At 34.4% G+C, this 72089-nt stretch overlaps 1 pseudogene; it reads left to right on the forward strand.

Moving 5' to 3' along the window:
* Positions 1-46586: 46586 nt before the first annotated feature.
* LOC104657749 lies at positions 46587-46838 on the forward strand (annotated as a pseudogene).
* Positions 46839-72089: the final 25251 nt, after the last annotated feature.

Genomic DNA, 72089 nt, shown 5'->3' on the forward strand with positions numbered 1-72089 from the left:
GTTGCAATTTAGATTGAGTCTCTGATGATGTGGATGTGACTGTCAAGGAGAGAGTGTGAAGTGAAAAAAAAAACCTCGTAGATTTCCGTGATCAGTTCTATGATGCAGCACTAAGGGACATGTGCTAATGGGTAAACATTAAAATGGTAAAACGTAGTGTGTGTAAATCTGCCCTCATATTGGGAATAAGAGAGTAAAGTGGTCCTCAAGAAGGTATCGAGTATGCCAATATGTGGTTGATTTACTTGAAGAACGTTTTCAGATGAAGGCAAAGGCTAAGAGTGAAAAGGAAAAAAGATGATTTGTCCATCAAAAGCAATTATATGACACCACAGGGTGAGAAAACTTAAGCATGGTAGCTAATTTGCCCTGTGCTATTGTACTTAGTACATGCTTGCCACTATTTTATATCATGTGTTTGATGTCTGACTTGATGCCTGTAGTTGTTTTCAACTTTTTCTTTTTTACTAGATTAGAAATTCTTTTGTTTTACTTACCTTCCTTACACAACCACACACTGATATTTCTCACAAGGCTGATGCTCAAAAAATATATACATGTTAAATATTATGAGACCCCCTAAAAGACTTTGGGTCATTAGTTTACTAATTATGTGTAAAACCCTTGGGGGAAAATACTTGAAATTATATGAAGTAGAGAATCTAAGTTTTCTCATAATATAAGACCTCCCCATTGCATCTAGTTATGGACATGGTATAAAAGTGACATTGCAGCTTCCAAGAATATTCTTTAAAAGACAATGCTCTCTTTTCTCCTCATGATTGGAACTAGAGCAGTTTACACAAGTGAGAGGACCTCAGGAAGAGAGGCCATGAAAAGTGAAAACAAAACAAGCAAATCAAAACAAAAAAATCCAGAGAAAACACTTTGGTGCCTGAGAATTTTATGAAACAAAAAATTTAATAAACCAAAAATACTTTTTTTTTCTTTTTTAAGTTATTATATCTTTGGGCCTCCATTACTCACAGTTATATTTTTCCTAATTGAAACACCAAGCACACAGAGTATTTAAAATCAAGGCAAATTCGACAAACCAGAGAGAGTGGCAAACTGTATGAAGTGGCTAAAGAGATATGCAAAGATCAGGTCGATTTTAATGACTGAAAGTTTTGCTAAGAAATTTGCACTTTATCTTACCCTTGGGCAGAACCATTGTCAAAATAAGTCAGGGTGAAAATCAATTGAATTGGCAGCGTAAACAGTGTGACAAAGTTAGATAGTGTAAATGGCACGACTTTTGGAAAGTTTAATTCTGGAGGTGTTTGAGAGGACAAAATGACTTTGAGCTGGATTTCCCAAATAGATCACCAATAAGAAAGTCAGATGACAACATTGGTTAATAAGATAAAGAAGGTGAAAAAGAACATAGAATAGGCAGATAGAGTTGGTTTCACCAAGGTCTTGAAATAAAATTTAGGGGACCTTGGAACCATGTCCCATTTCATATTCCCAAAATAGATGAGATAGCAACCAAAGCTGTAGCAGCCAGCAAGTAATAGGTTTGTTTGCAGGGGAAGTAATTTTTTGGGGAGCAAAGGCAGGATTACATTATGCCCATTCTGAGAAGATGCTGAAAATGTATGGGGATTTTATTTTAGCTAATATTGGGTGTGTCACTGAGCATTGGGAAGCGCTTGGGGCGGGGAGATTAGATCAAGGAGGAGTGAATAGAAGAGAGCAGTAAAAATGAGAAACCAATGTGTGATCATTTTAGAGCACTCAAGGATTTAAAAAATGTTAATACGGAAAAGTTATCTGAACTCCAAAAATTCCAGCAGGTAAGGGTTGATTGATTTGACTTCAGAAGGAAGCTGTTAGGAATATGCTGAGATCTCTGGTGGATGGAATGGGGCATTGAATAGTATTGGCAATCCCCAACCAGGAAAGAATTTAGCCTTTCCCTAGGTTAACTGTGATAACTTATTCATCTATATATTTGCATATTATGCAAATAGTTCGATATGTTTGGGAAGAAATACTACAAATATTTTCTCTATGACAAAGTAAGTTATTTAAATTCTCAAATTATGAATTAGCCTCAAATAAGTTTTTTTCAAATTATAATCTTTCATATTTGTTATGTATTAATCTCTACAATGCATATATACCTATTGAAATTTTGTGTTCTTTTTTGATACATAAAGCTCATAGCAAATAGTATTTCTAATATAAAGACCAGTGAGATATGCATTTCAAATTTCTTAAGAATCAATTTTCTTTGTGATAAATTCTGAAATTGTCATTATAGTACAATACTGGTTATTTTGCTAACTTTTTCTTATTTCCAGAACAGAACATTATTTGTATGCTTATTGAATACAAAAAATATGTTTATGAGTACTCAAGAATTGCATAAGTTCATGAAATGCATTATCACAGGTATAGTGTTTATACGTCAGAATTCCAGTAAAATTTATCTTAATTTTTCAGTCACACATGCACACATAGGCAAAAATGATTATTTCCCTTAATATTAATCATAAAATATTTGTGTGAAAATTACTATTCATATAATTTCAATTGCTTACAGAATATACAAATGAAGGAAAGAACAGACATGATACTTCTTTGTTTATAACTTATAGAAAAAGAAGAACACACATGTTATTTTATTTCAACTTTTTTCTGATTCTTTATTTTTCAGAGTGTAATAAAACGACCCCCTGATGAAATAATGATTTCTCATATAGTAGGAGGTAAAACACTTCCCTAAAGTTTTAATGAAAGAATAGGAGAGTATGATGGCTGCTTAGAGGCCAAAAATAATCCATCATAAATATAGAATAATAACCAGAAATTTGGAGAAGTACAGGAGTGTGATATGAACACATAGCTATCATTCCTTGAAATGATGATAATAACAATTAACCGAAGTTTGCACTTGTTACATTTAGGCCTATTCAAAGTTTGATTCCTGAGCCATGTGCCATTTGCCCATGTATAGAGTAAGGTTTATCCTCTCCTAACATCGCAGCATATTTTGTGAAATTAGATTATATTTTAAAGAGCATCGTACATCTCCTCTGACACCCCTTGACCGTTGATTCGAACAACGCATATAAGAAATCATAAAAGTCTTCTTTAAAAGATGGCAAGTTACAATTCAGAGAAGTTTTGTGGATACTAATATTGTAAAGTGATAAAGACCAAACAGGAAGTCATTTTTTCCCTGGAATAAATTTATATTTTATGGAGTATGATTGTTTTCATTTATTCTGATTTGTTTCATCTTTCATGTCGATCTGGAGTGAACCAAATCAGAGAAAACCATCTGCTCTCTCATTTCCTCCTGGAAAATCAGAAGAAAAAAGACAAGCTCTTTTAAACATCTCCTTAGTTACTGCTGTCTTCTGCATTTCCCCTAATAATGAGTTTATCACTTACATCTTTAAATAATAATCTCATTGAAATGCAACAGATATTTTAATTCTATTTATCTCCTTTATCACATTGTGGCAAAATTACTCTTTATATTTATGAGTATAATAGCATATTTATAAATATATATTATAATAACATATTTAATCTATTTGTAGTCATATTTTAATAATGAAATTAATTTTTAAAATAAAAGATGAGTTTAATTTAAATATTTATTTGATAATATGTATATGGAATTTATTTTTTTCTAAAATAATAAGATAATTGATTACATTCCTTCCATTTTTGTTGTATCAAAGTATTCCAAATTATTCAACATTTGTCTGAACTTTTATAATTATATCTGCTTAAATGTGTAGGTTTTTATTGTATTCACAATTAAATTTGTCTGTTTTGTAAGCAATATAATGTGGCAGCCACTATAAAATTCAAAGTACACTGGATTATGACTAGTTTTCATAATATCTGAAAGAATGTGCTCTTTTATTTTCTTTATATGAAACAAAGTATCTCAAATGAAATATTGTATATTAGGTTAAAATAACATGGTATAAAATGGGTTAAAACAACCTAATTGTATATTAGGTTAAAATAATGTGTTATACAATGGGTTAGAACAACCAGTATAATCTATTACAACATTTTAGAAAGCTTCCTGGCTTTCTAAGCTGGCTATTGTCTTTATTAAATTTAAATATCAAAATCAATATGCAGTCAATGTAATAGAGAAAAAGCCTTCACAGAATAGAAACAAGATATACTCATTTCACACTATTTATTAAAATAAGCTTTTAACTCTTCTTTGGTAATAATCTAAATTATGTGTGATATCAACATATTGAACTCTATTTTCATAATGTTAAATACATGCAAAGTTTCTAATTGCAAAAAGAAAAAAGGGAGAAATACTCATTTTAAAAAGTCTTAAGTGTACAAACATATAATGTAAAAGAAAGCAGTACCTGGGAGTTACAAGGTACAAGATCTAATTAATTAAACAATACAGAAACAAAACAATATAAAAGAGAAAAGTGAACCCTGGAGTCCAAGAAAAGAAAGATAGGTATTGTCTTAATAAAACATAAGAAGGAGAAGAAAAATATATAGTTTGGAAACAATTACAATGAAGTCAGTAAATAAAAGAAAGATGACCACAGGTGAGCTAAGAAAAGATCAAAGTATCAGTGAACATGATGTTAATAATGATAAGTTAAAAAAAACTCTAAAATTATTAGCAAAGAAGTCATCCTTAGAGGGACAAACACTTTATAGACTGCAACTTAAAATTTAAATGGACTATCTGGAGGGTAAGGTTTATTCTCCCTTAATGTAGCAGCATATTTTGTGAGAGAAGAGTATATTTTAAATAGCATAGTGCCACTCTTCTGACTCCCCCAGAATACATATGAAAACATGTATCCTATTTACAAATAGCATGTATAGTATGAAGTAATTTATATAATTAATTAATCATTCCAAATTTCTCATTAAAAATCATGTCTTAAAATAATGATGCTCACAATGTATTATTAAAATATTTTAGAAAAATCTAAACAGCATCAAATGAAACAAACATGCCCACTGAAAAGAATATACTATAGTCACACTATGTGTATTAGGGATATCCAGAGAAAAAGAACCAATAGGAGATGATAGATAGACAGGTAGATGGATAGATGGATAGATAGATAGATAGATAGATAGATAGATAGATAGATAGATAGATAGATAGATAGATAGATAGATTTAAGGAGATTTTTAATGGAAAATGGCTCACATGGTTATGGAAGTCAAGAAGTGTCATGATCTGCCATGAGCACATCTGAAGAACCAGAAAAGCCAATGATGTAATTCATTTTGAGCTGGAAGACCTGAAGGTTAGGGACTTGGGTTGTGAATCCTGGTTTCATTCCAAATGCCCAAGAACCAAGAGCACCTATGGTTGAGAGCCAGGAAAAATGGATGTCCCAGCTCAAATAGAGAGTAATAAATTCATCATTCCTCTGTCTTTTTTTTTTTTCTTTTTGTGTTTGAGCCCTCAAAGGATGGGATAATGCCCACCCACAATAATGAGGGATCTTTTTTACTCAGTCTACTGATTCAAATGCTAATCTCCTGTGGAAACACCTTGACAGAAAGACCCAGGAAAAAAAAACTGTCAGCTATCTGGGCATCCCTTAACCCAGTCAAATTGATTTATAAAATTAACCATCATGCCATGGAAGAAGGATGAGCCCCTCAACACAAATTTGATTTGGATGTCAAGACAGATGATGACACACAGACACCAAGAGGATATGAAGATGACTTTTATTCATGTAATGGTGCTTTCTGTGGAAAGCAGAGAGCGCTCCCAAGCAGGTTCAAACATGGCTTGAGAGAGAAAGTGAGAGTGAGATTTTATGGTGATTTCGGATAAGAGACTGGAGCTTACATGATTTGCATGATTTGAACTTCCCACCTATGCCAAATGAAGGAGCACCTGGGCTTTCTTACTGACTAGCCCAGGAATGGAGCAAGAGAGAAAGAAGGAGGGATGGGACTTGAAATCTGTCAGAAAACATAATAAATGGAGCCTGTTGTTTTACTACCAAAAAAATTGCGCTGTTAACATATAATATACGAAAATAAGATTAAAACTAAAGTTTGATGGATATTTTCGACATAATCTGAAAGACTTTATCACTTCTTAAATATTCATGTTATTCTTTTTGGAATACTTAACTCAGAATGTAAGTGTGTGTTTTTTTTTTTGTTTTTTTTTTTTTTTTTTTTTTTAATTAACACATTTTCTCCTCTAGTGTAACCTTGGATCTAAAACACACTTTCATTATTAACTATAACTTATTCTGCTTGTAATTTGCAAAAGGGATGGTGAACTACAGTTAACAGAAAGGTAACAGTTTTTTTTTTGAAGGTGGTGGGGTATAAATAATACACTGTAATTATTAACTATAACTTACTCTGCTTGTAATTTGCAAAAAGGATGGTGAACTATAGCAACAGAAAAGTAACACTTTTTTTTAAGGTAAGTTAGGTACATGTTTTCATATGTATTCTGGAGGAGTCAGAAGAGTGGCCACTATGCTCTTTAAAGGATACTCTTCTCTCACAAAATATCAAGAGAGAATAAAACTTACCCTCTAGAGAGTCCATTTAAATTTTATTTTATTTTATTTATTTATTTTTTTGAGACGGAGTCTCGCTCTGTCGCCCAGGCTGGAGTGCAGTGGCGCGATCTCAGCTCACTGCAAGCTCCGCCTCCCAGGTTCCCGCCATTCTCCTGCCTCAGCCTCCCAAGTAGCTGGGACTACAGGCGCCCGCCACCTCGCCCAGCTAGTTTTTCATATTTTTAGAAGAGACGGGGTTTCACTGTGTTAGCCAGGATGGTCTCGATCTCCTGACCTCGTGATCCACCTGTCTCGGCCTCCCAAAGTGCTGGGATTACAGGCTTGAGCCACCGCGCCCGGCCATTTAAATTTTAAGTTGCAGTCTATAAAACGTTTGTACCTCTTAAGGATGCCCCCTTTGCTAATAATTTTTAGAATTTTTTTACTTACCATTATTAACATCATATTCACTTATATATTTTTAATGCATGCCCTAAAAAAGGATTATAATTTTTGGATAGAGGAATGTTACATTGCCCCCTCCCTTTAGTGTTTGAGAATAATTGCTATCCAAGAATATAAGGTAATCATCTGAACAACACCCTAGGTTGTCTCGCTAAGTTAAGATCATACTTCAGCAATCTATATGCTTTCTCTGTGGAAGCTATATATGCTCTACTATTACCAACAATGAGTGGCACACAAGATTCTGGTTTTTTTGTTTGTTTGTTTGTTTGTTTCTGTTTTTCCCTAGAAAGGGAAGGCAAAGAATGTATGTTTTGGACCTATATGTATCTGCTTCTCCTTTCTCTATGTTTTATGAATCTGAACACAAATTCTTATTTTCTGAAACTCTCAAAGGCAACCTGTGAGCTGTGAGTGGGGCACAGCATGCAAAGCTGAAATGATGGGGTACTATTTAAGGCTTGTTTTCCTTTTCTTGGATTGTAGAGGGCTTTGCTATGGCTAGACATATCTGTCTACAAGTATAGACTGACACTGAAGGACCCTGATAAAATAAACTAGCACTTGTAGATCCATCCAATGTCTGAATGACTTGTTAAAATTATCTTGCTTTCCTGACTTTGGTTTCTGATGCTTGAAAACCATGTACAGTAACTTTCATGCTTACTCAATATGCATGTTGCTGCCACTTTATTATTTCTAAAACTATGAAGCGCAAAATCCTCATGAGATTAAAACCCCTTGCATGGGTCATTGCCACACCTACACATGATCTCTGATATTCTCTCCTCTCAAAGCTTGTCCTGCTTCAAACACTTCCCTAGCTACTGTGCCCAAGGGATAGAGAAATGGCTTTCTCTCTTCTCTGCTCTTTGCTGCCCTCACCTGACTGAGACTGTCCTATTAAACATTTTTGAAAAGAGTATGGTTGGGTCAAGGCATATATGTCCTAAAACCTTTAAACTTCCTATATTTTTAGTAATTACAGAGAGAAACATACATAGAATAAGAAAAGGCAGAAGAACATAAATAAATACCAAACATAAATTACCACTATAAGATGCTGGTCAAATCATATCTAACGGAATAACTCTCCCCTGTTAAGTGCTGATCCTGAGAACTTGGTTTTGTAATTTCAAAAACTGTGCTCATAGGATTTGTTACTTTCAAGTACATTTTGGTGCATGTTGTTCTGTGTTGTCCTTATTGGTGTTTTGGAAGTTCAGTTAATTATTTTAAATAGTTCATTCTATGAAAAGGAAAAAACTACTAATAATCTCAATACCCGAAGATGATATTTACTTACATTTTTCATGGTATTCCTTTTAGTCACAAACATACAAGTATTTACACATTTATATATAATATTGTATCTAAAATATGAAATTATATTATAATGTCATATATTACATATAAAATGATATGCACAGGCATATCTGTATATTACAAATATTACATATTTCAAAAATGAGGAGATTTTGAAATTATATTTCCAACATTATGTCTACGGTTAGGCCATTTGTATGTTGTACATGTTTAGATTCAAGCCATCAATTATTCAAACTTGCATAGAAATGCATGACTTCATATAGATAGTTAGAATTTCACAATCTTGTTTTATCTACACTGAATGTTACGGAAACATAGGTTGGGGAATACTAGAATCTGAGTATCAAATGTCTTTCTTAATTAAAAGACTTGCTATTTCTCTGAAGGAGAGTGGTGACAATATAGGTCCTAGTAGATCTCCATAGAAGAGTGCTAATTAGCCCTTTGACAAAGTTGCTGAGTGCTTCCATGACTAATTTCCATGACTGTTTAACTGCAGATGAAAATAGTTCTAATATGGCTCAATGTTTGAATATTATAGTTATAAATTCATATAAAACATATTTCATAATATAAAAACAGTTAACATTTTGTAATTTTCTTTTTTTGTACTCAAAAATGTATGTTATAAGTCATCATTTTACTTTCATTAAGTCCTTATTATATTTGAACTGGAATGTGAAAAATACCCACTTTTAAACTAGTCTAAGACAAAAATTAACACTGGAGTCTTTTGTGTTTTTTAATTTTACAGGGAGATTCTGGGGCATAATTTATCCATTTTATTTCTACACAGTTCATGGTTTTATACCACTTGTTTCAACAAAATGTGTTTGGAGTTCACAGTGTTGGCAAATGCCCCCACTCAGGTGGTTGTGTTACCCAAGTGTAAAATCCTCAGTCTGTGTAAAATGAGAAAACACATTATGACATATTTTACTGCCCAGGATTAGTCCGAAGGTGCCAATGTGTTATTAGCAGGGAATGATGCATGCCAACAACTACAAAAGTCCAATTGTCAAGGCAAGCACCTGCATCTGTTCACCTGAAGCAATGATTCCTGCCTCTCCAATTATTCACAGAAACTTGACTAAGTTCCACTTTACACACTGAAAACTATCCCTGGCCTGTATCTCTCCCCTTGAGCAGACAGTGCTTAGTATGGCACAGATATCTTAAATTTACCACAAATGACACTAAATGTGTGCTTTTCCTGTCATACATGATTTAAGGAGGGTAAGAGCTCTGATGAGAAAGAAGCAAAACCAGAAAATGTCGTTAACTTTTTGCAAAATCCTTCAGGCTTCCATTGGTTCCCAACTTGTTCTCTATTACAAAAAGGTAAAATCTTAAAATGAAACAACAGAGAAAACAAGCATGACTTGCATTAACTACGAGTTAGTGGCTTGATAGTCGCTCCTCTCCATCCACAATCTGTCCAGCAAAAAAGGTGGAGATGGACACAAAGCAGCCTGAGATATGATTGCAAGTGTAATTTTTCTGCCTATATCTGCAAAGATTGTCAATTCTTTTAGGACTCAATAGCCACCTTTGGCATGGCAATGTGTACTAATTCATGCTATTTTATTTATTTATTTATTTATTTATTTATTTATTTATTTATTATTTTTTTAATCATTTATTTATGTTTTCTTTTTTTTTTATTATTATACTTTAAGTTCTAGGGTACATGTGCATAACATGCAGGTTTGTTACATATGTATACTTGTGCCATGTTGGTGTGCTGCACCCATCAACTCGTCAGCACCCATCAAGTCATCATTTATATCATGTATAACTCCCCAATGCAATTCCTCCCCCCTCCCCCCTCCCCATGATAGGCCCCAGTGTGTGATGTTCCCCTTCCCGAGTCCAAGTTTCCTCATTGTTCAGTTCCCACCTATGAGTGAGAACATGCGGTGTTTGGTTTTCTCTTCTTGTGATAGTTTGCTAAGAATGATGGTTTCCAGCTGCATCCATGTCCCTATAAAGGACGCAAACTCATCCTTTTTTATGGCTGCATAGTATTCCATGGTGTATATGTGCAGCATGGTACTGGTACCAAAACAGAGATATAGACCAATGGAACAGAACAGAATTCATGCTATTTTAATAGAGAAGGAATACTTCTCTACTAAGACATTTTTTTAATCTACAGCTAAGGACAATTCCATTCTACTTCACTGCAAGAGAGGAATAGTTATAATGTAACTCCCTGTTCAAGCAGAAGATATGTGAGGAAAATTCTTGCTCTCAATTTATTTTTTAAAAGTTTCTAACAAATTTTCAATTAATCTGGTCACCAAGCAACTGATTATATATGCCTTCATTAGGAAACTGTTATTCAGAGATAAAGTGATTTTGTAAATGTTATATAATTTGATAATAGTCCAGATAGCTCCGCCACCCAACTTACTGACTTTAGCCCTGCACTCTTTAGTACAGCATGCATCTTACAGGCAACAGAATATCTGCTTCATATAAGTAAGCTATCTTTAAATATATGTTACTTCTATACATTTTAAAGTTACTAGTTTTATCTAAGGTAAAGCACATACATCTTGCTGAAGGTGTTTTCAACAGATTTATTAGTTTCATATTAATGATTCACTAATTTGTGAACTATAGATTTAAAAAATTACCATCAAAGCTAAAACAAAAAATATATAAACATCATGACAAAAAAAAACATTAAAAATGAATGAAAGATATATTTATAAGATATGTATAAACTATTCTAAAATATAAAATAAAATTAGTATTAAATGCTCCAGGAAAAGGTAACTGATGTTTTCCAGTCAGTTTAAAAAATGTTATCATATCTCCCAAAACTCTCTCTTTTAGCATTTGAAGTAATGTTTTAAAAAACGCTTCTTCCGACTCTCTGTATCTGTCAATTAGCATGGAAATTAAAGAACAAAGAGGAGTTCTCACTAGGACTGATCATAACAGTCACCAATTGATTCTCTTTGAAACTGAGAAAAAATATGTTCTCAGTAAAATCACTTTTACTCTGTTTAAAACCTTGTTAAGTTCTTTTAAGTATTGATCAAATTGTTTGCTTTAGAAGAGATACAGGCCCTGTGAGAAAATGATTTCTCAAATAGGCTCAGAATTTTGTATCTCAAACCTGTTCTTCTAAAATAGACTGAGAAAATTCTCATTGATAATGAAACAATTAAATTTAAATTTCAGTTCTCAATAGACCCAGCTGGGGGAGATCAAAAGAAGGAGAGAAGCTTGGGTTAAGTTACTAAAGTTGCTGTGAAACTTTCTTCATGCTGGTAGAAATGAAACAGAACAAAACAGAAAGCCGTGGGATTTCATGCACAGCTATTCTGTAATTCCTCTCACCATTTTTAAAATGATTGTTGTTTGTCAGAAAAAATGCAATGTAGAAAAATGCAATTTCAAGAGATAGAGCATGAAAATTCCTCTTATTTGAAGGAATTTTAAAAATCACTCATGGGGACAAAAAAGCTGTTGTAAATGGAAAACCACTATCTTCTCTATTGTTGCATAAAAACATATATGCAAAACTTAAAAGTAAAGCAATAGGAATTTACTGTTTCTCACAAACATTCGTGCTGGCTGTGCCATTGTGGGGGTGTTTCCTGAGCTCACTGATGCGGCTGGCTCAACTGGCTTGTTGGTTGGAAGTTGGCTTAGCAGGGGAGGTTGATACTGCTTTCCCCACCTTTTTTTGTGTATGTATATTTTTATTTTGCACTGGGCCCCAGAAATTATGTATCTGGCCCTACAGCAAGGGAAGAACACAGAATTTAATTTGGGTATGAAGTGATGGTAAGTCTGAACAGAATGGTGGCAGAAGAGGTAGTGCAAAGTGACTTGAATTCTAAATACAGTTATCCACCGTATAGTGACATTTTGGTCAATGACAGACGTCATATATATGATGATGGTCCCCTAAGATTACAGTATCATATTTTTCTTATACATTTTCTATGTTTAGATTTGTTTAGATACACACATGCCCTTGTGTTACAATTAGTTGTAGTATTTAAAACAGTAACATTCTGTTTTACTTAGATTTGTAGCTTAGGAGCAATAAAGTATTCCACATCACCTAGGTAGGTAGTAGGTGATACTATCAGGATTTGTGTAAGTAAACCCTATGGTGTTTGTGCAACAGCAAAATCATATCACAATGAATTTCTCAGAGCATATCTGTGTCATTAAGCAATGCATAACTGCATATCTGGACTATAGGGTCATGAGGGACTTAATGATGTAGAATGTAAAAGAAAAGGAGAAGACTTCAGTCTCAAGTTCTATCGCTATTCAGATTTACTTTTGTCCTCAAGATAAATGATCTACATGTAGAGATTCAAAGAAACCATACATTTAGCATCATAGCCAAAATTCATTAAAACTCTTGATAACTAAGACAATCACACCAGCATTTTGTGACTACTTGTTACTTGGGCTTTCCATACCTAAGTTACTACATCTTTGAATGTGTAATATGGTGTTCTGTTGTAGTACTTAAATAAGTTATTTATTTGGCACAGCACTCAAAACATAAAAATTATTATTCTATATTCTTACCTTACTCCAGTGCAGGAGCAACATTAAGGCTCTTTCCACGCACAATCATCACCTCTTTTATGCACTCTTTCTCAGGAATACAAACTGTTTTGTTCTGTTTTGTTTTGTTTTTTTTTCCCCCAAATCCCTTCTACACTAGCATTTGTCTTTACCATGCCATTTAAACTTGTATTATTCTAATGGGAAGAAATATCAACCAGTGTTCAATATACATTATTTATTCGGCACTGGTCTAGCTGCTGTGGAGACAGGGAGTAAGACTCTAAGTTTCCAAGTACAGTATCTACTGATCTCTCACTTTCTAAATTCAGTTTCCTGAAAAAAATGAACTGTTAATGTCAAAATGCACATACTTTCCTCCTAGTAACCTATGTTTATTTTATTTCATGTCTCGTTCCACCTTCACTGAATGTGGAATCTCTCTGTAATGTGTCCTCTCACTGATATTTTAATTCCTGATGACCCATATAACTGGACTAAAATTCCTTCCTTTCCTTAATCGCTCAGACACAGAAGATTAGAATTTTAAAAATGGCCTCCCAATTACTATACTCTTAAAGAATAAACATTTTTCCCCAAAGAAGAAAAACAATTTGTTCAGAATTTTTTTGTCATTAAATTTTATTTGACGATGTTGAAGAAACTTTATACTTAGTTTTTAATTATAGTAGAACTACTGGGTATTTAAGAAATAATTCCCCCATAATTATCTCTAAGATTGTTCCAAATAGGATCAAATGATATCATTACTTATTTTTTTCTTTTATTTAAAATGTTTACTCCTAATTTGGCCATTCTCTAACTCTCAAAATGAGGCAGAGGACCCATAGGGATGAAAACACAGGGGAATGTTCACCTATTTTGGAGGGATGCTTCTGCAGTCATGAAACAATTCACTATGGAATCTGACCAAGACTGCCTTAAGTTTTTGCTTCAGCTTGACTAAAGTTTAAACAGCTTTCTTCCTAACTATAGGACCCTGACATTCCTTTTTCTTAGGGCATTTACTTGAGAAAACTTGACATTGTAAATTCTTTCTCTGCCTTTGAGATGTAAATCTTCTCCCAGCCTCTGGCCAGTTTCACAACCCAAAAAATGTTTTTCTCAAGAACCTAGAAGCCAACCCTTTGAAATGGAATCATTTAAAAAGATAATTTCTCTCTCTCTCCCAGTCTCTATGGAAGGCTAGAAGCCTAACTATGCTAGGCACCAATTAGTAAACACAGATGGCATAATCACCTTGACCAACCTCCTCACTAAAATTCTCCACGATTTTCCCATGCGTTCACTACACCGTTTGTTTCAATGGAACTGAGTTATCCTGACTCTTATTTCAATAGTTTATAATAAAATCTTCCCTATCTGTTTAACTTCCCCATGTAATTTTTCTTTAACACAGCTCCACAGCTCAAGAACTATCTAACAAAGATTAGAAAAGAATGAAGAGAGATACAGTGTCAGGAACCTGTTGGGGCATCTTTAGGCAATGGACAAAACAGCCTTACTGAAAACTATTGGAAACAAGTCACATTAGCATTGTGATTGATAAGGAAAAGTCATAGCATTGGGAAAAGGCTTAGATGTCTTGGGAATTAAACAAAAGTATAGAAAATGGTGTAAATAAAATGATGTTTATCACTCAATAATTCATGCTCAATTGTGTGACATTTGAAACTTCGAAAAGATTTTAAGAGGAATCTGAAAACGATGTGAAAGAGTATCAATCCCTTCTTGGCCGGTTTCCCAAGAAATACCAAAAAAATTTAATCACTTTTCTATAAGGAATTTTAAGTACTTATAGATTGAAAAAAGTCACAAAGATACCAGAATGAAAGCTCATGATGCCAGGGCCATATCAGTCCTAAAAAAAAAAAAGAATGGAATTGAATTAATGAAGATGCACTAAAGGAAGTGGGGGAGAAGATAGGAGTCAGGATGGCTAGACAGGATAGTGTATGCTTACTTTAAGAGGTTAATATGAGGATGACCTGGACACATTTGAAGAGAAATACTTTTTTTTTTTTAACAGCGTTATATCAAATTTTTAAATATTTGTGAAATAAAGTATACATGTCAAAAGTGCCTAATGTTTACGTAAATATACACTTTAATAAATTGATGTGGAGGAAATACCTATTAGCCACTACTGTATTTATTTGTAATGTTGCCCATAATATTTAATATATTCTAAGTCACTTTTAGGGAAATTAGTGACTTTTAAGTACCTAATAAACTGTAAGTTTACATCAAAAGATACACTTTGGTGTATTAAAAAATAATAGAGTAATGGACTGACATAAAAAATCCAAGACAGTTAAATAAATACATTTGTGTCAATTCATCTGACACATTTTTCATTGAAACAACTGCCTGAAGTATGCCCCTTTTAAGGGAATAAACTTTATTAGGTAGCATTTGTGCTAAAAGGCTATATGTTTTAATATATCATACTTTAGCATTCAAATGAATGTAAATTTATTACACATTTCTTTCTAGTTTCAGAGAGCTCTGGAAAAGTTTATTACCTGCAATTAACTGGAAACTTTTAAATATTATCAAAAGACTGACTTGTATTGAGTACACTGACATTATGGAAGGTATGTTGCACTCAGGTGATATTTCTTAATAAAATCTGTATTTATTTCATTAAATATAAAGAAGGAGAAAAATGTAAAGATGCAGTGAATTAAGTCTTTGAAATAGCCAAACATACACTATATTTAAAAGTATTTGCACAACAGTTCATGAGCTGAGTACAGCTTAAAGATACTGAGATACTGCCAACATTCTTTGTATTATGTACAATTGTCAAACATTAAATTTGTAAAATTTAATGTAAAATTTGATTTGTACAATTATCTAACACTTAAAAATTAGGTGATTTGTACCTGTCAAATAAAGGAACCTCTTTTGCTGCCATATCAGTAAGATCAACACATTGAACTAGATCTTGGTTCAATGAACCATCCATGCTTTCCTGCATAGAGGTGTTATAGTAATGCCTTTATAGTATACTTAAAACATTTAAGATTTCCTCCACCCCTAGATCTCCTAGATGTAACCAAATAAAAACATCTCTGGCAGTTGTTAGAGGACTGTACTAATGAAAGGTCATTTTTTCCAAGTTGTATATATTTTTTCTGATCTCATTAATAATTTTAAATAAGGTATATATTTGAGATAATTAAAGAGGAATTAGTCCTATAACTCCCATGGTGACATTAGAAATGACATTTACACATCTATTTCCCATGAATTGAATGGAAAGTATAACGTATATATCAAGCGACTACGTATTTAATGGACATGCACCTAGTATAGCGAACATCCTAATAAGCTTTAGTGTGAGGTATCCCCTTCTCAGGGGAATATGAAGGAGGAAAGTCCCCTTAGCAACCTGACGTATGCATTCTGTGCAAGGATTCCCCATGACTCTTGGGGCTTTTGTGGAAAACACTCCTTGGGGAAAACAGAAGAAATCAGCCCATATATCAAAAATGGAAACAATTCAAACTGTTTTCTAGCAGCAGTTCTCAAACAAAACAAAACAAAACAAAACAAAAAACATTTGTTTGTTTCATATGCTTTATCTGACCACATTTAAGGCCTCTGAATCATTGCTAATCATATACAATAATTAACAAATCTAGGAATCATACTGAATACTCCCTGACTTTTGTTTGATGTATCTGGTAAGTTGTTTTGTGTTTCTACAAATGTTAATGTGACCAGAAGGGTCTCTGAAAACATATGAATTGTTTTGATATTATATAAAGTATCACCTGCATACTGTGCATATATTAAGTAAACACACTATAAAGGAGGCACTGAATTGTTACGGCCCAAATATTTCATTTCTGCCTGTGTGAAAAGTGTCTTTTGCTGGAAAATCTGTTACAGTATAATGCATAACTGTGAAGGCAAAGGAGTACTGAAATACATTTATTTCTACACCACTCAAGTGGAAACATCATAAGAAAGCTAGGGGTCTTAACCTCACATGCAGTATAAATGATAAATGTACCATAATGCTTCCTTCTCATGTTTCCAGTGTCCCACGGCTTTGAGATATATATATAATACATATATATATCTCATATATATGATATCTCATATATATCTCATATATATCATTATAGGACCCATATATTAAGATTACTGACAAGACTTCTGGTATGGTACTTTCATATTTTATGACTTATTGAACTATGATTTTAAATTTGTTCAGCATATCGACATATTAAGTGAAGAGACCATGATTATTTTTCATTACTCTTCACTGAGTTGTGTATCATTTCAGAATAACATCATATACACAGGCATGAAGAGTTCTGGCTTTAAATCTGCATTCATCAGAGAAAACAAAACAGCTAAAATAATTATTCCCCCAGTGCCTTAAAACTAAGGAGATGATTAAAAATAGCTGTTTGTGAGGCAAGTGAACATGGGGGAATCTGTTTACTGCACATAGCGAATCTCAAAGGAATTCCTGCATGCTGTGTGCCTGAAGAGATATGTTAGAAGGACTCATATTCAGTCTAGATTAGCAAATAAAAACTTTTATGAAAAGAGGTTAAAGAACTATATGTGTGCAGGTGTGCTAATTTAGGATTAGTACAGAGTTCAAAATACTTAGTTGATTTTTTTGTACTCATCCTGAATGTTTTGGTGGTTTATGTAATGCACAGTCCCTAAAAAACACTGTAGCTGCTTATGATGCTACCAGGCAACCTACATTTCTACTGGTTGCCTTATACTTCCACATTTGTACAATTGCATGTGTATGAATGTAACCTATGAAATTCCTCTTTAATTTTGGTCTCAGAGTCCAAAATGTGATATCTTTATCCTTGGAGATAAAATTCATTGAGAAAAAACTATCAGAACTTCTAGTGTACTTTTAATCTAGAAAATATACTGATTGCCTGTGGTATTCTTACTTAGTCTGAGTGTAATTGGAATCATATTGTCTAATGTTAATTGAGTTAACTATTATAATTTTGTCCAAAGGTATTAATAGGCTTGTGGAAAGTAAACAAAACCCAAATATAGCAAACTATTATAAATACAAAGAAGGGCACAATGAACAAATTAGCAAACTGAATATTCTACTGTCCCTAAAGTCCTGATCTAAAGCCTTATATTAGTCATACTCCCAATTCTTAGTCCTTTAATAGCTGTTTTTCTCCTTCTCTTATTTGGACCTTGTGTCTTCCATTTAGTTTCTCAATTCATATAAAACTGCATCCAGGCCATCACCAATCATTCTATATGACAAAGGCTCCTTCTAGCAACCCCACAATGTCACCCTTTACACCAAAATCTTTCTGCAGTTTAATCTCTTCCACTCTAGGTTCCCAAGCCACCCCTAATTCTGCTTGAGGCAACCCTGAGAAACATGACCCATTGTCTCTCCATACCACCCCCCAAAATTTTAACTGCTCCTATACTTCATCACTATTTTGTTTTGTTTTTCTTAATAGAAGAAGAGAGGAATGTCAGGCATCTGAGCCGAAGCCAAGCCATTGTATCCCCTGTGACCTGCACGTATACATCCAGATGACCTGAAGCAACTGAAGAACCACAAAAGAAGTGAAAATAGGCAGTTCCTGCCTTAACTGATGACATTCCACCATTGTGATTTGTTCTTGCCCCACCCTAACTGATCAATTGAATGTGTGACATTCCTTCTCCTGGACAATGAGTTTCAGGAGCTCCCCACTGAGCACCTTGTGACCTCCACCCCTGTACCCCTGTGCACAAAAGAAAACTCCCTTTAACTGTAATTTTCTACTACCTACCCAAATCCTATAAAATTGCCCCACCCCATCTCCCTTTGCTGACTCCTTTTTCGGACTCAGTCTGCCTGCAGTGAGGTGATTAAAAAGCTTTATTACTCAAAAAAAAAAAAAAAAAAAAAAAAGGTAGAAATGATCTATGAACCATGTTTGACAAGAATTCAGGCAAAACATCTACAAATATTGTTATTTGAAATGTTCAATTATATCTGTTTTCATTAAGGATAAAACTCACCTTATGTGTATTTTGTACACTTTCCCTTCATGCAAAGACAATTTCCAAATTTGCTGACGTTCTTTATGATGAGTGCTTCTCATTCATATTTTTTCTAGTGAATTTTAAAGAAAAGACACAATTATTCTGTTCCTTCAATGTAAAATGATACTTTAAAACATAAGTGAAATAATACCGTAAGGGAGAAACTAGTTTTTTTTTTTACCCTGTGTTATTTAGAGTGTATTTGAGCACATTTTCATTGGAATACTATTTTGTTTCCACAGACAATAAAGTATATTACATATTGTGGGTTGTCGTGAGGAAAGAAAGAGACCCTCTCATATTGTTTTATATTGTTTTATACTCAGTACCTATTTTAAGAAAAAAATAAGGAAGTAAAACCAAAGACTGGCAGCCCGGGGCCAGGCCCAAAACCAGGCCTAAGTCTTCCTGGCCTAAACCCAGTAGTTAAAAATCAACTCATAACTTAGAAACCGATGTTATTCGTAGATCCCAGACATTGTATAGAAGAACACTGTGAAACTCCCTGCCCTGTTCTGTTTCTCTCTGACCACTAGTGCATGTAGCCCCTGTCACGTACCCCCTGCTTGCTCAATTCAATCATGATGCTTTCATGTGAAATCTTTAGTGTTGTGAGTCCTTAAAAAGAACAGAAATTGTGCACTTGGAGAGCTCGGATTTTAAGGCAGTAGCTTGCCGATGCTCCCAGCTGAATAAAGCCCTTCCTTCTACAACTCGGTGTCTGAGAAGTTTTGTCTGCGGCTCGTCCTGCTACAGTTGAATTTTGTCCCTCAAAAGTTATTAACATCCTAACCCGCAGTACCTGTAAATGTGATCTGATCTGGAAATAAGATTTTTGCAGATGATTGGGGTAATTTGATGCTATTAGAGTTGACTGTAATCCAATATGAGTATATCTTTATAAAAAGGTACACTTTGGACAGGAGACCGATACACACAGAGAGAAGATGATGTGAAGACAGAGAGAACACCATCTACAAGCCAAGCAATGCCTGAAGGTACCAGAAGCTGTGAGAGGCACGGAAGAGATGCTCACCTACAGCTCCCAGAAGGAAGCAACACTGATGACATTTTAATTTCGGATGCCTACCCTCCAGAACTGTGAGACAATACGTTTCTGTTAAGTCATCCAGTTTGTGGTACTTTGTTACCGCTGCCCTAGAAAACTAATACTCATAAAAACTCACACATGGATACATTATTTAAAAGCATGGAGGCACCATTTTCTAAGTTATTTAATTTTTTGACATATTTTTGATGGATTTTGAGCTCATTTGCTTAATATGTACAAATCATAATGCTTTTAGACTAGTCTGCGAGAATAATTTACAATATCAGAAAAGACAGATAATGAGTAGTTGAATTATAGTAAGTAATTTGCATGGGATTCGAAGATGAGAATCTTATTTTTTAAGTGCAGACATGATCTAGTTTTCTTATGTGGACTTACATGTTACTATGAGATAGCTTTTTGTCCAGGGAAAACAAATATGACCAAAAGTTAAAATAATTTCAAATTAGCACCCTTGATTCTCTGAATCACAAAAGATTAAATTACAACTCACAAGTTCTTACCACTACTAACATGTCTTCTAAATGCTTTTAAAATTCTTTCATTTAATCATTTAAATATTTCTATGAGGTTGGTAATATTATTGTTGCCATTTTATAAAAAGGGATTGAGATACAGACAGCATTGTAACACAGGAAGTACATACAGCAAGGAAGTGGAATTTCTACCCAGGCAGTTGGGCCTGGCCCAGTGTCTCTGCTCTCTATCATGTCACTATTCTGTCTGTCAGTAGACTAATGTGCATAGTTAATTAATTGCATATGAAAACCATTAATAAAATATTATAAATTATTTACATTAAATCTTTATCTCAAACTTTTAGTTTTTATTTTGTGTGTTACAATGTACATACTGCTCCAGAGTAGAAGTATTTGTAAATAATTTACATTTAGGAAGTTAGATTGTAAACCATCTAAACCACCTGTGGCTGTTAAAGGGAAACCTATCAGAGCCTTCTAGCTCACAACACATTTTTATTCTGTTTGTTTTTTACTTTTCTTTCCTAATCTTCTGCATTTCTATTTCTATTATATTTTTCTCACTATCTAAGGGGAAAATATGCATTTATATGAGACAGTTTAATAAATTACTATAACGATACACAAATATCTGCATAAATGCATAAAATGCAAATATATATTTGTATTATATATATTATATAAAACAATTTAATTTATTGAAATAAAATTTAATTAAGGTGTAATTTTATTTTTAAAGAAATCAAATGCTTGAAGAGCCAGTGATATGCTATATTTTCACAGTAACATATATAAAGAAAATATTTTTTTCAGTTCCTTTCTTTATTCTGGTATTTCAAAACCAGGTGAAGCAAAGTCTATTGACTTTTCCTCATAGTCACTGAAATATGACTATTCCTCATAGTCACTGAAATAGTTTTTCTATTATAGGACATGAAATTGTATTTTAATTCATAGCTTTATTTATATGCACATTTCACTATACAAAATGCTCTACCATGATGCTAAAACATGTTCTGTTAAGCAGTACTCAGATAGTGAAGAATATATTACAGTAAAACAATATTTACTAAATATGTAGAAAAAAGAAAATGTTTTTAAAGCCTCATTTTTGATTTCTATTATTTTGATGTAGAGAAGCAGCAAAGGTCCATTGTATATAACCAGAAAGCCTCTCTATTATTATAATAAATAGTTTTTTATAATGGATTTTAAAATATATTATTACTTTTATATGCTCTAGAATTATCATTTTTATATAACTTAGTAACTTTATTAGAAAATAAGTACTAATTACTTTCATAGAAAAGTGATAGAAATTCTAAAATTATTTTTACATGGTATTTTTCTTTTAGCTTTCTTCTTTCTTGCTCAATCTTTCTTTCTCCTTGCAACTCCATACTCCAAACCTGCACTGCATTAAAAAAATGAAGCTATTACTTGATATCAAGAAAAATGAGAAGCCATATCCTTTCTTGGCTTGGAAGAAAAGGAGAGAAGAGTATTCCTTCCTGAGAATTTTCAGCTGTGATAACAGTTTCTACTGCTGTAAGTTTAATCAGTTGCATAGCAGCTTACAGTAAAATGGGAATAGTTAATTAGAAGGGAGATAGCGACAAGTCCCTCAGGATCTTTACACCTTAATTCCCTAGACCTCTAATTTAGCTTCCAGAAATTTTTTTTTTATTACCAGTGAGCGCTCCCTATTGGCAAGCCACAAATATTCTGTATCCATGATATTCACTGGTAACTAATGCTTTTTATGCTATTTATATTATTTAATATTGCATTCAAATTCTACTTAATTCAAATTCCACTAAAATGCTTTAGTACCGGCTCTTCAATATTGAGTGTTCAGATTTTTCAAGCATGTTATTAATATCCACTGGTGAAGAAAATAATCATATTGGAAGAAATGGGCTGGGTGTGGAGGCTCACGGCTGTAATCCCAGCATATACAGAGGCCGAGGCGGACGGATCGCCAGAGGTCAGGAGTTGGAGACCAGCATAGCCAACCAACATGGTGAAACCCTGTCTCTACTAAAAGTACAAAAATTAGCCAGGTGTTGTGTCACAGGCCTGTAATCCCAGCGACTAGAGAGGCTGAGGCAGGAGAATCGCTTGAACCTGGGAGACAGGTTGCAGTGAGCCAAGATCTGGCCACTGCACTCCAGTCTGAGGGACAGAGGGAGACAACGTCACACACACACACACACACACACACACACACACACACACACACACAGAGATTGGAAGAAATGGAGTTAGATGTAGTGTCAGAATAGATCTGTTCAATAAATCTTTTTATGCCTTTAGAAAAACTAGTAAAATATTTGTCATGATATTTGTATATTTTTGTCACAACTCATTTGTGGAATCCTCAACGATGTCTACTTCTTATCATCCTATGTAAAATTTCTCTCCTTACCATCTCACTTTTTTATTCTCCTTTTAACAGTGGGTGACACTTTGAAACTATTAAATTATGTAATAATTTCTCAGGTATATTGCTTTGCTTAGTTTGATTGCAGACTCTAGGAGGCTAGGAGTCTGTTTGTTTCATTAACTAATCTAAGCCAACTGTCTAAAATAGGACCTAGCACTATGAGGCATTCAATGAATACTTGTAGAATGTATCAGATCCAGCTTTAATGTGTTTAACTTGGATACTTTACTATTACTAGATAATCACATTTATTTGGAGCTTACTTTACATCATCTACCATTCAATGTATTTCAAAATATCAATTTACAAAATATCAATTTACAAAAAATTAAAGGCAGGTGCAATGATTACCCATATTTTGCAAATACAAAAACTAATGTTTAGTGATTTGTGTGCTCTATCTTTGATATATGTGTGATATATGTTTAACAAGTATGTTTGGAAAAAAAAAAAAAGAACTTGACTTGTAGTGTTTGTCAGTTTCTGTGGTGCAAACGTTCTTAACCACAGGTGATTCAAGCTACAAACATGACATTCACTGGCTCACAAAATTTCAGTAGGATCACAAACACTGATACTAGCCACTGCAAGCACCCCACTGTGAAAAGTTACATATAAATTATCTAAGATGACTTAGTGAGAAGGAGAATATCTAGGTTATAAAATCAGAAAAACTGGCAATGCCTTCCGGGTACAGAGTCTGGTGAGAATTTCAAATAATATTCTCAATTTATATCAGTTAAAAAAAGATATAATTAATAATTTATTTTCTGAATATTTCCTATCAAAATACTTACTTTTATTTTTCAGCTAATTGTCATCCTGGTTACTGTGGTTATTAAAGTAATATTCTTGTTTTAAATATTAATATTTTATTGGATTACATTATCTATAAAATATAACAATGTTGGATTGATAAAGTCATTTTCCTATTGCAGATTTTATTTTCCTTTGATAAATATTGCTCTACCTAGCAGTAATATTTTGAGGATTGGGGGAACTATCTATCTTAAAGGATATATTGAATTCATCCATTTGAAATCCCCTAGCACATATTGCAGTAGAATAAAGTAGACATTTTGAAATTTGAATCAAAATATAAATAGCAGATAGTCAAATTAAATCTCAAGGGTGAGAAGATGGAGGACATTTGAATCACTTTACCAGATGTTCAGCCTCTACTGTGAATTCAAAAACAAGAAAAAAATGTTAATTGGAAATATTTTGAGGTCATCATACATTTTAAAAATATATTTTAGAACTTTATATCATAAGCAAATGCAAGTCTTAAATTAAAAATGTATTAAAACCAAAACACTGAGAGAAAAATGATATAAATAGCTTGATTTTCCAGACTTACAAAAGGATCTTACACCTCATAGAACTGGCTCTTCATTCTCTTTGATTTTAGATGGCAAATTTCTGTTATTCAGTATTTCAACTATAGGCACAATAACCAACTCAAGTATTGAAAATTCAATCATTCCCTTTTACTAAACTTCAGTTCCTATCATCTAGTGCATTAATGGTTAGACAGAGAGAGGGTTCAGTATTAAATCCTTTTGTTAAATCAGTTTCAGGTGGCTCTATTTCCAAAACTATTGAAGCAAAGGCATTAATTATACATTTCCATTATGACACAGCCAATATCAGCAGTCATTAAGGCACAATTTCTTTAGGAGGAGATGCAGCCTGTTTTCTGATCGAGTTTTGTTTCCCACAGGGAGGCATCAGTCTTAAGTTACACAGCAAGCAGGCAAGAGAAGGGAAGCAAATTATAAGCACTTCTCAGGGGAAAAAAGAATGAGGATGTGACTCAGGGCTTCCTATTGAAAAAATAAAATTGTCTACTTCTGTTAGTTATTTTGATTCACACACAGTTACATGCACACTTATATACAGACTAGACATTTGAGATATTTGTGAATTTTATTTTATTTCTTTTATTATCTTACCAGAAATTTTACTTGCCATTTCCAGGATTATTATTTTCTTTTTCTTTCATCTTTTATTATTATTATTATACTTTAAGTTCTAGGGTACATGTGCACAACATGCAGATTTGTTACATAGGTACACATGTGCCATGTTGATTTGCTGCATCCATCACCTCGTCATTTACATTAGGTATTTCTCCTAATGCTATCGCTCCCCTAGCCCCGCACCCCTGACAGGCCCTGGTGCATGATGTTCCCCGCCCTGTGTCCAGGTGTTCTCATTGTTCAATTCCCACCTATGAGCGAGAACATATGATGTCTGGTTTTCTGTCCTTGTTATAGTTTGCTGAGAATGATAGTTTCTAGCTTCATCCATGTCCCTGCAAAGGACATGAGCTCATCCTGTTTTATGGCTGCATAGTATTCCATGGTGTATATGTGCCACATTTTCTTAATGCAGTCTATCATTGATAGACATTTCTATTGGTTCCAAGTCTTTGCTATTGTGAATAGTGCCGCAATAAACATACGTGTGCATGTGTCTTTATCATAGCATGATTTATAATACTTTGGGTACATACCCAGTAATGGGATCACTAGGTCAAATGGTATTTCTAGTTCTAGATCCTTGAGGAATTGCCACACTCTCTTCCACAATAGTTGAACTAATTTACACTCCCACCAACACTGTAAAAGCATTCCTATTTCTCCACATCCTCGCCACCATCTATTGTTACCTGACTTTTTAATGATGGCCATTCTTACTGGAGTGAGATGGGATCTCATTGTGGTTTTGATTTGCATTTCTCTGACGACCAGTGTTGATGAGCATTTTTTTATGTGTCTGTTGGCTGCATAAATGTCTTCTTTTGAGAAGTGTCTGTTCATATCCTTTGCTCATTTTTTGATTTTTTTTTTCTTGTAAATTTGTTTAAGTTCTGTGTAGATTCTGGATATTAGCCCTTTGTCAGATGGGTAGGTTGTAAAAATTTTCTTGCATTGTGTAGGTTGCCTGTTCGCTCTGATGGTAGTTTCTTTTGCCATGCAGAAGTTCTTTAGTTGAATTAGATCCTATTTTTCTGTTTTGGCTTTTGTTGCTATTGCTTTTGGTGTTTTAGTCGTGAAGTCCTTACCCATGCCTATGTCCTGAATGGTATTGCCTAGGTTTTCTTCTGGGGTTTTTATGGTTTTAAGTCTAACATTAAGTGTTTAATCCATCGTGAATTACTTTTTGTATAAGGTGTAAGGAAGGGATACAGTTTCAGCTTTCTACATATGGCTAGCCAGTTTTCCCAGCACCATTTATTAAACCTTTCCCCATTTCTTGTTTCTGTCAGCTTTGTCAAAGATCAGATGGTTGTAGATGTGAGATGTTATTTCTGAGGCCTCTGTTCTGTTCCATTTGTGTATATATCTGTTTTGATAACGATACCATGCTGTTTTGGTTACCATAGCCTTGTAGTGTTGTTTGAAGTCAGGTAGCATGATGCTTCCAGCTTTGTTCTTTTTGCTTAGGACTGTCTTGGCAATGCAGGCTCTTTTTTGGTTCCATATGAACTTTACAGTAGTTTTTCCCAATTCTGTGAAGAAAGTCATTGGTAGCTTGATGGGGATGGCATTAAATCTATAAATTACTTGGGCAGTATGGCCATTTTCATGATACTGATTCTTCCTATCCATGAGCATGGAATGCTCTTCCATTTGTTTGTGTCCTCTTTTATTTTGTTGGGCAGTGGTTTGTGGTTGTCCTTGGAGAATTCCTTCACATCCCTTGTAAGTTGGATTCCTAGGTATTTTATTCTCTTTGTAGCAATTGTGAATGGGAGTTAACTAATGAGTTGGCTCTCTGTTTGTCTGTTATTGGTGTATAGGAAAGCTTGTGATTTTTGCACACTGATTGTGTATCCTGAGATTTTGCTGAAGTTGCTTATCAGCTCAAAGAGATTTTGAGCTGAGACGATGGGGTTTTCTAAGTGTATCATATCATCTGCAAACAGGACAATTCGACTTAGTCTTTTCCTAATGGAGTATCTTTATTTCTTTCCCTTGCCTGATTGCCCTGGCCAGAACTTCCAACACTATGTTGAATAGGAGTGGAGAGAGAAGGTATCCTTGTCTTGTGCCAGTTTTCAAAGGGAATGCTTCCAGTTTTTGCCCATTCAGTATGATATTGGTTGTGGGTTTGTCATAAATAATTCTTATTATTTTGAGATATGTTTCATCAAGCCCTAGTTTATTGAGAGATTTTAGCATGAAGGGCTGTTGAATGTCTTATGAAGGCCTTTTCTGCATCTTTTGAGATAATTATGTGGTTTTTGTCATTGGTTCTGTTTATGTGATGGATTACATTTATTGATTTGCATATGTTGAACCAGCCTTGCATCCCAGGAATGAAGCTGACTTGATCATGGTGGATAAGCTTTTTGATGTGCTGCTGGATTCAGTTTGCCAGTATTTTATTGAAGGTTTTTGCCTCGATGTCATAAGGGATATTGGTCTAAAATTCTCTTTTTTGTGTGTGTGTGTCTCTGCCAGACTTTGATATCAGGATAATGTTGGCCTCATAAAATGAGTTAGGGAGGATTCCCTCTTTTTCTATCAATTGGAAGAGTTTCAGAAGGAATGGTACCAGCTCCTGTTTGTACCTCTGGTAGAATTTGGCTGTAAATGCATCTGGTCTTGGAGTTTTTGGTTGGCAGGCTTTTAATTATTGCCTCAATTTCAGAGCCTGTTACCGGTCTATTTAGATATTCAACTTCTTCCTAGTTTAGTCTTGGGAGAATGTCCATGTCCAGGAATTTATCCATTTCTTCCAGATTTTCTAGTTATTTGCGTAGAGGTGTTTATAGTATTCTCGGATGGTAGTTTACATTTCTGTGGGATCAGTGGTGATATCCCCTTTATCATTTTTTATTGTGTCTATTTGATTCTTCTCTCTTTTATTCTTTATTCATCTTGCTAGCAGTCTATCAATTTTGTTGATCTTTTCAAAAAAACAGATTCTGGGTTCCTTTATTTTTGTTTATTTGTGTCTCTTTATTTTTGTTTGTTTGTGTCTCTATGTCCTTCAGTTCTGCTGTGATCTTAACTATTTCTTGCCTTCTGCTAGTTTTTGAGGTTGTTTGCTCTTGCTTCTCTAATTCTTTTAATTATCATGTTAGAGTGTTGGTTTTAAATCTTTCTAGCTTTCTCTTGTGGGCATTTAGTGCTATAAATTTCCCTCTACTCACTGTTTTAAATGTGTGCCAAAGATTCTGGTGTGTTGTGTCTTTGTTCTTATTGGTTTCAATCCAAGTTCTGTCTTCATTTCATTATTTACCCAGTAGTCATTCGGGAGCAGGTGGTTCAGTTTCCATGTAGTTGTGCGGTTTTGAGTAAGTTTCTTAATTCTGAGTTCTAATTTGATTGCATTGTGGTCTAGAGACAGTTTGTTGTGATTTCTGTTATTTTTACACTTGCTGATGAGTGCTTTACTTTGAATTATGTGGTCAATTTTAGAATAAGTGCAATGTTGTGCTGAGAAGAATGTATATTCTGTTGATTTGGGGTGGAGAGTTCTGTAGATGTCTCTTAGGTCCACTTGATGCAGAGCTGAGTTCAAGCCCTGGATGTCCTTGTTAACCTGTCTCATTGATGTGTCTAATATTTACAATGTGGTGTTAAAGTATCTCATTATTATTGAGTGGGAGTCTGAGTCTCATTGTAGGTCTCTAAGGACTTGTTTTATGAATCTGGGTGCTCCCATACTGGTTGCATATATATTTAGGATAGTTAGCTCTTCTTGTTGAATTGATCCCTTTACCATTATGCAATGGCCTTCTTTGTCTGTTTTGGTCTTTGTTGGTTTAAAGTCTGTTTTATCAGAGACTAGGATTGCAACCCTTGCTTTTTTTTTGCTTTCCATTTGCTTGGTAGATCTTCTTCTATACCTTTATTTTGATCCTATGTGTGTCTCTGCACGTGAGATGGGTCTCCTGAATACAGCACACTGATGGGTCTTGACTCTTTATCCAATTTGCCGGTCTGTATCTTTTAATTGGGGCATTTAGCCCATTTACATTTAAGGTTAATATTGTGATGTGTGAATTTGATCCTGTCATTATGATACTAGCTGGTTATTTTTCCCATTAATTGATGTGGTTTCTTCATAGCATCCATGGTCTTTACTCTTTGGCATGTTTTTGCAGTGGCTGGTACTAGTTGTCCCTTTCCATGTTTAGTGTTTCCTTCATGAGCTCTTGTAAGGCAGGCCTGGTGGTGACAAAATCTCTCAGCATTTGCTGGTCTGTAAAGGATTTTATTTCTCCTTCAGTTATGAAACTTAGTTTGGCTGGATATGAAATTCTGGGTTGAAAATTCTTTTCTTTAAGAATGTTGAATATTGACACCTCTCTTCTGGCTTATAAGTTTTCTGCAGAACCATCCGCTGTTTGTCTGATGGGCTTCACTTTGTGGGTAACCCAACCTTTCTCTCTGGTTGCCCTTAACATTTTTTCCTTCATTTCAACCACAATGAATCTGACAATTATGTGTCTTGGGTTGCTCTTCTCAAGGAGTACCTTTGTGGTGGTCTGTGTATTTCCTGAATTTGAATGTTGGCCTGCCTTGTGAGGTTGGGGAAGTTCTCCTGGGTAATATTGTGAAGAGTGTTTTCCAACTTGGATCCATCTTCTCCATCACTTTCAGATACACCAATCAAATGTAGATTTGGTCTTTTCACATAGTCCCATATTTCTGGGAGGCTTTGTTCGTTTCTTTTTACTCTTTTTTCTCTAAACTTGTCTTCTCATTTTATTTCATTAATTTGATCTTCAATCACTGATTCTCTTTCTTCCATTTGATTGAATTGGCTATTGAAGCTTGTGCACACGTCACAAAGTTCTTGTGCCATGGTTCTCAGCTCCATCGGGTCATTTAAAGTCTTCTCTACACTGTTTATTCTAGTTAGGCATTCATCTAACCTTTTTTCAAACTTTTTTCAAGCTTCCTTCCAATGGGTTTGAACATGCTCCTTTAGCTTTGAGGTTTATTATTACCAACCTTCTGAAGTCTACTTCTGTCAGCTCATCAAAGTCATTCTCCAGCCAGCTCTGTTCCATTGTTAGTGAGGAGTTGTGATCCTTTGGAGGAGAAGAGGCACTCTGGTTTTTAGAATTTTCAACTTTGCTGCTCTTTTCTATCTTTATCTTTAGATAAAACCATCTTTGTGGTTTTATCTACCTTTGGTCTTTGATGTTGGTGACCTACAGATGAGGTTTTGGTGTAGATGTCTTTTTTGTTGATGTTGATGCTATTCTTTTTTGTTTATTAGTTTTCCTTCTAACAGTCAGGTCCCTCAGCTGTAGGTCTGTTGGAGTTTGCTGGAGGTCCATTCCAGACCCTGTTTGCCTGGGTATCACCAGCGGAGGCTGCGGAACAGCAACTATTGCAGAACAGCAAATATTGCTGCCTAATTCTTCCCTGGAAGTTTTGTCCCAGAGGGACACCCACCTGTCTGAAGTGTCTGTCAGTCTCTACTGAGAGGTGTCTCCCAGTTAGGCTACATGTGGGTCAGGGACCCATTTGAAGAGGCAGTCTGTTCATTCTCAGAGCTCAAATGCTGTGCTGATAGAACCACTGCTCTCTTTGGAGCTATCAGACAGGGATGTTTAAGTCTGCAGAAGTTTCTGCTGCCTTTTGTTCAGCTATGACCTGTCCACAGAGGTGGAGTCTATAGAGGCAGCAGGCCTTGCTGAGCTGTGGTGAACTCCGCCCAGTTCAAGTTTCCCAGCCGCTTTGTTTACCTGTTCAAGCCTCAGCAATGGCAGACACCCCTCCCCTAGCCAGGTTGCAGCCTCACAGGTCAATCTCAGACTGCTGCACTAGCAGTCAGTGGGAGAAAATCTCCTGATCTGCCAGTTGCTAAGACTATGGGAAAAACACAGTATTTGGGTAGGAGTGTCCCATTTTTCCAGGTACAGTATGTTATGGCTTCCCTTGTTAGGAAATGGAAATCCCCCAACCCCTTGCACACTTCCTGGGTGAGGCGATGCCCTGTGCAATTTTGACTCACCCTCCGTGGGCTACACCCACTTTCCAGTCAGCCTCAATGAGGTGAACCATGTGCCTCAGTTGGAAATGAAGAAATTATCCGTCTTCTGCATTGATCATACTGGGAGCTGCAGACCGGAGCTGTTCCTATTCAGCCATCTTGGAACGGAAAAACCTTTTTGTTTTTTCTAAAAACTGTAACTACAGTAAGGTGATTATTACCTCATAAGAGTTATTTTCGTAATCAAATAGTTATTCATTGAAAGTAAGTAAAGCAACTGCTTGATTTTGCTTTACTCAAAAATATTGTGTACTTAGCTTCATTAACTAATAACATATTATAGTAAAAGGTAGCTCTGTTAATTCATCAGACTAATAAAAGACACATAAAAGTGCAGGGTAAACTCTTAGAAGATAACATAAGAGAAAACCTAAATGACCTTTGGTATGAAAATGAGGTTTTATTTGCAAAACAAAGGGCACAATCTGAGAAAGAAATCATTGATATCTTGGACTTTATTATAGATAATTTGGAAAAAAAATATCTGCTCTACAAACCCCACTGTTAGAGAATGAGATGACAAGCCACATACTAAAAGAACATATTTGAAAAAGAAAAAAAAGATTATTGATAGTTATCCATAATGTATAAAAGAATGCTGAAATCTCAACAATAAGAAAGTGAGACTGGGCACAGATGCTCACACCTTAATCCCACCACTTTGGGAGGCTAAAACGGGAATATCACTTGAGCTTACGAGTTTGAGACCAGCCTGGATAACACGGCAAAACACCATCTCTACAAAAAATTCAAAAATTAGTCAGGTGTGGTGGCACACACCTGTAATCCCAGCTACTCTGGAGGCTGAGGTGGGAGAATTGCTTGAGCCCAGGAGGAAGAGGTTGCAGTTAGCCGAGATTGCACCACTGCACTCCAGCCTGGGCAAGAGAGCCCGACCTTGTCTCAAACAAACAAAAAGAGAAAAGAAGAGAAGAGAAGAGAAGAGAAGAGAAGAGAAGAGAAGAGAAGAGAAGAGAAGAGAACCAACCCAGTAAATAAAATAGGCAAAATATCTGAACAGTGTACTCAGATTGCAAATAAGCATATGAAAGTTTATTCCATAATATATGTCATCAGAGAAAGACATATTAAGGCAACAGTGAGATACTACTACACGTCTATGAAATAATCAAAATCCGAAACACTGACAATACCGAATGCTGGGAAGAATGCTGGGAACTTTTCATTCATTGCTGCGGGAATTAAAAATGGTACAATCACTTTCGATGATGGTTTGGCAGTTTCTTACAAAGTACACATAACTCAGACCAGAAATTATGCATCTTGGTATTTACCTAGATGAGTTGAAAGCATGTCCACAAGGAAACCTGCACACGGATGGTTTATAGCAGTTTTATTCATAATTGTCAAAAATTTGTCATTAACAAAATAGCCAGAGTTCCTTCAGTAGATGAATAGATAAATAAAAAGTGTTTTTTTTTATTTTTTTTATTTTTCATGGGATGTTATTCAGCACTAAAAATAAGGGGGTATTATTCAGTACTGAAAAGAAATGAGCTATCAAACAAACAAACAAACAAAAAGACACAACAGAATCTTAAATGCATATGATGAAGTATTTTTTTTAAAGCCAATCTGAAAAGGCTATGTATTGTATGATTCCAACTGTATTACATTTAACTCTTATGCTATTGCTAAAAGTTTTCTAAAAATGTCTCTCTGACACTGGGATTATATGACTGATATATTTCTCTACCATTTCAGTACACCAGCATTATCACTAAAAGTTTCCTTCCCAAGTTATTTCTTTTCTGTCTTGTTCTTGATTGAAACTGTGCTCTCCAACCTACTTTGAAGGCCACAGCGCAGGTATCTAAGGGAGAGTAAGTAGGATTACAAGAGTGGTTCCAGTGGAGTAAAGAAGGCCACAAGAGTTTTGTCAATTCTCACATGAAGACATATAGTCAAATTTCCTTTCCTTTGAATATGGGGTGCCCTTGATACTTACCGTGACAAATAAGATATGACATAAGTGACATTATGATACTTCCAAAGCCAGTTTTTTTTTTTTTTTTAATTTAAATAAAACCAGTAGTTTCCACTTCCTTCCTCTCCAGGAGATGCAGCCATCATACTACAATGCTACATTCTACATACTACATACTACAGCCATCATATGGTCAGAGTTAATAAGTAATGAGGCATCTCACAGAGAGGGAGAGGCCAGGTAGAAAGCCCTCGAGACCCAGCTATGAGTGTGAAGCCTTCTTGGACCCTCCAGCTCAGCCTGTTCTGCCTGCTGAATTCAAACAAGTGGGTGACTTTAGCCAATACTAAGCAGAGAAGAACAACTATGATATGAACTTATTTGAAAAGGAATAAATTATTTTTAGGTCAATACATTTGGGGATGGTTTTTAATGAAGCCAAATATAAGTGAAATCGTTTTTAACTTTGGCTGAACATTTGAATCGACGAGATGGTAAAAAATTTAAATGATCTGGAACTAAGCCAAGTAAGTTGACATTTCTAAGGGTGGAGTCTTAGCATCCCTATTTTTAAAGACTCCCAAAGTTACTGTAACACACAGTCAGTGTTGAGAACTATGTAGTGTTGCTTGTTGCCCAGTTCTGCTTCTAAATAACTTCTCCTGTAACATTTAAAAATTCCCCACATAGTTTAGCCTTATGTCATCTAGCTCTGTTGCTTTCAATTCTTTAGTCTGAAATGTCTTATGCTTCAAGAACACTCAGTCCCAAACATTCTGAAAATAATATATCTGTTTGATGTTAAGTGTAATTAATGATCATAACTTCAATGATTTGGTTTTCTCTGTGTTTGTTTGCTTGCCTGTTTGTAACAGTCTGTTTTGTGTATTTGGATATATCTCAGTAGGAAGAGAATCAATAAATGAACATTAAACTCATTTCTGACATGACTCATGACTCATGGAACATATATCTAAATCTTCAGAGATCATTTTTTTTTTTTACAACTTTTTCAGGTGTTTTAAATCTTACATTGGTAATGTGAGAAGTTGTCAGTAAATGATTCAGTGTTTCTATAAGCAGATAATTTCAGTATTTCAAATTTCTTTATATGCCTAAGAGAGACAGTTATCTTTTCCAGATGTTAAGTAGAGACATAAGTGTGAATTTCGATTCAATTAGCAAGTTCATAAAATAGCTTATATATTTAATAGATACAATTAACTGATATTTCAGCTTTTTATCAAAATAAATCTTCTTTCAAAGATTAACACATTTTTATTGAGGAGTAATTCTACTGGGTTTATAAAAGTCTTGAGGGTGAAAATGAGTCTTGCCAGTTCTAATTTATAATTCGTTATTGAAGTGCTTACATTCAAACACATTGGAAATGGGCAAAAACAATCATTTGAATCTAGGTTCCACCAATTACTGACTGTGTGAACTTAATGAAACCACTTAGACCCTCTAAGTTCACTTCCTCATTTATATTAATAATAGTATCTATATCCCAAAGCTATTTTGAGGCTTAAAATAAGATAATGTTTCACTTGCAATTCTTATAGGAAAAATAACATTAAGTAAATATTATCAATTTTAATTATGTCTCAGTATCATAATAATGAACTTGCTGAAACACAGCTAAGAAACACCTCTTACACATCATACCTCTTATCCTTCACTCCACGGAGAAATAAAAGAAGCAGGAGATATTTGAGAAGAAATTCATGAATGGCAATGTAGATTAACTGCTTACCCCTTAAAATAACCATGGATGGCAAAAAAAAAATATTGGAAAATATGCAAAAAGCGAATAAACATTTATTGAATGCGTACTATATGCTATGTACTTTGTTACGAGTCAACTAAAAAGTTAACAACACACTTCAGGAAGGAAGATTATTGTCAAGTCTTATCAATTATAGATACAATTGTCTCAGAATGTTCCTGGGGTAACCAAATCTTGCTGAACAGTGTTTAGCTAGCAGAGTCATTTTAATTAGGATCACCTGATTTACACTAGCTTAGTATCCAGGAACCTATTTTCATTTCTATTTATGCATAGAATCATGTATAGGATCCAAGACTCTCAAGTTCCAGAGAGGTGCACTTTCCATTACAACTTGCAGCTGTAGAAATAAAAGAGAACAGCAAATGCTACTTGAATTTCATGATTTCAAATATCCAGTAAAGATGAATTCACTTGCTGCACCTGCTTGTTGTTTTATCATTCCATTTCCTATCTCCCATGTGAATTTGTCCACAGACACAGCACCTATTTAAAATGATTAGATCTTGAAAAAATGTAAATTGATATTTTATACCCCATAAGTTCTTCTGCAATGGTAATATCTGTGCTATATGCACATTGAAAATTAAATCATTTTTAAGCTAGCGTAGGGCCTGTCTAATAAAAACCCTTCTGAAACCCCACTGTGTCTTCTCAGTAGCAGCTTTTCACAGTGAAGCATTTAAGCTTTTAAAAAGCAACAGAACAAATGTGATTGATTATCAGTTCACTTGCCAGATTCTGCATTGAAATTAAAGAAAGTAAAAGCTCTTCTATGAAAGTGATATAACCACCTGCAATATTAAACCAATAAAATATGTGTTCAGCTGTTTATGAAGTGTATTGACCCAGATATATAAAGTAGCCTTCTAGTAAGTAGGAGCCTTATATAGTAACTGATCAATCCTAACTGTGGCAAAACAGTAAAAAGCACACCAAATTGACTAAAACGCCAAAACACTCTGAAAGAATTCCATCATTGAAACAAATACGAAGTTAGCCACACTTGTGATAAGGTGGACAAATGAAAAAATGCAGCCTATTAGTATGGATGTAGGAGATATTCTAAGAATTATTAATTCATTAAAAAAGTTTCCCAATGCCTGACACATAACAAAACTAGATTTGATTGAGCATTCACTTGTTTTTCTGCTTATCTGAATATTAGCCAATGCCCTGATGATTTTCAAGAAGCTGATACAATTCTTTGCAAATAGTTCTGTTATCTATAAATACCTCATTTCTACTTAGCTTCCATATAATCTATTTCAAATAGCTACAGACAATATTTGTGCATGCTTTGTTGTTTAAAGAGTATAAATACAACCAATAAATGCTGAATTATCTAATAATAGTAACCTTGGGATTCAGTTTAGAGAGAAGCCAATCTGAAACTTGGATGGATCTATCCAATAAATGTGCTATTTTTGGAAGGGAAGATCTTAGCAACAGATAATACAAGGTAGGCTAGAGCAGTATGCAACGAACATCAAAGGTTACTAGGTTCCAGGTTACTAGGCTACCAGGAATTTTCCAGAATGATGATAAAGTGTTGAAAGCGTCTTGTAGCTGTGGGTTATGTAAACCTATATGAATGGGTGACAATGAATGGGCATGGCTTGATTAAGCAGGAGGACCATGTTTTAGAAAGGCCAAAACTTTGTCCCAGACAAATAGAATGATTGACTATGGGACAAGATGGATAAACAAAAATGTGAGAGAAATCAATAATGGATTACTAAAACATGGGTGTAACTCAGAGAGTTGGTTATAAGAAATAAAGATACTTGTTAGTTTACAGGGATCACAGAACAATGTTAAATTAGTAGTGACAGAAACAAGAGACAAACCCATTGATTTACTTCATCCCTGGGGCTGCTTTAGATTTAGGCCTTTGATATGGTTTATGCAGCCTCACACGTATAGTATATAGAGACAGTGGCAGGCATGAAGGCAAGCTTCTGGCAGGGAAGAATGGCATTTATTCCATGTATAGCAGAATTCTTCACCTTTGAGTGTGTATGTGGGAATGTGAATGAAAATTTTCTGTTGGGATTGCTTCATGCAATCACTATTTATTGATGATTTAAACATACTCAATTAGGGCGAGATTTTAATCTACATACATTTAATTTTTGAAATAAAAAATTTCATCAACAGTGTAATATTAAAGCCAAGCCACTACAATCATAAGTAAATATAAAACTGAAGATATCAGCAAGATAGAGCGGCAGATATAAATAAAAATCAGTAAGTCTAATATTCTGGGAATATTCCTCAATTATTGTTTAAAGCAAGTCCAACACAAAAGTTCAAAATGCTTTAAGTCATGACTACACAATCATAACATAAAGAGGACATTACCAAGGTGACCAATTTACTTGACAACCAATTCTGGTAACGATAATAAAATATTTCTATGATGTATAATCACACCATAAATATAGATAATTCTACCCAAACTTTGTAGCAAACAAATACATTTTTGTCTTCTACCTCAAAACTTTGTATAATAGAAATATAGACACTATGTTAAATACGACGAACTATATGGTTTATATTTTCAGGGAAAGAAATAAATTTTTAATTAAAGTTGAAGTTGTCTTTCTTCAAAAATTACTTACTCATATATGGAATACATATCCAAGAATAAATACAAAATATTGAGTCTTCTGATTGTCATGCCTTTCAGTCATAGGTTCTGGATTTTTCATCAAATGTGCATGTATTCACAGAATTGATACTCCAATCATTTGTGCCCTACTCTCAGTCTGATGATGGATGAGGCTATGGCAGTGTTGCTCTATACATGAGCACCCCCTGCTGGCACAACCTGGAAACCCATTTCTATTGTAATAATTTATTTGGAATATCCCTTACTGTATCTTAGACAAATGCTTCCCTATGCAAAAAAGCAAATAGTGATATAATCTCAAGAACTTAGCTCAAGGTACCCTGTGGATATTTGTTTCATTTTAAAAGCAAATAGAATGACCAAAAGACATTTTAACATTTTTAATAAACTAGATTAATTTATATTAGTTTCCCATTGTTACTGCAAGAAATTATAACACATTTAGTGGCCTAAAAGAATGCAAATTCATTATTTTACAGTTCAGCAGGTCAGTTGTCTGACATGTGTCACACGGGGACAGAATCAAGGTTTCAGAAGGGTTTGTACTCCTTTCTGGTAGCTCGTAGGGAGAACGTTTCTCTGCCTTTTCCAGCTTCTAGAGAATGTCCACATTCCTCAGGTCATGTACTATTTCCTCCACGTTTAAAACCAGCAAATTTACATTTCTCTGTATTTTTATCTCATACTCACATCTCCTTCTTATCCTCTCCTCCACCTACTACTACCATTCTAAGGACCCTTGTGATTACATTGTTCCTATTCTGATAATCCAGGTTAATGCCCTTTTTAAAAAAAAAAAAAAAAATCAGGTGACTAGCAACTTAATCTCATTATGCCATGACCTGAACTTATTCACAGGTTCTGGGGATTAAGACCTGGGCACTGCTATGATGTGTGTCTAACCCTACCCTTGAGCCCTGTATTCATATGTTAAAATCCTAACTCCTATGGTGATATTATTAGGACATGAAGGTTTTGGGGTGTGATTAGGTGACAGAAATGGAGCCCACATAAATGGAATTAGTGCACTTATGAAGCAGGCCCAAGATAAGCCCCTCAGCTAAATAAACTCAAAATAAAGACTCAAATAAATAAAATCAGAAATTAAAAGGGTGATATTCCAACTGATACCACAGAAATACAAAGGACTACAAGAAACTATTATGAATAAATATATGCCAACAAATTGGATAACCTAGAAGAAACGGATAAATTTTTGACATATATAATCTATCAATGTTGAATTATGAATAGAAAATCTCAACAGACAATAATGAATAAGGAGATACAATTAGTAATAAAAAGTCTCTCATCAAAGAAATTCTCAGGACATGATAACTTCACTTTTGAATTCTACCAAACATTTAAAGAATTAATACAAATTCTTCCGAAACCTTTCCAAAAAATTAGAGAGGAGGGCATTTTTCCAAATTCATTTTACAAGACCAGTATTACCCTGACACAAAACTCAGACATGGACACTACAAAAGAAGAAAACTATAGGCCAAAGTCCCTGGTGAACATAAGTGCAAAAATCTTCAACAAAATATTATCCAACCAAATATTATGGAATATTTAAAAGATCATTTACCATGATAATGTGGGATTCCTTCCAAGGATGCAAGGATGACTCCATATGCAAGTCAATTAACCTCATACATCACATTAACATAATAAAGAAGAAACACCAGATGATTATTTCAATAGGTATAGAAAAAGCATTTTACAAAATTTCACATCGTTTCACAATAATAAAAAACAAACTCTTAGCAAATTAATTGTAGAAGAAACGCATCTCAATATAATAAGGACTGTATATGACAAACCCACAGCTTACATCATACTTAATGGTGAAAAATTGAAAGCTTTCCATCTAAGATTGAGAGCAAGACAACAATGCCCATGCTGGCCACTTCTACTTAACCTAGTACTGGAAGTTCTAGCTATAGCAATTAGGCAAGAGGAAGAAAGAAAAGACATTCAAATTGGGGAAAAAAAAAAAGGTAAATTGTCCCCGTTTGTAGATAACAAAATCTTAGATATAAAAATCCTAAAGACTTCACCAAAAAACTGTTAAAACTAATAAATGAATTTTGTAAACTTGTAGAATACAAAATCAATACAAAAAAATCAGTAGCATTTCAGAGACTAATGGTGAGCAATATGAAAAAGCAATCAAGAAAACAATTTCATTTATTATGGTTAAAAATATATAATAATTAGAAATAAATTTAAACAAGGAGGTGAAAAATCTCTACAATGAAAACTATAAAACAGTGATTAAAGAAACTAAACAAGACACAAATAAATGTAAAGGTATCCCATATATATGGTTTGGAAGAATTAAAATTGTTAAAATGTCTATACCACCTAAAGCAATACACAGGTTCAATGCTATCCCTATCAAAATATTACTGACATTCTTCACAGAAATAGAAAAAATAATCCTAAAATTTGTTTAGAACCACAAAAGCCTCTGAATAGCCAAAGCAATGTGAACAAGGAGAACAAAGCTGAAGGCGTTGCATTACCTGACTTCAAAATATACTACAATATAGCAAACAAAAAAGCGTAATGCTAGCATAAAACAAGACACATAGACCAATGAAACAGAATAGAGAGCCCAGAAAATTCACACCTTAATAGCCATCTGATTTTTTATCAAAGTGCTAAGTACACACAATGGGGACAGGACAGTCTCTTCAACAAATGGGGGTGGGAAACTGGGTGCCTGCATGCAGAAGAGTGAAATTAGGCCCTTATTTCATGCTACATACAAAAATTAACTCAAAATGCATTGAAGACTTAAATGTAAGACCCAAAACTATGAAATGATTAGAATAAAACATAGAGGAAAAGCTTCATGAAATTGGTCTTGGCAATTATTTTTTTCTGATATAACTTCAAAATACAGGCAACAAAAACAACTGTAGACAGATGGGATTACATCAAACTAAAAAGGTTCTGCACAGCAACAGGAAACATTAAGAGTGAGGAAACACTCTTGAGGTTTGAAAATATTTTCTTGAGGAAGAAAATATTTGCCAGCTATGCATCTGATAATGGGATAATATCTAAAATGTATAAAGAATTCAAACTATTCAATGCCAAGAGTACAAATAACCCAACTAAAAAATGGGCAGAGTACTTAAATAGACATTTCTCCAAAGAAAATACACACATGAACAACAGATAAATGAAATAAAAGTCCTTAACATCACTAATTATTAGGGAAATGCAAATTATACCATGATGACATATTACCTTACTTCTGTGAGGATGGCTATTATAACAAAGACAAAAGATTACAATGACAGTGTGGATGTAAAGGAAAACCTTGCACACTGTTGATGGAAATGTAAATTAGTGTATTCATTACGGAAAACAGTTATGGAGGTTCCTCAAAACTTAAAAATAGAATTACCATGTAACCCAGCAATCCCATTACTCAGAGTATACCCAAAGGAAAGAAAATCAGCTGTCAAAAGAATATCTCCCCCCACATGTTGATTGAAGCACTATTCACAATAACCAAGATATCGAATCAACCTGTATCCATCAATGAATGAATCAATTAATTAAAAAAATGACGTAGACATATCTTGTTTTATTGCACTTTATTTAATTATGCTTCACAGATATTGCATCTTTTTATGAAACTTTGTGGTAACCTTGCATCAAGCTAGTGTATTAGTGCTGTATTTCCAATAGTATAGTATCATCATTTCGTGTCTCTAGGTCACAATTTGGTAATTCTCACAATATTTCAAACTTTTTCACGATTATTATATCTGTTATGGTGATCTTGGATCACTGATGCTTTATGTTACTATCATAATTGTTTGGGGGTGTCACAAACCTCAAACACCCATGTAAGACAGTGAACTTAATTGATAAATATTGTCTGTATTTGATAGCTTCACTGACCAGCCATTTCCCCTTCTCTCTCCCTTTCCTTAAGCCTCCCTCTTTCCTGAGACACAACAATATTGACACTAGGCCAATTAATAACCTTAAAATGCCCTCTAAGTTTGCAAGCAAGGAAGGGTTGCATGCCTCTCACTCTAAATCAAAGCCAGAAATAAATTAAGTTTAGTGAGGAGGGCATGCCAAAAGCTGATAGCCTGAAAGCTAGGCTTATTGTATCAAACAACCAAATTGTGAATGCAAAGGAAAAGTTCCTGAAAAAAACTAAAAGTGTCACTCCAGTGAAAACATGAATAATAAGAAAGTGAAACAGTCTTATTATTGATAGGATATGGAGAAAGTTTTAATGGTCTGAACAGAAATCAAACCAGTCACAGCATTCCTTTAAGTCAAATCCTAATTCAGAGCATGACCCTAGCTCTCTTCAATTCTCTGAAGACTGAGAGAAGTTAGGAAGTTGCAGAAGAAAGCTTGAAACTATCAAATGTTGGTTCTTGAGATTTAAGGAAAGAAATCTCAAGGTAAAACAGCAAATTATCCAGAAGATCTAGCTGAAACAATTGACAGATAGTTACACTAAGTAATACATTTTTCAATGTAGATGTAACAGGCCTCTACTGGAAGAAGATACTATCTAGGACTTTCATAGCCAGTGAAAAGCCAATGCCTGGCTTTAAAGCTTCAAAGAACAAGCTGAGTCTCTTCTTAGGAGCTAATGCAGCTGTTGACTTATTTCTTATTTTTAACAATTACCACAGTCACTCCAGTCTTCAGCAACCACCACCCTAATCATTAGCAGCAAAATCCTCCACCAGAAGAAAAGTATAACCCACTGAAGGCTCAGAGAATCATTAGCATTATTTAGCAATGAAGTGCTTTTTAATTAAGGGTTACACATTGCTTTTTAAAACATAATTCTATTGCACACTTGATAGACTATTGTATACAGTAAACAAAACTTTTATATACCCTTTGAAGTAAAAAAATTTGTGTGACTCACTTTATTGTGATATTCACTTTATTGCAGAGTTCTGGAGCTGAACCCACAATATCTTCAAGGTATGCCTGTATGTATACACAATGATGCGCTATTCGGCCATGTAAAATAATAATAATCTGTCATTCACGATAACATGGAGAAACCTGGAGGACAGTATGTTAAGTGAAATAAGCCAGAGAGAAAGACAAATACTACATAATCTCACGCATGTGGAATTTAAAAAAGTTGATCTCATTAAAGTAGAGAATAAAATGGTGGTTACCAGAGGTTGGGGTGGCTGTGAAGAGGACTGGGGAGATATTGGTCAAAAGATACAAAATTATAGTTACATAGGAGTTATAAGTTCAAGAAATCTGTTTTTCAACATAGTGACTATGCTTAATAATGATGTATTACATTCTCAAACAATGTTAAGAATGAATATTAAATGTTCTCACCACAAAAATAACTATGAGGAAATGCATATTTTAATTAGCTACATTTAACCATTCCAAAGTGTGCAGGTACTTCAAAACATCACATTACATATGATAAATACATTCAATTTTATGTCTCAATTTAAAATAAATAATTTTAGAAAATTAATTTTTAAAATTGATATATAACACTTGTATATATTTATGGGATAAAAAGTGGTGTTTCAATACATATACTGTGCCGTGATCAAGTCAAATATAATTACCTCTGGTTACAGTACCCAAAAAAACTGATCTCATCTTTAACTCTGACAATCTCTAGGTGTGAGAGAACAAAAGCTGTTTTCATCTTTAACAACGCTTTGGATCAAAGTTTGTATTATCAAGAGCATATATTCTTCCAAATCTTTTTCCAAAAAGGAATATGTATTTTTAACATTTTAACTCCTCAATTGGTTGGCAACCACATACCAACCAATCTCATTAAACTTTCATGGCTATTAGTTTTTCTTCTTTTCTAAACCAAAAAATTAAAAAAAAAATATATAGATCAAAGCCAATTAATTGTACCCTGGTATGCACAAAGTTAAGGACCGAGTTGTTTTATTCAAATAGTCACACTGAGAAAACTCAATATTAATTCACTCTGTCCCCAAACATGCATATTTTAAATGCAAATCCCTTTAGAAAACAAGGGGAACATAAGACAGTGCTTGATTCTTTTTCCTAAGTGCTTTTTCTTCCCTTCTTATTTATTTGAAAGAAGGATACATTAGGCAACTTTTTTATATCTTTAAGAAGATTGAATTTAGTGTTTGTACCAGGCACTGTGAAAAAAAAAAAAATGCTTTAAAAGACTAACAATAACAAGAAATACATTGAATCATTATCCTAATAGGGCACAAATACATTTGAATAAGTGATTAAATAAAAATTTCAAGCAAGTTAATAAAAACATTGATGCTAACTTTAGTGAGATAACACTGATTGAAGAGTCTCTTCAGTAATGGGAGGGGAACAGAGTACTTTTCCAGAGGAAGGAAAAGTCTCTAAGTCTCCAAGAATCAGTGAGTATTATGAGGCAAAGATCGAGCAGGGAGGTCAGCAAGTGCTAAAAGTGGAGAGAGTGGAAAATTCTGTTGTTATCAAGGGAGGAAGAGTAAAAACTTTGATGTGGACTAAATAGATACGGTGAGTGGTGTGGTGTAGGAATGAGGCAAGATTTATATTAAACTGCATGTCAAGAACTTCTGGTTTCTAGTCCAACATGTAAGGAACTTTGAAGCCGTTACTGCATCCTAACAACAAGTAAAAAGCTGATCAAACTGAAAACTAAACCACTCTTCTTAGATTCACTAGAGACCTGAGGTCACAGAACAAACTGCTGTGGAGTTTGCAGAGAGGCAGCTACAGAGAATTCAACTTAACAGAGCAGAAACGTACTCCTGCTGGAACCAGTACCCGAGTAGGAAATCTTGAATTGTCATTGATGCTGGAGGCTCAGTGTGGACAAGCTTAAGATTGAAAATAAAAATAAAAATAAAAAATCATACTGAGGCTTCTGCATTTTTTTGAGTTTTGCCTTTAGCTCTACAAAGTTCTCAAGATGAAGATTACAGCAAAATGTCTTCTGGCTTCTGGCAGGGGGAGGAAAAGTAACAATTTTAAAATACACCAGAGCATTCCATTATTCTTAACAAGATCTTATCTTGAGAAAAACTATTTTGCCAGAGCCTAACCTACTGGGGTTTTAGCAGAGCCTAACCTATCTGGGGGAAAGGAGGTACCTAACTCCAACCGCCACTAATCATCTTGTACCATATAAGGAGCAGAAAGAAAAAATTGAGATGCATTTTTGAAATTCACAGCACAGGAGCTGAGGCTCACTAAAAGAGTAAAATCTAAATATGGGGCTGCGGAAAGCTTCCTCTCCCTCTGCACCTTACCATGATGTTATAAAACTCTATTTTCCGCATTTTCCTTTACCAGTGCATCACATCTGCTGTTCAGCAACAATAAAAATCATTATAAAGCATACTTGAGAAACAGAGCAATGGGGTGGCATAAATGTTGAAGTTATCAGATTCAGTTATGACAGAAATGTTGACATTATCAGACCATGAATATAAACCATATTTGGTTAATATGCTAAGGGCTGTAATGAAAAACAAAAAAAATACACAACATTCAAGAACAATGAACAATGAAAGCAGAGAAATTGAAATTATAAAAATATATAAAAAATAAATGCTTGGCCGGGCACGGTGGCTCAAGCCTGTAATCCCAGCACTTTGGGAGGCCGAGACGTGCGGATCACAAGGTCAGGAAATCGAGACCATCCTGGCTAACCCCGTGAAACCCCGTCTCTACTAAAAAGTACAAAAAACTAGCCGGGCGAGGTGGCGGGCGCCTGTAGTCCCAGCTACTCGGGAGACTGAGGCAGGAGAATGGCCTGAACCCGGAAGGCGGAGCTTGCAGTGAGCTGAGAGCCGGCCACTGCACTCCAGTTTGGGCGACAGAGCGAGACTCCGTCTCAAAAAAATAAGTAAATAAATAAATACTTACTATAAAAAAACTGTAATAAAAATAAAAAATGGCTTTGAGAGGATCATTAGTAGACTGGACGAGCCTAAGTAAAGAATCTCTGAGCTTGAGGATATGTCAATAGAAACATCCCAAACTGAAAAACAAGGGAAAAACAACACTGGAAAAATGCAACAGAATATCCAAGAACTGTGGGACAACTACAAAAGCTGTAATATCTACAAAATTAAAATAATAGGAGAGCAAAGAGAGAAAGAAATAAAAGAAATAGGAGTAATAATGACTTAGAATTCCGCTAAATGAGTACCAAACACCAATCCACATATACAGGAAACTCAGAGAACACCAAGTGGTATCAATATAAAAAACTACACCCAGGAATATCATATCTCAACTGCAGAAAAATCAAAGATAAAGATCAAATCTTGAGTTAATCCAGTGAGAAAAAATACCTCTCCTATAAAGTGGAAAATATAAGAATTAATCCAACTTCTCAAACAAACAAACAAACAAAAAATACAAGCAAGAAGAGAGTAGAGTGAAATATTAAAAGTATTGGCAAGAGAAAATAAAGCAAAACATACACACACACAAACCACATCATCCTGAATTCTTTAGCCTGTAAAATTACAATGCAAAAGTGAAGGAATAATGGACTTTCTCAGACTTGTGAAAATTGCGGGGTTTGTCGCCAAAAGATCTACCTTGCAAGAAATGTTAGAAGTTCTTTAGAGAGAAAAAAAGTAATGTAGGCCAGAGACTTGGAGCTGCACGAAGAAAAAAAGAATATTAGAGAAGGAATAAATGAAAGTAAGATTGTAGTTTTAGTTTTCTTATTCCTATCTGATTTAATAGATAATGGTTTATCCAAAATAAAAATAACAATAATGTAATTGATGATTATAGCTTTTTCATCGAAATGAATGGTAACAACCCTACATGTGATTAGAGGGAGGAATTAGAAATATGTTGTTATTATAAGGTACTTGCACTACTTCTGAAATTGCGTTTCAAAGCAACCACTAAAAAAATGAAATAAAAATAAGCATAGTTGATACACTAAGAAGAGAGAAAACGTAATCATATAAAATGCTAAATCGAACCTACAAAAAGCAGAAAAAGAGAAGACAAAATAGGAACAAAGAACAAGGGCATCAAATAGAAAACATCAAACATGATAGATATTAATGTGACTATATCAGTGAGTACTTTAAATATCAATTGTCTAATAATATTAAGTTAGAAGACAGCAATTGTCAGGGTGAATTAAAAAGACTCAACTATGTGTTGCTTATAAGAAATCAACTTTAGGAACGAGACCGCCGGATCGGTGACTGCGCAGAGCTAGGTGACCCCCGGCCGCCGCCATGATGGGCCGCGAGTTTGGGAATCGGACGCAGATGCTGCATGTGATCTCCTACAGCTTGTCACCTTTTGAGGAGCAGCGCGCCTTGCCGCACTACTTCACTAAAGGAATCCCCAATGTGTTGCGCCGCACTCAAGAGGCTTTCCTTCGCATAATGCCTCCGTGTGTAGCATTTATCTTATTTATACCTGGGGTACTCAAGATTTCAAGAGATCCAAGGGGAAAGAATCCAGCTGCCTATGAAAATGACAGATGAGCAACGCATCCGGATGACAGTTTCCTGTCCTTGAAAGACCTTTCTCTGGAAGAGGAGTCTGCATTGTAAGGTCTTAAAGACACAATACACTTCCTATGGTCTGCAAAATAAAAATAAAAAGAAAAGAATAAAAATAAAAATAAAAGAATAAAACTAAAAAGAAAAAAAGGAAATCAACTTTATGAAGACACATCTAGATTAAAAGTGAAGGGATGGTGAAAATATGCCATACTAACACAGATAAAAAATCAATAGTCACTATAATAATGTCACACAGAACACACTTCAGAGTTAGGATAATTATCAGGGATAAGAAGAGGCATTACAAAATGATAAAAGATTGACTCTCCAAGAAAATAACAATTCTTAAGGTATATGTATTTCACAGAATGCCAAAATACATGAAGCAAAAGCTGATAGGACTACAAGAAGAAATAAATGAATCAATTGCTATAGTTGGAGACATCATCACTTCTCTATCAAAAATAGATAGATACAGCAGGCAGAAAACTAGTAAGGACATACTTTAACTCAACACCACCATCAGTTAACTGGATGTAATGAATATCTACAGAATAATTCATTCAACAATGCAGAATACACATTCTTCTCAAACTTACATGAAATTATCACCAAAATAGACCACATTTTCAGACATAAAAGATAACAAATTTAAAATAATAAAGACCACATAATGTCTACTCTCAGATTATGATTCAATCAAACTAGAAACCAACAACAGAAAGATAGCTGGAAAAAACCTCTCAAAATACTTGATGAGAAGACATACTCCTTAATTATACAATAAGAATGCAATTTATAATTGAAGAAGAAATTTCAACAGAAATTTAAGGTATTTTAAACTAAATAAAAATTAAATACAACAAAATGTATGAGATTCAGTGAGAGCAACGGTTAGAAAAAAATTGTAGCATGTAACAGAAAATAAATTTTTAAAAATCAATTATCTACATGTTCACCTTAGGAACCTAGATAATAAAATAACAAGTTAAATTCAAATAAAGCAAAAGAAAAAAATTAGAGCCAAAATTAATTAAAGTAAAAATACAAAATCAATAAAGAAAATCTACAAAATAAAAATTGTATTTTTTGAAAAAAGTATACAGTTGATAAGCTTCTAGACAGGCTAACTTTAAAAAAAAAACAGAGAAAACACAAATTATTACTAACAAAAGTGAAAATGGTGCCACTACTGCAGATCTGATGTACATTAAAGAAATAATAAAGGAATACTACAAACAACTTCATGCCCCACAATTTAATAACACAGATTAAATGGACTAATTTCTTGAAATAAACAATCTGCTAAAACCTACCTAAGAAGAAACAGACACTCTGAATAGGCCTATATCTACTAAATAAATTAAGTCAATGATTAATAACATTACAAAAAAGAAACCACCAGACCTAGATGGTTTCACTGGTGAATTCTACCAACACTTAAGTGAGAAATTATAAAATACCTTCCAGAAGATAGAAGCAGAAGGAAAACTTCCTAAATCATTCTATTGCTATGTAGCCAACACCATCCTAACACCAAAACCAGACAAATATATTACCAAAAAAATCTAAAACCAACATCTCTTAAAAATATAGATGGCAAAATCCTCATCAAAATATTAACAAGTTAATTCAAAAATGTATCAAAATAATTATGCATTATGATCAAATGAGATTTATTCAGGTATGCATGGATGGTTCAACATTCAAAATTCAATTTATATAATACAATACATTAACAGGCTAAAGAAAAAACCTACATAATCACATCAGTAGCTGCAGAAATAACATTTGAGAAAATTTAACACCTATTCATGACAAAAACTCTCAGCAAACTAGGAATAGAGGGGAACTCCCACAACTGGATAAATAACTTGTACAAATAATCTATAGCTAACACTATACATAATGGCGAGAAACTTGAAGCTTCCCTGTAAATATTAATGTTTATTCCATTTTCTGTTACTTAGAATAGAATATCTGAAATTGTGTAATTCATAAGGAAAGGAATTCCTTTCTTACAGTTCTGGAGGCTGAGAAGTAAAACGTCAAGGGACTATATCAGGTGAAAGTCTTCTTGCTGGTAGGACCGCTCTACACAATCTCCAGGTGGTACAGAGTATCACATGGTGAGAAGGCTTAGCATGCTAAAATGCTAGCTCAGGTCTCTCTTCCTTTTCTTATAAAGCCACTAGTTCCCCTTCCATTACAAGCCACTAATCCAGTAATCTATCTATTAATTCATGAATGTATTAATTCATTCATGGGTGCAGAACCCTCATGATCCAATCTCCCCTTAAGGGCCTCACTTCTCAACACTGCCATACTGTGGACCAAGTTTCAACATGAGTTCTGGAGGGGACATTCAAACCACAGCAATCTAGAACAATGAAAGGATAGCACCTCGCGCCATTCTTTTTCCCATCATATTACAAATCCTTCCTAATGCAATAAGGTACATAGACTGGAAAGGAAAATATAAAACTGTCTTTGTTCACAGATAGTATGATCAACTATGTGGAAAATCTGAAAGATCACAAACTCCTGAACTAATAAACAGTTACAGCAAGGTTATAGGATGTAAAGTTAATATACAGAAATCAACTGCTTTTCTATAGACGCACACAATAAGTAAGTCAAATTTGAAACAAAAAAAAAACATAAAATAAACAAATGATATAAACTCATCATTTTCATTTGGACCTCCAAAAATGAAATACTCAGATATAAATTTAACAAAATATGCATAATATGATTACTAGGAGAATTATAAAATTCTGATAAAAATTATCAAGGAAGAACCAAATAAATGGGCAGATATTCCAGGTCCATAGATAGGAAGACTCAATATTGTCAAGATGTCAGTTTTTCCTAAGTTGATTGATAGATTCAATACATTGCTAATCAAAATTGCAGTAAGCTTTTTTTGTGAATATTGACAACTGAATTCCAAAATTCATATGGAGAGGCCAAAGACCCCAGAAAAGCTAACTCAATATAGAAAGAGAAAAAAAAAAAAAAAAAAAGTCAGAAGACTGACATTATCTGACTTCAAGGCTTTCTACAGACCTACTGCATGAAAATAGTGTGATATTTCCAGAAGAATAGGTAAATAAATAAATTAAACAGAATAGTAAGCCCAGAAGTTGACTCAGGCAAATATAGTTAATTGATCTTTGACAAAGAAGCAAAAGCAATACAATGGAAAAAAGACAGTCCTTTCAACAAATGGCACTGGAATGACTGAACATTCATATTAAACAAAAAGGATTAATAAACTGTTTACAAAAATTAACTGAAAATAAATTATATACATAAATAAGAAATGCAAAACTATGAAACTCCTAGGAGATAATATTTTTAAATATCTGAATTCCTTTGCTTTTGTTGATGATATACAGAGATAATACTGAAGCCATGGTTTTTGAAATAAATAATTAATAAGCTGAACTTTATTAAAATTTAAAACTCTGCTCTTCAAAAGACATTGTGAAGAGAATGAGAATATATACCAAAGACTGGAAAAAAATATTTGAAAAAGACATATCTGATAAACAACTATTACCCAAAATGTATTTTAAAAACTCACTTAAAACTCAACAATAACAATAATGCTTGATTAAAAATGGCCAGAAGATCTCAACAGGCACCTCATCAAGGAATATAAACAGATGGCAAATAAACACATGAAAACAAGCTCCACATCATGTCCTTAGGGTACTGAAAATTAAAACAACAATGAAATACCACCAAACACTTATTTAAATGGTTGAAATTAAAGCACTGACAAAATTAAATGCTGATGATGATGTGGGACAACAAGAATTCTCATTCATTGCTGGTGGAAATTTAAAATGTTACAGCATCTTTGGAAGCCAACTTGTCAGTTTCTTACAAAACTAAATATATTCTGGCCATAGTTTTCAGCCATTATGCTCCATGGAATTTATTCAAATGAGTCAAAAATTTATATTCACATGAAAATCTGCATATAGACATATATGTAGCTTTGTTCCTAATTGCCAAAATTTCATTCAGTAGGTGAATTGATAAATAAACTGTTGTACATGAATACTTTAGAATATTATTAAGTACTAAAATTAAATGACTTATCAAGCCATAAAAAGACATGGAGGAAACTTCAATGCACATTGCTAAATTAAGGAAGCCAATGTGAGAAGGCTACATACTATATTAGTTCAAAATATGACATGCTAGAAAAGGTAAAACTATGGAGACATTAAAAAGATCAGTGTTTTCAAGGGATAAGAGAACACCCATAAAATGCTTAACATCAAGAAAGAACCTAATGCCAACACTTTGAACTTTGGTTGATAATGATGGCTGTGTAGGTTCAGTAATTGTAACAAATTTACCACCCTAGTGCAGGATATTGATAAGGAGGATGTTGTATATCTGTGGGGATACTAAGTATATGATAATTCTCTATACTTTCCAATCAACTGGTCTGCAATCCTAAAACTCCTCTACAGAATAATATCTATTTGAACATTTTATGTTAAAGTACATGTTTAGTGTTCATTTGGCAAACAATTGGAAATCATTACTACCTTTTGTACATAAAAAATGAATTCCTTTAAATCTGTTGCAAGAAAGAAAATTACTCACCAACTGGTGAGTTAACTCACCTACCAATCTCATTAAGCCTTTCTTATTGTAACACCGTAATATTGTGGTATTATGATTCAAATACTTCCTTTAATGAGAAGAAAAGTTCAATGTATTAGTAGACACTTGATGTATCTGAATTTTTAGGCCCATTAATCTTGCTCTATTTCTTGGCAACAGATTACGAACTACTCTATAGCCACTATGTTTGATTACTAGATTAATTGATGAGACTCTTGCCAAAATAAGTGAGTGCATTGAGCATTAGAATAAAGACTTCAAAATATTTTCCTTTGTTTAGTTTTATTTTTTTAACAAAATTAAAGTCAGGTTTTTCCCTTGTCACCAGTGGTACCTTCTTCACTTCGGTTCTTGCTAAAAGAAAGAGATCTAAGTAGTAACCTCATAATTCTCCAGCTGAATTGAATCAACTTTCAATGGAAATAATTATTTAACATCAAATATTCAAACCATTCTCTTTGTCATATCTCCAAATAAACATTCTATTAATTCATTTAACCCATAAACAATTATTTTTAGTATTATGTCTAAGTAGAGTACATTTCAAGTTATGTACTTGAAACATTATGTACTAAGTAGAGTACATTTCAAGTCCTTCAGAAATTCTGAAATAAATATGACATATAACCAAGGTGCTTAATATATTGTGAGCACTGACTAATCAAAACAGATACTCAACAATCAAAGAAAATTTTGGCTGGTATTCTGCATAGTTTTTTCCAAGTGGAATTCACAGTGTAATGGGAAAAGAGAGAGGAATAAATGACTATAAGTAAGAAAAAACCATGTAATGTCCAAATTATCGCATATGCAAAAATAAGCAAACAGCGGAGAAGGCAGTTAGAAAGTTTTCAGAGAAAACGTAGGATTTGAGCTAAAAGTTGAAAATCAAAGAAAGAACAAAAAATTGTAAAATTGAAAAATAACCTCTCCAAAACCAAAATGGAAATATAATATAGATATAGCCATTAACAAAGTTATAGTATATATATGGAACACAAATATTAAATGTTTGTCGTGTCTATATATCAAGGATAGAAATAAACTTCATATGTAGCCAAAAATTACTGTTCATTTTGGTGTGTATAAACAAAACACTGCATGTATACATATGTAACAAACATGCATGTTGTGCACATGTACCTTAGAACTTAAAGTGTAATAAAAAAAAAACAAAGAAATGTACTAGCCCAGTAGAAATATGCATAACTGAAACATGTTATAACTGAAGTAATAACTCTTCACCAATTAAGACTTGCATTTTAAAACAGTATTTAAAATGGTATCTACAGATACTCATCTGTAGATTTAGGGAAAGAAAATAATTTGTGCATTACAGAGAGTATATTTCTATAATGAATACATTGCTCAGGATTGATTATCTTATGCTGCCATGTTTAACTTAATTAAGTTTTCTTTTGCACTCACTCAAAATCTGCTCATACCTAGGTGAATCATTAGGACAGTTCAATGATTGATTTGATATCTATCTCCAAGTCCTATCACTTTCAACAAGTAGGCTACAGAATATGGTGACAGGGAAGTGGCCTGGAGAGCCCAATTTTATTCCCTTGATTCTGAAGATACACACTCAAGTTGTACTCACAATTATTTGGCCCAAACTCATACCTTGATTTCCCAGTGACTTCCAGAATGCTAAGAAGTATACCCAGCAAGGAGAGGGGAACTAGATACTGGTTTTCACAAGCAATGTCTCCTAAAAATACACATTCATTACGTCTACTTTGACAAGTAACCATGGAGAGTAAACATACCTGTAATCAAATATAAGGAAGATTGAAGAGTTCATGACTTTACTGTGTGTGTTTTTTTTTTTGTTTGTTTGTTTTTTTTTTTTTTTTTTTTTTTTTTTTTAAAGAGAATAGAATGTGTTTCAAGTTGTTTGTGTAGTCTGTGATTTCTTTCAGCAGTGTTTCATAGTTTTCTTTGTAGAGATCTTTCAACCCCCTTGGTTAGGTATATGCCAAATAATTTTGTTTCATTTTTTGCAACTGTTGTAAAAGGGGTTGGGTTTTTGATTTGATTCTCATCTTGGTCATTGTTGGTTGTTGGTTAATATCAATAGCAGTGCTATTGATTTGTGTACACTGATTTTGTATCCTGAAACTATACTGAATTCATTTATCAGATCTAGGAGCATTTTGGAGGAGTCTTTACGGTTTTTTAGGGATACCATCATATCATTGGTGACTAGCAACAATTTGACTTCCTCTTTACTGATCTGGATGCCCTTTATTTATTTCTTCTGTCTGATTGCTCTGGCTAGCACTTCTGGTACTATGTTAAATAGAAGTGGTGAAAGTGGGCATCCTTGTCTTGTTCCAGTTTTAAGGGGAAATGCTTTCAATTCTTCCCTGTTCAGTATAATGTTGGCTGTAGGTTGCCATAGATGGCTTTTATTACCATGATGTATATCTCTTGTGTGCTGATTTTGATGAAGGTTTTAGTCATCAAGTGATGCTGGATTTTGTCAAATTCTTTTTCTACATCATTGAGATGATCATATGATTTTTGTTTTTAATTCTGTTTTTGTGATATGCTACATTTATGGACTTGCAGATGTTGAACCATCCCTGCATTCCTCATATGAAACCCACTTGATCATGGAATTTTCTTTTTGAATTCAGTTAGCTAGTTTTTTTTAAGTATTTTTGCATCAACATTCATCTGTGATATTGTTCTGTAGCTTTCTTTTTATGTTATGTCCTTTGTTGGTTTGGTATTAGGGTGATACTTGGCTTCGTAGAACGATTTGGGGAGGATTCCCTCTTTCTCTATCTTTTGAAATAATTTCAGTATGATTGGTTGTCAATTATTCTTTGAATGCCTGATAGAATTCAGCTATGATTTCATCTGATCCTGGACTTTTGTTATTGGCAATTTTTTCTATTACTGTTTCAATCTTGCTACTTGTTATTGGTCTGTTCAGAGTTTCTGTTTCTTCCTGATTTAATCTAGGTGGATTGTATATTTCTAGGAATTTATCCATCTCTTTTAGATTTTCTAGTTCATATGCATAAAAGTGTTCATAGTAGCCTTGAGAAATCTTTTGTACTTCTGTGGTATCAGTTGTAAATCTCTTATTTCATTTCTAATTGATCATATTTGTATCTTCTCACTTCTTTTTTGATTAATCTCACTAATGGTCTATCAATTTTATTTTTTTTCAAAGAACCGACTTTTTGTTTTATCTTTTGCATTTTTTTGTTCCATTTTCATTTAGTGCAGCTCTCATCTTTATTATTTCTTTTATTATGCTAGACATGAGTTTTGTTTGTTATTGCTTCTCTAGTTCCTAGAGGTATGACCTTAGATTATCTATTTGTGCCCTTTCAGACTTTTTGATTATAGGTATTGAATGCTATGAACTTTCCTGCTGTGTCTCATAGGTTTTGATACCTTTTATCACTATTGTTGTTTAGTTTAAAGAATTTTTAAAATCATGCCCGTGAATGAGTAGAATCAATATTGTGAAATGACCATACTTCCAAAAGCAATCTATAAATTCAGTGCAACTCTCATCAAAATACCATCATCATTCTTCACAGAACAATAAAAAAAATCCTAAAATTCATATGGAACAACAACAACAAAAAAGTCTGCATAATCAAAGGAAGACTAAACAAAAAGAACAAATCTGGAGGCACCAGGTTACCCAATTTTGAACTATACTATAAGTTCATAGTCACCAAAACAGCATGGTACTTGTATAAAAATGGTCGCAAAGACCAATAGAATAGGATGCAGAAGCCAGAAGTAAAGCCAAATACTTACAGCCAACTGACCTTTGACAAAGCAAATAAAAGCATAAAGTGGGGAAAGGATACCATATTCAACAAATGATGCTGGGATAATTGGCAAGCCACACCTAGAAGAATAAAGCTGGAGCCTCATCTCTCAATTTATACAAAAATCAACTCAAGATGCATCAAAGACTAAAATCTAAGACCCAAAATTATAAATATTCTATGAGATAACACTGGAAAAACTCTTATAGACATTAGTTTAGGCAAAGAGCTCATGACCAAGAACCCAAAAGCAAATGTAATGAAAACAAAGACAAACAGATGGGACCAAATTAAATAAAAAAAACTCCACAACAAAAGAAATAATCATCAGAGTAAACAGACAACCCACAGAGTGGGAGAAAATCTTCACAAACTATGCATCCAATAAAAGACTAATATCTAGAATCTACAAGGAACTCAAACAAATCAGCAAAATTATAATAATAATAATAATTACAACAAGAAGTGGACAAAGGAAATTAATAGACACCTCTTAACAGAAGATATGCAACAAGCATATGAAACAATCCTCAGCATCACTAATTAACAGGGAAATGCAAATCAAAAGCACAATGTGATACCACCTTACTCTTTCAAGAATGGCCATATTTTAAAAATTAAAAAATAACAGATGTTGGTGTAGATGTGGTAAAAAGGGAACACTTTTACACTGTTGGTGGGAATGTAAACTAGTACAACCATTATGAAAAACAGTATGAAGAGTCATTAAAGAATTAAGAGCAGAACTACTGTTTGATCAAAAAATCCCACTACTGGATATCTACCCAAAGAAAAATAAGTCATTATATGAAGAAAATACTTGCAAATACTTGTTTATAGTGGCACAATTCACAATTGCAAAAATATGGAACCAGCTAAATGCCCATCAGCCGATGAGTAGATAAAGTGTGATATATATGTGTGTGTATATATATATACACACACACATCACATTTACATATACACATATCACACATATATATACATATCACATATACATATATGATATACATATATATATATAGCTTTCTTTTTATGTTATGTCCTTTCTTGGTTTGGTATTAGGGTGATACTTGGCTTTGTAGAATGATTTAGGGAGGATTCCCTCTTTCTCTATCTTTTGAAATAATTTCAATAAGATTGGTTGTCAATTCTTCTTTGAATGCTATTATATATAATCAGAATACTACTCAGCCATGTAAAGGAATAAAATAATGACATTCACAGCAGCCTGGATGGAGCTGCAGACCATTATTCTAAGTGAAGTAACCCAGAAATGGAAAATCAAACATTGTGTGTTCTTACTTATAAGTTGGAACTAAGCTATGAGGATACAAAGGCATAAGAATGATATAATGAATTTTGGGGACTCGGGGGATAATGGTGGGGTTGTGAGGGATAAAAGACTACACATTGGATACAGTGTACACTGCTTGGGCGATAGGTGCACCAGAATCTCAGAAATTGTCACTAAATAACTTTTCCATGCAACCACATACCACCTGCTTTCCTAAATCTATTGAAATAAGAATAAAAATAGGCTGGGGCCAGTGGCTCAAACCTGTAGTCCTAGCACTTTGGGAGCGTGAGGTGGGCCAATCGCTTGAGGCCAGGAGTTTGAGATGAGCCTGGGCAACACGGCGAAATCTAGCCTCTGGGAGAAATATAAAGAAAAATATATTAGCCAGACCTGGTGGTGCACGCCTATAGTCTCAGCTATTCAGGAGGCTGAAATGGAAAGATTGCTTGAGCCCAGGAGGTGGAGGCTGCAGTAAGCCATGGTCACACCACTGCACTCCAGCCTGGGCGACAGAGAGAGAACCTGTCTCAGAAATAAGTAGGTCAATAAGTAAATAAAGTAAAATAATATGAAAATAAAATAAGTAAATAAAAACTTTAAAAACTTACTGAATAGAATAAATTGATGAATAAAAGAACAAAAAACATTTATTTTTTAAAAAATAAAATAAAGTAAAATTTTGGTCTTAAGATAGGAATTGGGCAGGATAGCCAAGGGAAGAGAAAAACTCAAAAAAAGACCATTGGAGTGCTATTTAGTACGGTGTGTGCAGATGCTAAGGGCCTGAATAAGGATGAAATTATAGGAATTTAAAAAATACGCAAGGGAACTTAGGAAAGCAACAAGCTTCAGATTTCATAAATGATTGAAATTTGAGTATGAGAAGAAAAGGAGTCACAAACATGATTATGATCTTCAAAAAGAAGTAAAAAGACTCCTCAAGCTCTCTGTTTAGTACTTCTCTTCACAATGTAAAAGAAAAAAAAATTCATACTGAGAAAAAAAAAAAAAAATATTACAACAGACCACTCACAGAAATGTGCATAGTCACCTAAAATTATCTCTACCGGATTATAAAAACACCAGTTACACAGCAATGGAATTCCTCAGTTGTTTCCCTGACCATGGAAGAAGACAACCCCTTTGGGTGCCACTTTAAGTTTCAGGGTTAAAAATATTAAGTTTCCTATCTTTGGCATAAAAATGGGGTCATAGAGAGGATATATTGAACTGTTATTGAGTAGTTCTGTGTTTATTTTTTTGACTCTGCCACTAAGGCTTTTTGTGATTCTGGAAAATACAACTTTTCTGGATCTTTTTTTTTTTTTCCTCTAAAGACCTTTCAATAAAAGATGACCAAACTCTTCAGCTCAAACATTCTAACTTTACCAAGAATGATATATGTTACATTGCCTAATTCAATTTCTACTTAGGACAACATACCGAATTAAAATTATGATTAAAAGAGAACTTGAAAAATTATAAAAATTATTGTTCAAGTTTTCCTGGGATTTTGTTTTATTACATTTACACAGTGAAAGCACTTTATAAGGTAGCCTTTGTTATACTAGAATGTTAAATCAAGACAGAGTTGGAACCTAGATGGAACTAATTTTTTCAAAATAGAGTTATTTGGTAACCAAAAAATGTAATAATATCAGTATTTCAATTGTTATTCCTGGGTATTTGTAAACATGGGAGTCATGGGAATCTTTCTGATCTTTCCCAATAATTATTGGGACTCTTCAGAAAGCATTTCTTTCAAATAACAGGCATGCTACCTTATTGTGGATTTGATGGTAAAATTCTTAACATTTTACAATCTTCCTAAGAGATGTCTCTTTTTGCAAGTGCTAAGTAATATGTTGTTATTAATGCATCAGCTATCAATATGTTTATCTTCAATACAGCATTTCAGGATCAAGTAGTTTATTTATTATACCATTTTTTTCTTTTTTTTTCCAGAGTAAGGGTAGAAAAGCAAAGACCTGCTAAAAGTTAAAAATATAACTTTTCTTTATGTTAGGGGGAGAAATAAGCCTCTGAACCCAAAATGGCAGCTAAGAAAGGGTAGTATTTATAGAAGCTAGAATATGAAAGGAAATGTCAGGAGATGTCAAAATTGATTGAAATGCTCAGGCCTGACAGCTCTGAAATTTGCAAGTTGAATACCTGCCACAATTTGTGAATGATCCTCTATATTCTTAAACTGCTTGGTTTAGCTAGCATTGTGATAGAAATGGATGAGAGAAGCCAAGAAACTATAAGGTATATCCTAGTGCCATTTCATTCCTAAAATTTGCCCTAATACATGTTATTCTGCAATTTAAAACATGGCAAAAAAGTATATATGGATATTGATTCGAAATTTATCCTCTAGTGACTCTTTTCTATGTCATACACGAATAATTTCAAAATGTAAACACTTTCAAATAATGTTTTTTCTACTGAAGTACTTACTTACTATTTAAATGATCTGTACATGAATGCATGCTCTTTAATTAAATATATTTATTTACCTGCTATTTTGTATTTACTTAGGTACAGTTGTGTGTGTCTGTTTGTGTATGTAACAGTTAAATAGTCACTTGACATATGGTACTGAAGAATCTGTGCAGCTTTATTAAATAAGATTGGCTGAATTGCAGAATGCTCTAAACAACTAGGCAAGAAAATAATAAATAAGCATTGACAAAAGAAAATGCATAGAAGACAGTCAGGATCTCTTGGATAATCAAGGGTAACACAGGCAATTTAAAGCTTACCATCTATTTAAAGTTTACCAGTGGGGATGTTTACAAGTGTTGAAACAAAACTAGAATGGAAAATAAAATTATTTGATTTTAGCTAAATCAAAACAAGGTAAAGGATAAAGCAGAGAGATACTTATTTTAGTCTTTGTAGAGATTCTTTTTAGTCTAGCAAAATTCAAGTACATACTATCACTGCTCTACCTTTATATTCTTTAAACACATACACATACCCAACCACATATATACATAATATTTCAAATATAGAAAGAAATAACTGTAGCTTTATAGTTAAAATACTGTTCCATAATACACTACTCTACAAATATAAAAAATATTTGACTCTAACTGGTATTTACTGATAAAATAATGCCAAAAGTTGCATATTAGTAGACACTGAGCATCTTAGTTGTGTTCTTTCTTTATTCTTCTATTAGAAGCAAAATGATGTCTTTGTAAACATTACATATTTTGTTAAAAAAATTGACAAATTACAAATCCTCAATCTTTCCAAAAGAACAACAATGCTAAAGAAAACATACAAAAATTTAACATTTCACTGTTGAGGAAAATGAATAACAATTTTCTTCTTTTTTAATAGAGTTTTTCAAAATGGAGAGAAACTGGAGGATTGACTTCAAAAAACAGTTTCATAAAAATATAGTTATCCTTATATAGTATCAGAAGATAGGAAAATCATATTCAAATGCATACATTTATTTTAAAAAAATAAATATTATTCAAAGGCCTGATGTCAATAAATACCAACATCCTTAACAAATTTGAGAAATAGGTTCTGGAAATTTCACCACCAACAACAAAAAATGTAGAAAGCCCTGATCTAATTACTATTCAGGAATGTAATTCTTTTGTTGTAATTAAAGGGGAAAAGGGAAAACAAGTGAGAAGCTAACAAAGAGAAATACTTTAAATGTTTTTACCTTCCTTTAGGGATAGTGTACCTTTCCTACTTAGATGGACTCTATCATCATCAGAACTTTGGTATATGTTTACTACTCCATCTTCATTTAAACCTGGTACTACTGCCCAAGTCACTCCCAACCCATCCACCTCCATTTGAGTAGCCTGTATTTCCTGTGGTCTTGTCATTTTATTCTATCCTTTACTGAATTTTAATGTCACCATTCCCCTATCTGGTTGAAATGATTATGACTTTAGAGCCAATGGCTGCAACTTTAGTACAATTCATTAAACTTTAATCAAATGGTGACTTTAGAGCCAATTATATGGCAAATATTAAACTCTCAAAGGTCATTGAAATAAATGAATAAAGGTAATATAGCAGTGTGATAACTTCAGATTGCGTAGTACTTATTGCAAATAAATTAAGAGCAAAACAAACTATCTATATTCAAATTGTATTTAAAATTTTTAATGTAATCTAAAAGATAGCCTAATTGCTGGTATAATCTGTCAGATAAATAGAATAATCAAATAAGTAAAGTTAGCTAAATCTAACTATGTAGAAATATATTTGTGGTAATAGGTGATGTGGTTTGGCACTGTATTCCCACCCAAATCTCATCTTGAATTGTAATCCCTGTAGGTTGAGGGAGGGACCTGTAATTCTCATGTGTCAAGGGAGGGAAGTGATTGGATTATGACACTGTTCTTGTGATAGTGAGTGAATTCTCATGAGATCTGATGGCTTTATAAATAATAGTTTTTCCTGTACTGATACAGGTGCACTCTCTCTCTTGCCTGCTGCCACGTAAGACATGCCTGCTTCCCCTTTCACCAGGATTGTAAGTTTTCTGAGGCCTCCCAAGCCATGTGGAACTGTGAATCAATTAAACCTCTTTCCTTTATAATTACCTAGTCTTGGGTATTTCTTTATAGCAGTGTAAGAATGGATCAATACAGTAAATTTGTACTACAGAGAATAGGGCACTGCTATCAAGATACCCAACAATGTGGAAGCGACTTTGGAACTGGGGAACAGGCAGAAGTTGGGACAGTTTGAAGGGCTCAGAAGTAGATAGGAAGATGTGGGGAAGTTTGGAACTTCCTAGAGGCTTGTTGAATAATTTTGACCAAAATGCTGATAATGATGTGGTCTCAGATGGAGATGAGGAACTTATTGGGAACTGGAGTAAACATCACTCCTGCTATGCTTTAGCAAACAGACTGGAGGCATTTTACCCTGCCTTAGAGATATGTGGAACTTTGAGCCTGAGAGCTATGATTTAGGGTATCTGACAGAAGAAATTTCCAAGCAGCAAAGTGTTCAAGAGGTGACAGAGAGTAAAAGTTTGAAAAACCTGGAGCCTGACGAATGCAAGAGAAAAGCAAAACTCATTCTCTGGGAAGAAATTCAAGCCAGCTGCAGAAATTTGCATAAGTAACAAGGAACCAAATTCTAGTTGCCAAGATAATAGGGAAAATGTCTCCAGGGTACGACAGAGACCTTGGCTGCAATCCCTCCCATCACAGGCTTGGAGGCCTGGGAAGGAAAATGATTTAATGGGAGAGTCCCAGGGCTTGACTGCTATGTGCAGCCTTCTGAACATGGGGCCCTGTTTCCAGGGTTTTTCAGCTCCAGTCTTGGCTAAAAGGGGCCAAGGTACAGATTGAACTGTGGCTGCAATGAGGGTGCAGGCCATACCTTGATGGCTTTCATGTGGTGTTGGGCCTGTGGATACACAGAAGTCAGGAATTAAGGTTTGGGAACCTCTACCTAGATTTCAGAAGATGTATAGAAATGCCTGAATCTCCAGGCAGAAGTTTGCTGCAGGGGAAGAGCCCTCATCGAGAATCTCTGCTAGGCAATGTGAAAGGAAAATGTGAGGTTGGAATCCCCACTCATAGTCCCCACTGGGGCACTGTTTAGTGGAGCTGTGAGATGAGGGCCATCATCCTCCAGACCCCAAAATGGTAGATCAACAGACAGCTTGCACTGTGCACCTGGAAAAGTCACAGATACTCAACACCAGCCTGTGAAAGCAGCCAGGAGGGGAACTGTACTCTACAAAGTCATAGGGGTGGGATTTCCCAAGACCATGGGAGCCCAACTGTTGCATCAGCATGACCTGGATGTGAGATATAAAGTTAAAGGAGGTTATTGTGGAGCTTTAAGATTTAATAACTACCTTATTGGATTTCAGACTTGTATGGGGCCTGTAGCCCCTTTGTTTTGGCCAATCTCTCTCATTTGGAATGTAAACATGTACCCAATGCCTGTAACCCCATTGTATCTTGGAAGTAACTAACTTGCTTTTGATTTTACAGGTTCATATGTGGAAGGAAACTGACTTGTCTCAGATGAGACTTTGGACTTTGACTTTTAAGCTAATGCTGAAATGAGTTAAGACTTTGTGGGATTGTTGAGAAAACATGATTGGTTTTGAAGTGTATAAACGACATAAGATTTGGGGAGTGGGCAGGGGCAGAATGATATGGTTTGGCCCCGTGTCCCCAGTCAAATCTCATTTCTAATTGTAATTCCCACATGTTGAGGGAGGAAACTATAATCCTGTTTACAGGGAAAGAAGTTATTGAATTATGGGGGTGGTTTCCCCCATGCTATTCTCATGATAGTGAGTGTATTCTCATGTGATCTGATGGTTTTATCATGCTTTTTTTCCTTTTTTAATTATTGCACTTTAAGTTCTAGGGTACATATGCACAACGATAAATGGACTCTTTCTTACCTGCTGCCACATAAGATGTGTCTGCTTCCCTTTCCACCACGATTGTGAGTTTCCTGAGTCCTCCCCAGCCATGTGTCAATCTAACCTCTTTCCTTTATAGACTACCCAGTCTCAGGTATTCTATCTAACAGTGTGAGAATAGACAAGTATAACAGGAATATTAGCTTTCTGTTTTATGTAAGAATTTAGTTTTTTAAAATCAATTTGAGTTAAATATTGAAGAATAATGACACAGTAGAAAGAGCAGGTTATTTTTAACGGGTTAATCTGAACTTGAATCTCAGGTTTGTTGTTTATTGCTCTCTGATCATGGGAAAGTTACAAGCACTCTCAGCCTCGATTACCTCTGTGTGCAAATAGGCATGTAATTAGTGTTGTAAATGAGAAAATATCCTAACTTGGTGATCACCTTTGGAAGTTACTTGGTAATATTTGGTCTCGCATTAAGTTGCCAGCTCTACTTTTTCCCATAAGATAACTCATGTACTTATTTAACTTTTAAGATCCTAAAATCAAATATGATGTGACATCAAAATCCAGTAGAGAGAACTAAAGAAAGAAAAGGGATTTAGTATCACCTCTGCCACTTGATGGGTGTGCACTATTGAGGAAAATACTTTAAAATCCAAGCCTCATATTTCTGAAAACTAAGGACAAAACTATGCAAACTACCTATCTCATATGGATGCTGTGGAGATTAAGTTAGAGAACACATGTGAATAATTGAAAATTATGTTTGTATTAAGTATAAATGAGACTAAAACTGAAAGTATGACTCAATATCATTCTAAATAAAAGTGAAAGAAAAGTGGAAGAGTAAGGCCTCAGTGGATGATTTTTTGGTTAAAATTTGTTATACTACTTATTTTATCAAACTAGTGTTTATTTGAAATAAAAAGCAAGTGCTTTTTAAACCATACAAATAGAATCACATAGAGTAGTCAATCAGACAATAATATGTTGAATATACAGATTATTTTGGAATTAGGGACAGTGGAGACATCTGAGGCATAACACTTGGTAAGATTTCTACCTTATCAAAAGAAAATCTTAGACCAGGCACAGTGGCTCACGCCTGTAATCTCAGCACTTTGGGAGGCCTAGGGGGGTAGATCACCTGAGGTCAGGAGTTTGAGACCAGCCTGGCCAGCATGGCAAAACCCCATCTCTACTAAAAATACAAAAATTAGTCAGGCGTGGTGGCAAGCACGTATAATCCCAGCTACTTGGGAGGCTGAGATGAGAGAATGGCTTGAACCTGGAAGGTGGTGGTTGCAATGAGCGGAGATCGTGCCACTGCACTCCAGCCTGGGTGACAGAGCAAGACTCCGTCTGAAAAAAGAAAAAAAAAAAAGAAAGAGAATCTTCAAGCATGCCAATATAAAGGCAAAGACTTAAGGTAACAGGTAGAACAATGAGTTGGAGCGAGGTCCAGAAACTGGGATCCTCCATAAAGCTGCTAGTCCCAGTCTCACAGAGTGAGTTGACTTTAAATCCATGACAGAAAGGATTAAGGTTTATATCAAATGCAGGTAGTGTTTTCAAATTCAGTGACAGTGGAGAGTTAAGTGTGTGGACAGGGAAACAACAGGGGAAACATAGCACGGGTGATGATTGATAACTCATGAGACAGGAATGAATTGGCAAACCATGTTTTTCAATGGAAGTCCCTTTGTTAATAAGAGACAAATAGGAAAACCATACTCTACCTTTTAGGATGAAGGGTTAGCAGTAGACATATCTAGGAGTGAACTCTAAAGGAGAAGAGTTGTGTGTACCTATTGCTAGGTTTTCAAAGAAAATGTATGCTAAATTTCAGACAGAAGAGTTTCTCTAAAAAAGCAATGTCATCAGTAAATATATAAAAAGAGCATGTGCCACATTTTATTAAAAACAATTAAATTACAAAATGATCAAAATACTCTTATTGTAATCATTTGATCATATTTATTATTCATGATATTAAAAACACATTTTGTATTATGCATATTATGGCAATTCTAACAAGTTTATGTAGAAGTGGCTCATCTTTTCATTACCTTCTTTTGTTTTGGTTTTCTTAATCCTTTTTCATGGTGAAATTGTATTACAGCATATGATTCAGAAGATAACTACTTTATTACACATATACGAAAGGAAATTAACCATATACTTGAGATAAAGTTTGTCATGGACATAGAAAATCTCTTAATCTCTAAATATATAAAAAATCTCATTTATTTAATTCTTTCACCCATTACTAAGTTATTACTTATTCATTTATTTTATTAAAGACATTGAAACTTTAAAATTACTCAGGAGTTTAAGACCAGTATAATCTCTACTTTCTAGTAATTATGGAAGAAATGAGAAAAGATTTGATTATTTTCTCTAAACAAATTAACTTTGAGATATCATTCTTTTATTTCCCCCGAATAAACTTCCAGTTTCTTAAATAATTTTTATAATAAAGTTTTCATAAAACTTTTAACACAGATGTTTTCATAAAATGTTACACAAAGTATCTACACTTATTTATATTCCCATCTGAACAACTACAAATATCTCTGCAGAATGATGTTTTGTGAAGATGAGTTTTAAAATATTAATGAACTTGAAAATAGAGTAGGTAGAGGGAGGTGGAGCAAGATCGTCAAATTGTACCCCCAGCCTCACATGAGCACCAAATTAAACAATTATCCACCTCCATAAGATCCAAAAATCAAGGGAGTGATCACAGTTCCTGGCTTTAACATTATGTAAAGTAAAGAGTCATTGAAGAGGGTAGGAAAGACAGTCTTGAACTGCAAACACCACCCCTCCCTCATGCCATTTCTGCAGCCTCATGGTGCAGAAAGAGAATCTGTGTGCTTGGGGAAGGAAATAAGCAGTGATTGTGGGACCTTATATTGAAACTCAGTGCTGTTGGTCACAGCAGAAAGCAACAAAGGGCAGAATTCAGCCAGCATCTACTGAAGGGGCATTTAGACTGGCCCCGACCACAGAGGAATCATTCATCCCAGATGTCAGAATCTGAGTTCTGGCTAGCCCCACCACCATAGGCAAAAGTGCTCCAGGATTCTAAATATACTAGAAAGGCAGTCCAGGCCATAAGGACTGCAACCTGGGCAAGTTTTGGTGTTGTACTAAACTTCAAACTAGTGGACTTGGGGTGCACATGACCTAGTGAGAAAGCAGCTGGGATGGTCAAGGGGAGTGCTTGCATGACCCTTCTCCAAAAACCAAAGCAGCATATCTCACAGTTGTGAGACCCCTTCCTTCTGCTTGAGAAGAGTACAGAGGAAAATGAATAGAACTGTGTCTTGCTACTTGAATATAGCTCAGTCATGGTAGAATGCAGATCTGGAAGAGTCCTGAGGTCCCTGCTCTAGGCCCGAGCTCTTGGAGCTCTTGGACAAAATCTGTAGACACACCCTAGGCCAGAAGGGAACCTGGTGTCTTGAAGGGAAGAAATAAATTCTGACAGGATTCATCATCTGCTGACAAAAGAGCCCTTGGAGCTTGAATAAATACCAGTGGTAGTCAGGCAATACTGGCTGTGGGAGTTGGGTGAGAACCAGTTCCGAACTAGCTTCAAGTGAGACACAGCACATTCTTAGTCATGGTGGCCATGAGAAGAGACTGCTTCTGGCTGAGGAAGGAGAAGGAAGAGTAAAGGCGACTTTGTCTTGCAGCATGGGTACCAGCCTGACTACAGTGAAGCAGGGCACCAAGTGGGCTGCTGGGGTTCCTGATTCCAGACTGTGGCTCCTACATGGCATTTATGGACTCACCTTGGGTCAGAGGGAAACCCATAGCCCTGAAGGGAGAGACCCAAGCTTGGTAGCATGTACCATAAGCTAACTGCAGAGACCTTGGGCCTTGAGTGAATATTGGTGTTAGCCAGGCAGTACTTGGCATGGTCCTGGGGTGGTGGTGGCCATGGGGAAATACTCCTGCTTGATGAAGGGAGAAAGAAGAGTTGGAAGAAAGTTGTCTTGTGCCTCAGGTGCTAGCTCAGCTGTGGAAGAACAGAGCATCAAGTAGACTCCTGAGATTTCTAACTCGAGGCCCTGGTTCTCAGACACCATTTCTGGACATGCTCTAGGCTTGGGGAAAGCTTGCCTCCCTGAAAAGAAAGACACAAGGCTGGCTGGATTTGTTACCAACTGACTGAAGAGCCCTTGGGCCTTGAGAGATCATTGAAGGTAGCTAGGCAGTGGATGTTGTGGCCCCTGGGCAAGACCCACTGCTCTGCTGGCTTTAGATCTGACTCAGCACAATCTCAGTAGTGGTGTCCACAGAGGTACTTGTGTCACCACTTCTCCAGCTCTAGACAGCTCAAAATGGAGAGAGAGAGAGAGAGAGAGAGAGACTACATTTGTTTGGGAGCAAGTAGGGAATAAGAACAAGAGGCTCTGCCTAGTAACGCAGGAAATGCTCTTAGCTCTTACCCAAGATTACTAAGGTAATACTTTATGAGTCTGCAAGAGCCATAATATTACCGGGCTTGCAGTACCCTCTCTAATGCAGATATAGCTGCATTGACCAGAAACTGAACACAATACCCAAATTCCTTTAAATACCAGAAAAATCTTCCACAAAAGCATGGAGTCAACAAGCCCAACTGTGAAGACTGCAATAAATATCTTACTCTTCAATGCCAACATTGATGAACAGCCATAAGAATCAAGACCATTCAAGAAAACATGACTTCACAAAATGAACTAAATAAGGCACCAGTGACCAAACCTGGAGTGACATAGATATGCGACCTTTCGGATACAGAATTCAAAATAGCTGTTTTGAGGAAGCTCAACAAAATTCAAGATAGCACAGAGAAGAAATGCAGAATACAATCAGAAAAAATTAATAAAAGAGGTTGAAATAATTTTTAGAAATAACACAGAAATTCTGGAGCTAAAAAATTCAGTGGACATATTGAAGAATGCATCAAAGTCTGTCAACAGAAGAACTGATCAAGCAGAAGAAAGAGTGAGCTTGAAAACAGATTACTTAAAAATGTACAGTCATAGGAAGCAAAAGAAAACAGAGTAAAAATGAATGAAGCATGCTTACAAGATCTAGAAAATAGTCTCAAAGGGCAAATCTAAAAGTTAGTGGCCTTAAAAAGGAGGTAGAGAGAGATCAGGGTGGAAAGTGTATTCAAATGGATAGCAACAGAGAACATTCCAAATCTAGAGAAATATATCAATATTCAAGTACAAAAAGGTTATAGAACACCAAGCAGAGTTAACCCAAATAGGACAAGCTGAAGACATTTAATAATCAAACTTCCAAGGATAAGGAAAGGATCCTAAAAGCAGTAAGAGAAAAAAGAAACAAATAACATACAGTGGAGCTCTAATACATCTGGCAGTACATGTTTCATAGGAAACCTTACATGTCAGAGGAGAATAGCATGACATATTTAAAGTGTTGAAGGAAAAAAAAATCAAAAAAACACCCTTAACACCAATCCTATTCTACAAGAAATGGTAAAGGGGGTTTTTCAATCTGAAAGAAAATATGTTAATAAGCATGAAGAATCATCTGAAGGTATAAAACTCACTGGTAAGAGTAGGTACATGGAAAAACACAGAATATTATAACACTTTAATTGTGATGAGTTAATTACTTATATCTTGAGTAGAATGACTAAAAGATAAACTGATCAAAAACAACAACTACAACAAATTTTCAAGACACAAAGGGTACAATAAAATATAAACAGAAACAACAAAACGTTTTAAAACAAGGGGATGAAGGTAAAGTGTAGAGTTTTATTAGTTTTCCTCTTTGCCTTTGCAATCAGTGTTAAAAGTTGTCATCAGTTTAAAACAATTGGTTATATTATTTACAAACCTCAGGGTAACCTCAGATTAAAAATCCTACACCAGATAGACAAAAATAAAAGCAAGAAATTAAAATATACCACCAGAGAAAATTACGTTGGCAGAAAGGATAGGAAAGGAGAAAGAAAGGAAAATAAGACCACAAAACAACCAGAAAACAAATAACAAAAGGACAGTAATGAATTCTTTTTATTTTATTTTATTTTTATTTTATTTTTTATTATACTTTAAGTTCTGGGGTACATGTGCATAACGTGCAGGTTTTTTACATATGTATACTTGTGCCATGTTGGTGTGCTGCACCCATCAACTCGTCAGCACCCATCAATTCATCATTTATATCATGTATAACTCCCCAATGCAATCCCTCCCCCCTCCCCCCTCCCCATGATAGGCCCCGGTGTGTGATGTTCCCTTTCCCGAGTCCAAGTGATCTCATTGTTCAGTTCCCACCTATGAGTGAGAACATGCGGTGTTTGGTTTTCTCTTCTTGTGATAGTTTGCTAAGAATGATGGTTTCCAGCTGCATCCATGTCCCTACAAAGGACGCAAACTCATCCTTTTTTATGGCTGCATAGTATTCCATGGTGTATATGCGCCACATTTTCTTAATACAGTCTGTCACAGATGGACATTTGGGTTGATTCCAAGTCTTTGCTATTGTGAATAGTGCCGCAATAAACATACGTGTGCATGTGTCTTTATAGCAGCATGATTTATAATCCTTTGGGTATATACCCAGTAGTGGGATGGCTGGGTCATATTGTACATCTAGTTCTGGATCCTTGAAGAATTGCCATACTGTTTTCCATAATGGTTGAACTACTTTACAATCCCACCAACAGTGGAACAGAACAGAGTCCTCAGAAATAATACCACACATCTACAGCCATCTGATCTTTGACAAACCTGAGAGAAACAAGAAATGGGGAAAGGATTCCCTATTTAATAAATGGTGCTGGGAAAATTGGCTAGCCATAAGTAGAAAGCTGAAACTGGATCCTTTCCTTACTCCTTATACGAAGATTAATTCAAGATGGATTAGAGACTTAAATGTTAGACCTAATACCATAAAAACCCTAGAAGAAAATCTAGGTAGTACCATTCAGGACATAGGCATGGGCAAGGACTTCATGTCTAAAACACCAAAAGCAACGGCAGCAAAAGCCAAAATTGACAAATGGGATGTAATTAAACTAAAGAGCTTCTGCACAGCAAAAGAAACTACCATCAGAGTGAACAGGCAACCTACAAAATGGGAGAACATTTTTGCAATCTACTCATCTGACAAAGGGCTAATATCCAGAATCTACAAAGAACTCAAACAAATATACAAGAAAAAAACAAACAACCCCATCCAAAAGTGGGCAAAGGATATGAACAGACATTTCTCAAAAGAAGACATTCATACAGCCAACAGACACATGAAAAAATGCTCATCATCACTCGCCATCAGAGAAATGCAAATCAAAACCACAATGAGATACCATCTCACACCAGTTAGAACGGCAATCATTAAAAAGTCAGGAAACAACAGGTGTTGGAGAGGATGTGGAGAAATATGAATTCTTATTTATCTATAAGAACATCAAATGTAAATAGAACAAACTTGCCAATTTACAGGCAGAGTGGCTGAATGAATTAAAAAACAAGACCCAATCACCTAGGTTTATAAGAAACACTTCACCTATAAAGACATACATAGACTAAAATTAAACACGTGTAAAAAGATATTACCTGCAAATGGAAACCAAAAACAGCATGAGTAGCTATACAGATATGATATAATTATTAGATATAATTCAATACAAACACTACAAGAAGAGAGAAAGAAGGTCATTATATAATAATAAATGAACCAATTGAGTAAGAGAATATAACAATTGTAAATATACATCCTCCCAATAATGGAACACACAGATATATAAAACAAATATTATTAGAGCTAAACAGACATATGAAAACCAATACAATATTAGTGGGAGACTTCAACACCCCACTTTCAGCATTAGATGGATCATTGAGATAGAAAACCAACCACAACAAAAATCATTGCACTTTATCTTTACTGTGTTTAACAAATAAACCTAATAAATATTGACAAAACATTTCATCCAATAACTACAAAATATACTTTATACTCTTCATCTCAAGGACAGACCATATTTTAAGCCACATCACAATTCTTAAAACATTCAAAAAAAATGAAATTGTAACAAGTATCTTCTATGATCACAATGAAATAAAACTAGAAATCAATAACAAGAGGAACTTTGGAAGCTATAAAAACACAAGTTAATTAAACCATATGCTCCTGAATGACCAGTAGTTCAATGAAGGAATTAAGAAGCACTTAAAACATTTATTGAAACAAATGATAATTGAAACGCGACATACCAAAACCCATGATATACAGCAAAGGCAGTACTAAGAGAAAAGTTTATAGCAATAAATACCTATACAAAAATGTAAAAATCCTTCAAATAACCCACCTAAAAATATATCTTAAAGAACCAGAGAAAATGGAGGAAACCAAACCTAAAATTAGTAGAAAAGAAATAATAAAGACCAGAGCAGAAATAAATGAAATTGAAATTAAAAAAATACAGAAGATCAATGAAATGAAAAGGTTTTTTTTTGTTTGTTTGTTTGTTTGTTTTTTTTGTTTTTTTTTTTAAAGATAAACAAAAATGAAAGACCTTTAGCCAGACTAGGAAAAAAAGAGACAACACCCAAATAAGTTAATACTTAAATAAATCATTAATACAAAATAATTAAAGATGTACCTCACACAAGTTAAAATGGCTTTCATCCAAAAGACAAGCAATAACAAATGATGATGAGGATACAGAAAAAAGGGAACTTCCATACACCATTGGTGGGAATGTGAATTAGTACAACCACTGTGGAGAACAGCATAGAGGTTCTTCAAAAACCTAGAAATAACACTATTTTATGATCTATCAATACCATTGCTAGGTATACACTCCCCAAAAAAGGAAATTGGTATGTGCAAGAGATATCTGCACTTCCATGTTCACTGAAGCACTATTCACAATAGCTAAGATTTGAGAGCAACCTGAGTGTCTATTAAAGATAAATGGTTAAAGAAAATGTGGTAGATATATACAATGGAATACTATTCAGCTGTATAAAAGAATGAGATTCTGTCATTTCAACAACATAGATAGAACTGTAGGATATTATGTTAAATAA

This window comes from Rhinopithecus roxellana, chromosome 2, assembly GCF_007565055.1.
Source record: "Rhinopithecus roxellana isolate Shanxi Qingling chromosome 2, ASM756505v1, whole genome shotgun sequence".
Taxonomy (NCBI): Eukaryota; Metazoa; Chordata; class Mammalia; order Primates; family Cercopithecidae; genus Rhinopithecus; species Rhinopithecus roxellana.